This window comes from Anomalospiza imberbis, chromosome 12, assembly GCF_031753505.1.
Source record: "Anomalospiza imberbis isolate Cuckoo-Finch-1a 21T00152 chromosome 12, ASM3175350v1, whole genome shotgun sequence".
NCBI lineage: Eukaryota > Metazoa > Chordata > Aves > Passeriformes > Viduidae > Anomalospiza > Anomalospiza imberbis.
This window is the reverse complement of record NC_089692.1, coordinates 13,504,995-13,574,379: the sequence shown is the minus strand read 5'-3', so window position 1 is coordinate 13,574,379 and position 69,385 is coordinate 13,504,995. Positions and strand designations below refer to the sequence as shown.

The following is a 69,385-nucleotide window of genomic DNA, read 5'->3' as shown; positions in this document are numbered from 1 at the left end:
AGCTTTCCCAAGAGAAAATCCATCTGAACCCCTGGTGCAGCTCTGCCAGAAATTGCTCTTTCTAGTATAGGTGTATCCTTTTCTGGTGCCTCCCTGTCTTTAGAGGGTAGCTGAGAAATCTTTAAACTCCTTTTAGAAGAAGAGGCTCAAGCCCCTTGTGGTAAATTTGAATCCAGGTGCCAAATCTTTACATGTTTTTTAGTGTAAGTCTGCACTGGGGATTTTTGTGCTGACTCCTTCTAGCCCAGGGTGGTTCCTAGACAGGGAGTACAACCTAAAACTAAATCTTATGATGAGGAGCATCATCCAGATGGTCCTTGAACGCTGACAGATTACTATGTACTGTCTTTGCCAACTCAGAGAACCAGTAGCAGCTGGGTTAAGGTGTGAGGACTTTGGGATGTTAGAGATTCATCTGTATGCCCTGACAGAAACAGGGAGGCAGCCAGGATCAGAGCAAAAAGGGCTTCAGCTTCCAGGGAGATTGAATAGGGTTCAGCAAAGAGCAGAGCAGCCATAGAAATGCCCATCCCAGAAGTAGTGGTGTGGGATAGAGCAAGGATTGATTTACTCTCCACTGTGTGCTTCATGTAGCAGAGGGAGGTAGGAGTTCTGAGGGGTCGGGCACCCCAGGGGTCCTCTGGGCTCAGCTGCCATTCCATGCATTTTCAACAGTGCCTGACTCAAAGTTGCCTTTTCAGTGCTTCTGCCCTCAGGAGAGTCATCCTTCTCCTCCACAGGAAACCTTCCCAGCTGGGAGCTTGCTTTGCATGTTCCCCCTCACTGGTAACTGTCACCTCTTTCCTGCCTTGCTGGCTTCCATCACCACCCACTTGTCCCCAACTGTCCCCAGTGTCACTTGGACCGGGTCAATCCTGTCTGCTCATCTCTTTTCCCATCTCCAGGAGCTCAGCTGGACCATTAGACTGTGAGCATATACTGGGAGTATGCCTGCCTCACTCTAGGTAAAGCAGGGAGGAATGCTGATGTACCATGTGAGTGACCTTTAACAGTAACTCAGGAGCAATGTTAACTCGGCTTTTACATGGGGTAAAACCCCCCCACACCCTTAATCTGATTTCTGCCAGGGTGAGGATGCCTGCACCTTCTGGGCAGGAGATGGATAGCAATGCCGGCATACTCGGCAGGGTGGAGCTTCAGTGTCTGATTTATTTTGGGATTCGACTCCACGAAGTATATTAAACTGGAGCTTTTTTTTTTTTTTTTTTTTTTTTTTGTTAGCTTTTCATTTTGTGCTCATTATCGTTGCAGTTTTACCTTCTCCTTCCGTGCCCCATGGTGACCTGCTGCAGAATCCCATTTGGAGGGTGCGCTTGGCTGGGACTTCGCTGCCTGCCCGGGATGTGCTGCATCAGCGCGGGCCGGTAGAGACACCTTCTGGGGGGCAGCAGAAGTGGTTCAGATGAGCCGGAACGTTTCCTCTTAGGTGAGGACTTCAGGACGTGCTCTGTCATTTCACCTCCCTCCTTTTCTCACGCTGCTCTTGGCCCCATGGAAGGACAACAGTGCTGGCAGGCAGGGAACCCGCCAGCCATGCTGTGAGCTTGTCCTCAGGGTTCAGCTTTTGAGATCCAGCTTCCCTCTCCTGCAGCCTTTGCCCTAAGAAGAGGACAGATTGAGAATCTCTCTTTTTCCATGGCTGGAAGCCTTCTGCTTGCCTGCCAGATCCAACCAGAAGCAAGCAGCCTGCTGCTCTCAGGTGGTTATGCTCAACCAGTTCTTTGGCTTCCCACTGCTTCCTAATATTGTTAACCCTTGCAGCCAGACTCTTTGTGTTTCCAAGCTCTCAGCACTTGCCCCCATGAAGACATCTTAAAATGGCGAGTATCTAGATCCTGGCCACAAAGACAGCTGGAACACATCTCTCCTCCTTTGCTCTCCATTACAGGAGTCAATAGTCATCTGTGTGTAAAGCTGATTTTTGAAGTAGCTGCTAAGATTGTAGTTGGTGCAGATTTCTTTAAATAGCATCTCCCAATTACAGCTGTTGGGGCTTGTTTAATTTTGAACAAAGACTACAAATTGTATTTGTTAAAGCTACCGATTTCTTCAGAACGACCTTTGGCTTGAGTCTGATTGAGAAGCATTTTTCTGTCTCATAGAGAATCAGGAGCTCACCTGATGCTTATAAATCCCGTGGCTGCTGTGCAAAGCATGAGGAAGGAGAAGATTTAATGGCTTGTCATCTGTACAATCAGTGCAAGTCAGAATAACTGCAGTAAAGTCAGTGGAGACTACTTCCAGGGTCATAACTTGTCAAGAGAGGGAGGTTTGGCTGCCTAAGGATGATCTGTACAAGGACCTGCTGTGCCAGCCTGCAGTGCTGATTGTGGCTGGCCCTAGTCCACCTCACCTTGGAGCAAGTGGCTGAGGAGCTTTAGCACCTGCACCCGGAAAAAATGGATGAGCTACATCCCATAGGAATACAGTGGGAGAGACATGAGCCATGTTGGATGAAGCCAGAGGGACCTCAGACCCTTCTCTGAATTTTCTTCTTGAGAGTAATGGTACAGTTGTGTCTGTGGGTTTCAGCAGGAGCTGAGGACTCTCAGTGAACTCAAAAATCAAGTCTTGCAAACATCCCTGACCTGTACATGGCTTGCTCCAAAGTGCCCCTTTAATCTGCATCTGATTGCCTGGAGGAGAAATTCAAAGTGCATCATGTAAGGCTATTTAAATACCTCCTGGGTGTGTGGTCTCTGATGTTTTGTCCTGGGATCACCTGGAAAGAGATGGTGCTTTGTTGGGAGGCTGGTTTTCATACAAGTGCCCTGGCTGTGCCTAATGGGTGGTCCCTGGGCGCCTGGCCAAGGATGCTGCTGCGCATGTGGTGCCATGCTCTAGGGAAGCAGTGTCTGCACTGAGTGTCCAGAAATTGGTCTTGATGATCTTTGTGGGTCCTTCCCAACTCAGGATGTTCCATCAAACTCTTGCATTTAATGTGGAAGGGGGTTGGTGGCTGCTGGTGCATGTCCTCAGTGCTGGCAGGGACCTCAGGCACTATCACTACCTCCCTGTCCTGATGTTGGTGGCTCTTACACAGCCTGAGCTGGCAGGGTCATGTCATCCCACGTGACTCTTCACATGAGGTTTGCAGCAGCAGTGTGATTTCTATCTGCTCTATTTTGGGAGGTGGGTGTGGGAAATGGTGTAAAGCTGTGTCCCGAGCAGGCTCGGAAACCACCACACAGGCTGAGACTTTTTTTTTTTTTTGGGTAACGTCTCAGAGGCTGGGACCAGTAGGTGTCATAGGGTTGTCCTGACCCTTGTAGGGAAGATTCCTTTCTCCCTGGTGTCAATCCACCTGTGCTCCCATTAAATTCCCACATTAATTCCTGGATGCATTTTGTTTTGTGTGGCTGGGTTGGATGAGAGCAACACAGGGGGGTTGACAGTTTGTTGTCAGTCCCTCCAGCTCCAGGCTGACCTGCTTCTGTCAGGAGGCTTAGTCTCAGCTGCACGGTGGTGGTGGGAGCATTTCCACAGCCCTTTGGCCCCTCTTTTGGGATGAGTCCTCAGTGCAGGCAGAGGAGATGCTCTCTGTTCTTTGCCTTCCTCCCTGCAGCCCCAGCCTTGGCCTGGAGTGTTTTCCTGTGAAGTGCAAGACATCTCTGTTTCTTTTAAAACCAGCCCTAGGAGCCCTTTTAAAACCAGCCCTAGGAGGTCACAGGACATCCTAGAAACAAGTGGGACATCCACAATTTCCCTGGGCAAACCTGTGCCAGTGCTTCACCACCCTGACAGGGAAGAAATTTTTTCCTAATATCTAAATCTACTCCCTTTAAGTTTGAAGCCTCCCCCCTTACCCTGTCACTACATGCTCTTGTAAATAGCCTTGCCCCATCTTTCCTGTTAATTCCATTCATGTACCAGAAGGCTGCAATTAGGTCACCCCAAAGCCTTCTCTTTTCCAGGCTCAACAATGCCAATTCTCTCAGCCTTTCCTCATGGGAGAGTTGCTCCATCCTTCCGATCAATTGGTGGCCTCCTCTGGACTCGCTCCAGAGGTGAAGAAACATCTGCTGTGTCACAGCATCGTAGGGAAAGGGACAATAAATACACAGACAGTGCAAGTGCTGCTCACCTGCGTGTTCATTTCATCCACTGTGCAAACCCCTTCCACACAGAAATCCCTTTCCCAGGGCGAAGGTAAGTCTCTCGCTTGCATCCTGGCATTTCACAGCGTGGCTGAATGCGAGAGCCAGCCCGTGCGCTGCGTGCTCTCGTGTTCAAAGCTCGGCCGCTTCTGTGGCGGGTGTGAGCCGGCCGGAGGCTTTGCCCCGTGTCCCGTCCGCGGTGTCCGGCCCTGCCCGGCCCGGCCGCGGCCGCGCTCGCCCGCTGCCCTCAGAGCCGGAGCGCCCGCGGCGCCAGGCCGGGCTGAGGGCGCGCCCGTGTGGCCGAGCGCCGCCACTGCAGCCCGGCGGGCGGCCTTCCTGCGCCGCGGCGCTTCCCCGCCGCCCTCAGCGGCCCGGCGCAGCTTCGCCCGCCCTGCCCGGTCCTTCCCTGCCCTGCCCTGCCCGGCCCTGCCCTGCCCGGCCCTGCCCTGCCCCGCCCTGCCCGGCTCTGCCCTGCCCCGCCCTGCCCTGCCCCGCCCTGCCCGGCTCTGCCCTGCCCTGCCCGGCTCTGCCCTGCCCTGCCCTGCCCGGCTCTGCCCTACCCTGCCCTGCCCGGCCCTGCCCTGCCCTGCCCGGCTCTGCCCCGCCCGGCTCTGCCCTACCCTGCCCGGCTCTGCCCTACCCTGCCCTGCCCGGCCCTGCCCTGCCCTGCCCGGCTCTGCCCCGCCCGGCTCTGCCCTACCCTGCCCGGCTCTGCCCTGCCCCGCCCTGCCCGGCCCCAGCTTCGGCCGCTGGGCCCGGGGCACGGCATGTGGACCAGCACGGTGTGGCACCCCGAGCGCCGCCCGGGCTTTGCACAGCCTGCTCCTGTGCTGGGGCTGCGGGTAGGAGAAGGGGGTCCCTGCGGCTGAGCCATTCTAAACACCCTCCCTGCCCTTCCTGAGCCACTTTGCAAAGTAAGTGAGGGTGTTTTTAAAGATGAGACTGTTTTTTAATTTGTAAGCACAATGTCTGCTGCATTTGTTAGTTCGTGGATTTGCTTTTGAAGGTGTTGGCATTTCCTCACCTTTTCCATTGCAGCCTCTTCTAAAGATGCTTCAGTATATTTGTACCTCACCACATACGCCTGGTTTCCTTTCACAAATATTAGGTCCTGTTCATGTAACTAATTGTTCCTATCTCTTGTGATTCCTGGAACACAATCCAGGCTTTCTTTTTAGCTTCCTTTGTTAACATTTTGCAGATGTTGTTGTGCCTTTTAATTCTCGCAGTGGGGTGTGGTTTCTTAGGACCAGGGTCTTGCTGTCTGTCCTGCAGGGACAGGAGGACAGTCACACCAGCCTCACCACTGAATGCGCCCTGGAACAGCTCCATCTGTGCCTCTGAAACCAGAGTCAAACATTTCCTCTTTGTCACAAGTTTGAGTGCCTGTGGGATGAGTGACCTGTGCAGAAGCAGCTGCCAAAACACAGCTCCTGGGGGCTGATCCCCAGCTCTATGTGCACGCCTTGGCAGCACAGGCAGAAGACCACCAGCTTGAGGTTCTCCTTTATGTTCCAGATGAGTTTGCGTTCCAGGAGGCCAGTGGAAGTGGGCTCTGCCCAAATGCTCAGCTCCTACGCCAGTCTCCACCAAAAATAATTGCAAAGAGCATTCAGTGAGCAGAAGCAGTGCCTGGGCACTTCTACTTCCCCTGCTTGCTTCTCATTTGATTTCAGCCTCATGCTGGAGGGGTCTAAAAGGAACGTTTCTGCTTTGCCATCATGCTCAAATAATAAATGTACCTCTGCCTCCAAGGGGGAGACATTGATGGTTATCCTCTGCTGGGACAGTTCTGTGTGTTGTATCTGTCCATAAAAAGGGAAAAGGCTGCAGAGGGGTCTTGCTTTTAGCACTCATGGAGGAAAGCATGGTGCTGGCAGCAGGAGGTGGCACTGGGAAACCACAGCCTAACAAACCTGTGAGGAAAAAAGATCCCAGTCAGGGGCATGGGGGACAGTATGCGTGCTCATCTTTGCATTACTTTGATGCCCCTGTACTTGGTGCCTCCATATCAGAAGGCTGATGATGTACAGGCCACTTCAAGAGAGTTTTACACAAAATAAATTCAAAAGTACCTGGCAAAATAACAGTACACCAGGCACACAAGTTCTTTCCTTTCCTTTCTCAGGTTGCCTTCCCTGCAGGGAAGGCTTTTTTCTATATAAAACTTTAGAAAAGATGATTTTAAAATAGTTTAGCTTATCTCTTTCAGAAAAGTCACGAGACTTTCATTCGGTTAGCTCAAACCATGAGGGAAGAAAATAGGGTCAATTCCCAAGGAGAATGCAAAACATAACAAATGACCCATCTCTCAGATGTGGAACTGAATTTGGAATGAAGGGGTTAAAGGGGCAAACAGAAAGGCCAACCTACACATCAGCCTGGCTAAAGATCCTATTCAGTTTTTTAACTATTTTGATTAAATGTTTGTGGGTTGTCAAAATACCTCTAGACCTCCAGAGCTCCCATGGAGAAAATAACTTAATTTCAAATGACATTAAAAAAAAAAGAAGCTACATTAAAAATAGAAATACACCAGCAGTTACAACAACATTTTTAGGCAGACTTTATCCAGCAGTGAGGATGCAATGTAATTACAGGAAATGCAGTTCCCACTGTGATTTCTCTGCAGGTTCCCCTCCGACACAAACATAGTGGCAGGCCAAATCATAAAATCTGAGCAGTATTACAGATTAGAGAAAGGCTGATACGTACTGGGTTGCATGGCAACGTTTTGGTAGCAGGGGGGGCTACAGGGGTGGCTTGTGTGAGAAGCTGCCAGAAGCTTCCCCAATGTCTGACAGAGCCAAGACCAGGTGGCCCCAAGATGGAACTACCACTGGCCAAGGCTAAGATTATGGTAATGCCACAGAAAGAGAAGCTGAGTATCCTGAGAAGCCAGGACACAACCCAAAGACTTAACTTCTACTGGAAAGAGATTTCTCTGGAAGACATTTCAGTGACAAGAGAGTGAAGAAGAAAGAATGGCTTGAACTGCTGACAGAAAATAAAATCTAAGCACACAAGGTGAGCTTCCTAGTCCAGGCAGGAAAAAACCCATTTTTCTCCCCTGGCCAAAGTTAATGTGTGTGTCTGATGAATGCTGGGAGGCTCTGCTGATGGGCTCCAGCAAGGTTAGATGTATGGATGCTTCAGTTCTACTGATCTCACCTTCCTCAGTCTTGACACGTGATTCCCTTGGTGTCAGACTGAATTAGTTTATTCTGATCACTTAGAATACCAACAGTGCTTAATGTGGACCAGAAATAATATCTGACATGCTGCCCTTCTGCCGGGCTCTTGATGAGCAATTTGAGGTGATAATAGCTTGGAGACCATCTTCATTTGCAGCTCTGCCATGCACAATCACATGGTGGCTGCTGAGGGACCCAGAGAAAATACACTCCTGCTTAATTAACATGCAGAGCAGGACAGGGAGCTGTCATAGCATCCTCAGCAGGAAAGAGGCAGCAGCAGGGCCATGCCAAGCCCTTTGGAGCAGAGGCTGCTCTCATGCCAGATGCTTGGGACCCTCAGCTGCCACCAACTCCACAGACTCAGGTGTCTCAGCATCAGGAGGAGCAAGTGCCTGCAGGCTCAGGTCCAGCAAAGCCAGTTGAGAGGGAGATGGGGTGATTAAAAGCTGAACACTGATTCAGCATTCCCATTTCCAAAAGCCTAAATTGGTTCTAAAAAAATGGGAGTAAAGAGAAACAGGCAAGTGGCCAACAAGTGGCCCCAGAGGAGATTAATTCCTCACAGACTTCACTGGAATGTGCTTATTTCTCTGTTATTGAAAAATATGTGCATTGTTCTAGCATCAACATTAGCTTTCCCCTTTAGGTTGTAATTAAACGCTAATCTAATTTGGCAGAAGATAACAGGGACCTCCAAGCAGAGCTAACAGCCCTGCTCTTTCTTCTCCACCTCCCTCCACCTGCTTTTGGCAACTTGTCTCTGCATTCCAGGGTCTGCTCATGAAGGTGCTGTGCATCAAGAAGGGGCACACAAAAAACTTGTTGGGATTTGATAGGACCCAGCTGGAAATGGGTCTGCAGGTGGGAAAGTGGGTCACTGTGGCTGAGCAATCCTGAATGCCCTCCTCACCCTTTGTCCTGAGTTACTTTGTAAAGTGAGGGTTTTTTTTAGACATGAGACTTTTTTAATCTTTAAGCAAACTGTCAGAGTGCTTGGCATGAAATGGTCTGTGAGGCAGTAGTTGCTGTTAGATAGAGCAGAGCAGAAAGATGAGGATGAAAGTTTAGCCTGTCTAAATCACTATAAAGACAGGGCAACATGAGGTAGCAACTGGAAGTGTTTGAGATGTGCTACAGCTGAGCTGGGGCTTTCCAAGGACAGTGGCGTAGATGAAGCAGTTTCTGTGCCAACAAGTCAGCAGTCATTATTTCCTCTTGTTTCTGTAAAATGAGATGATCCTGGGTAATTCCCTGGGGTGTATTAAGCTCTTTTGTGCTAAAGGAGTGATTGGAGCCCTCATCCAAGAGAAGCCCAGTTGCTCTGCCCTGGGATCTCTGTAGTGGAACTCTGACTTGGCCTTCCCCAATCTTTTAGTGGCTGAATTTGAACAAGAGAAGTCAGCTTTCTGCCCTACTAAGCAATTCCTTTTTAAATGTCCTTGGAAATAATCTTTACTGATGGTGATGTTGATTTATTTTTGCCTTCTTGCTTTTGTACTGTTTTCATGCTGTGCTTCTGCTTGTTGCATATGTCTCATATCACTGCAGCCAGGGGGCTTGCCATGTCTCACCTGGTGCCTCATTATTTACCTGCTGTACTGCATGATTCAATTAAGTGAAATGATTTTAAAGTGTTATTCTGGAAGGCTCTGTCTCTTTGAAGCAAATTCCTCTTGTGAATGGCCCCAAATCAACTGGGATGGAGAGGGGTGAGGGAGGGGCTTTGTTGTGGGGTACAGGAACACCTGCCAGGGAAAACACAGTGGGTGTTTTGCTGCATTGCTTGCCCGGTGGGAAATGGGTTAGTGCCAGCTGAAATTATTTCTGTGCCTCTCCTGCAGCCGCATAGAACTAAAGCCAAAAGCCTGACCTTCGCTATCAGTGGAGAGGAGCATCTGCCTGGGGTGAGGGTCCTGTGCCGGGGCCTTTGTAATGCAGAGAGGAGCCTGTGCTGTGCCTCAAGAGGCACCTGCTGGGTGACTCGGAGAAACTCCCTCCGGTCCTTTGTAACGATGGCATTGTACCTGTCCATGTGAGGACCTGCTCAGGGAATGTCCTGGTCTGGGAACCATTGCTTGTCCCATGAAGGAAAGGTCCCCCAAAGTACGGCAGACTTGGGAACAGGTCTCAGAAATCCTTTTTAAGCAAATGACTGACTTCTGTTCTCCAGGAAGGGAGTTCTTCTTGGAAATGTGATTTTCTGACCAGTCTGTTCTCTTCAGCTAAACACAACACAGGAAAGGTGGTAGGGGATTTTCTGCCCTGTCTCTCAACTCACATTTTGTTCTTGTGGGCATGTGTGATGTCCCAGTTTCATTAGACTGAATTTGATCCCTGTTTACTACATATTAATTAAACTTGGTTGTGGTTTAATTACATTCTGCTCATTATTTCAGTACCTTTTTTTTTTTTTTCCTGTCTGATTGTACTTGACCTTTGTGTTAAGTGTTGTGTTTGTAGCGGGGAGACGTGCTGGATTCCCCATGCTGGACCAGTAGCACTGTGGTGTCAATCCACGTCCATCCTGTACTCACACCTGTGTCATTGTGCTCTGTGTTCCCTTTTCTCAGTTTATTTTGAGGACTTCTGTGGAGAAAGTAAATTCATTAACCATGAAGTGTGACCATCCAGAGAGGGAAAACGTGCCCTGCTCTCAACTTGGCCAAGCAGCAGCCAAATATTAGACGTGATTTTCTTCCTTGGGCCTTCTGTCCCCCAAGCTTTTCTTATGGAATCTTTGTGGGGTTTCCTCCTAGCAAGTTGTAGGAAGGTTTTTTGTTCTTCTAGACATGGTAGGTTTCGTTGTGTGGGATTATCACCACATCAGTGGACTCTCTGAGATCTTTGCTGCATGTGGGAAGGTACTAGCCTGAACACAGGCAACCCTTGAGCCCATAGCCTGCCAGCAGAAGCCAAAATCCCTCTTTGGCTCAGCTTTCCATATGGTAGGAGCTGGCTGGAAGCAGATAGAATGAGAGTTGGGCATTGGCCCTGCAGAAAAGGCTCCATGGTATGGAAGTGGCACCTTCTGTTCCTACCTTTCTCTGTCAAACCTCAGCTAAAGCCACAGTGAGGTGCAGATTCTTGGCACAGCTGCTCACCACATCTGTCCCTTTTGCTGTCAATCCTGCCCTTGCCAGTAATTCCTGCTCAGTCTGGACTCTCTGGTTCTCCCTTGGTACAATACATCCATGCTGGATGTGCCAAGGACTCCACAGGGACCTTGAAATTAGATGTGTGCACGTGTGAGTTTAATTTAAACACTTAATAGATAATTGAGTGACTGTTACAGTTGTATCAAAGTCTGTCGAATCACTTTGTAAATGTTAAATTAATCAATGATCAAGTGCTGCTAAATGCTTTTAGACGTAAACCTGCGACTGCGCCCCCTCGGGCAGTCCGGGCGAAGGCGTCTCTCCCTAATGACGCTCCCGTTAATGAGCCGGGGATTAATGAGCCGGGGGTTAATGAGCCGGGGGTTAATGAATGAGCCGGGGGTTAATGAATGAGCCGGGGGTGCAGCGTGTCTCCGCGCCGCGCGGGGGCGCTGTGCGGCGGGCCGGGGTCACGTGTGCGCGCCTGCCGGGCGGGGTCACGTGGCCGCCGGTGGCGGCGGCGGGGCCATGAACGCGGAGCGGGACCTGTCGCCGCTGACGCCCGGCGTGGTGCGGGCGCTCACCGACAAACTCTACGAGAAGAGGAAGGTGGCGGCTCTGGAGATAGAGAAGTGAGCGGTGGGAGCCTCCGGGAACCGGGAGGGCAGCGGGAATGAGGGCGGTGCCGGTGCGGGCGGCCCCGGTGCTGGGGTCAGGGAGCCCGGCCCGGTGCCCTGGGAAGGGCAGGGAGAGGTTTTGCGGTGCTGGGGCTCCCTGCGGCCCCGGGGTGGCGGGAGCCGTCCCGTGATGCTTGGGTGGGTCCAGCCGTACACCGGGCGGCGGGAGGGAGCGGCCCGGCTGCCCGGGGGGAGCTGGGCACTGCGGGGGTGGCGCTCACCCCGCGACGGCCGGGGTACCGGGGCTGCCGGCCTGGCACCCTGCGGGCCCGGCAGCCCCGGGAAGGGGCTGAGGGGACGCGGTGCCCCTGTCGGGGACAGCGCCGTGGGCGGTGCTCGGGCAGGAGAGATCTCTCCCCGAGCTGCTCCCAGTCTCCCAGCCCCATCCCACCGGGCACTGAAACTTGTCCCCGAGTGTGCCAGCTCCTGGGTGCCAGCGAGGACCCGCTGGCTCCGGGCGCATCCCAAGAGCCCCTGCCAGGAGGCTCATTCTGACGGTGGGTGCCCGGTGCAGTTGAACAGCCCTGTGCGAGGTGAATACATGAGTAGCATCCCTGTAGGAATTTCTTGGAAACGTGCTGCTTGCTCTGTTGCGACACATCCTGAGTCCTGGTGCCTCTCCCCCGAGGGCTCACCCAAACTTGTTCCGTGCTGGATCCTGGCTAGAGAGATGGGAAGTGTTACTGTCGCCCCTCGCTATCGGGTGTTGCCCTTGGTTCTTCCTGCGCAACTGCTGTTTCAGCAGATCTGGGGCTTTCTTTTTGGAGTTTGCCAGGCAAAGGTCTGCAGGCCCCTCCTGGTGTGGCCATACCCCTCTGGTGTTGCTTGTATGTGTTCCCTGCCTATCTTTTTGTCCTTGCTGTGCTGGTCTGGGTGCCGTGCTTGGCCACAGCTTTCCCTGGGAAGGACTGTGTCCTCCCTGGGCATTGCCTGAGAGCTCAGCTCCTGCAGGAGATCTGAAACATCGCCTCAGGGTGCAGCCCAGCACAGGGCTGGGGCTGATGGTCCAAACTGGTGGGTGAGTTTTGGGTGGGAGATGTGGCCATGGTGAGCCTGCATGGGGAGCAGTCAGGCTCTCGGGGCACTCTGTGACGTGGGGATGGAGTTGTTGTGCTGAGAGTTCAGTGAGGGATGTAGTGTGGGAACTGCCTGCCTCGAATGCAGAGGGTGCTGTGTGAGAGGTCAGCAGGGAAAAACGGCACCTGGGACGAGAGGAGTGTGTGCTCTGCTACAAACCCAACCCAGCGAGCCCCTTCTGCTGTTTGGTGTGTTTAGTTTTCTCTCATTTTCTCTCTTTGTCCTAGGAATAATTTATTGTGGGTGGATTGCAGTGTTGCAGGGTGGGATTCCTGCAGTGTCCTCATAACTCCAGCCTTGGGAGTACTTCAGTAAATTCTTTGCTGCATTGTGAGGGGTGATACTCTGTGCCTTATCCAAGCAGCTCTGCTCCAGCTTACTCTGCCCCAGGATTAAGGGTTTATGCTGGCCTTACACCAACCAAAGTCTGTTTTGGGGTCAGGCAGTTCATCTGATCAAGCTGGAAGTACAACTTGGGAAGAGTGTGAGGAGGAAAAAGGCAAGGGCCAACCTTTTCTACAGATTTCACAGGTTTAGTTCATCTAAAACGCATCACAGAACGGCCCCAGCAGCATCACGTCTATGTCCTTGGCATCAAGCCAGGAGGGACCTGCTGCCTCTTTACTCAGGAACCTCCTTTTCCTTCAGCTGATAATGCAGGAACAGCTCCTGATGCTTGCAGGCTCCGATGCTGCACTTTTTGCCTTATGAATTAAATCTTGAGTCCTTTAAACTCATAAAGGAAGTCTGTAAACTTATTCCTGTTTAAACAAAGCTGCATCTGTGAAATGTAGGCAGTAAAATGATCACCCCAATGGTCTGTCTTGCTCAAGCTCAGTGTGTTTCTCTTCTTGGAGCAGGACTGGAAATGGGGCCATTATCTCTAAAGCAGTCTATGGATGTGGATCAGGCTGTAACTGCTTGAGAACTTGGCTTTGGACTAGAGAGAGTGAGGGAGGGACTGCCTGGTATCCCCAGGGCAAAACAGAGCAGCTGCTTTGTGCAGAGCAAGATGAGAGCAGAGCTGGTGTTTGTAATTTTGGGGAGGAAAAGTTCATAAACATCTTCTGTAATGATTTTCCTGAATTATAAAGTGTGAGACTGGTCAGTGGCCCCTTTTGGGGAGTGCAGGATTCTTATAGTGCCAAAGAAACCCTCTATGGAGTTAGGCACTGAAAGCTTTTGCAGCTTTTTTGACAGTTAAGGTAAAGGTGATAATTTAGGCAGAGTTTTTGAGATGCTTAAGTGCAGTATGGATAGAAATGCAAGAAAAAAGGAGGAAAAGAGCACTGCATTGGCCGGGAATCGAACCCGGGCCTCCCGCGTGGCAGGCGAGAATTCTACCACTGAACCACCAATGCTTCAGCTGCCTGCACAGCTGCCTGCACAGCTGCCTGCACAGCTGCCTGCGCCTCCCTGTCTGGCCAAGAGCTATGCCAACAGGAAACCGAGGCTGAAGGGCTGCTTGGGCAAGCTGGGACTTGGAAGCAGTTCTGTAGGCAGGAGCAAGGATATGGGTCTCTTCGTCCGCAGCTGATGTGTTAATTATCTCTGGATGATGAGCTGCAAGTTCCTGGGGAGAAGAAGGTATTGTATGTGGAAACTGTGTTGGCTTTTTGTTAAATATTGGGCTGTTTAAAAATATATTGAAATATACTGTTAGTAAACTTAAATATATGGGATCTTAACTGAAGCACTGTGTGTAGGCCTGGTGGGCAGCAATTCCCTGCCAAGCCACCAGCTGGGTGCATGCTGAGCTCCCATCCTGTGTCGTGCTGGGGCTAAATGGCCCTGATAACATGCCCTGTTGGAGAGAGTGTTTGAAGACCTGGTAACAGTCTCTGCAAGCACACAGCTGCACTGAGTTGGCCCTTGAGAGCACATAATAGGCTGAGAGTTTATGAGAGTGTAGGAGGCTACAGGCTGGAGCAGCAGGAGGGTAGGGAGCTGCTGGTGGATGTGAGCAGAGAGGAGGGGAGAGCTCTGGTTTCACTTTTGGGTTCCCCAAGGATTCCCCATTTCAGTACTACTTTCTCTGGTCCTTGTTATGGCTGAAAGTCCCTGTCTCTGTCACCAAGCCCCTCAATGTTTGTATCAGCCATAACCTAAACCTCTCTGTGTGCTTCCCTGTCCTCTCCCCAGGCTGGTGCGAGAGTTTGTGGCTCAGAACAACACATCCCAGATCAAACACGTGATCCAGATCCTGTCACAGGAGTTTGCGCTCTCCCAGCACCCCCACAGCCGGAAAGGAGGACTCATTGGCCTCGCTGCTTGCTCCATTGCCCTGGGCAAGGTAGGTATGGTGGGTTTTTTGGCTTGTGCAGGTTGTGGTGAGAGAACAGCATCTCCTCTTGGGTCAGAGTGATAGGAAGAGTCAGGCTGGTAGCCCCGCAGCTCCCCAGCTCCCTCCCTACATTGCAGCCTACAACTGCCTTGTGTTAGAGTTTCCCCAGCACACCCAGCCACACACCCTGTGGGCCCAGGAGCACTTTCTGGCTTGGGTTACATCTTGGCAGCTGCCTAGGCATGGTTAAAGGGCTTCTGTCCCTTTCAGTTTCCAGCAGTAGGACTAGACTCAACAGGTTGGGTTCTAGTTTGTGTTAAAAGAGCTGACAAGAGTTGCAGCCCTTCCATCTCCTGCTGTGCACTGCTGACACTAGCCCACACAGAAATCCATCCCTGGCTCCCTCTGCCTGGCAGGCAGGAGATGAGGCAGATGTCCAGCAAACCTGATCACTCTCATTGTACCTGAATAACAAAATTCAGTAATAAATACAAAATTCATTAGTAAATCCTGCCCAGCATAGGTGCACTAAAGCCATCACAGGCCTGAGTATTTGCAGTATGTTCCAGGGCAGCACCATCTCTTCCCAGTCTCTGTGGCATGGTCCTTAGCTAACCAGTCTCCTCATGCCCCCCAGGACTCTGGGCTGTACCTGAAGGAGCTGATCGAGCCGGTGCTGACGTGTTTCAATGATGCTGACAGTCGACTGCGGTACTACGCCTGCGAGGCTCTCTACAACATTGTCAAGGTGGCCAGGGGCTCTGTCCTCCCACACTTCAACGTGCTCTTTGATGGCCTCAGCAAGGTAAGAAGCTTCCTCTTAACCCCCATGTGCTTTTTGAGGACTACTTGTCATCATCTCCAAGTCAAACCCAGTTGTCCAAGATTTTCTTTCCAAGCAAACTGGTTTACTTTGACCCAGACAGGTCTGAAGGACAGAATCACAGAATATTCTGAGTTGGAAGGGACCCCCAAGGATCAGCAAAATGAGCAGTTTCTACACAGTAGCCACTGATACTGTGGGTATGAAGTTGACTGTAAGATGCCTTGTTGTCTGTCCTCACCTCCAGGATGTATTCTCCTGCTCTTTGTTGAATGGTTTTAGAAAATGAGCCTGAGAGAGCTGCTGCAGGCAAGGTGGCTCTGCAGCACTTTGGCTTTGTTGGGTCTGTAGTGTCAAAACTTTGTCCGTGTGTGTCTGCCTTTGCAGATTTTCATGGTAACCTGCATTTCTCCGTTCTTTGAGAGTGTGACTGCTGGCCCATGAAAACCTGCATAGCTTGGGGAGGTGATGTGTGCTTGATCTCCCCCTTAGGAAGTCTCTCAGGAGAATTTTTTGGAGCCTAATAAGTTGGAGATAAAGGGACTTCTGTATGTCTCTCCTTGTATTGTCAAGGAGAGTAACAGTCCTGTAAGCCTACTGGGAGTTGTGCTGCAGAGCAGGGGGCAGGCCTGGGACCCACTGTTGCAATGTGTCTTTGTTTCTATCTTTCACAGCTGGCTGCTGATCCTGACCCAAATGTCAAAAGTGGCTCTGAGCTCCTTGATCGGCTCCTCAAGGTATTTTTGTTCTCCAAGAGTCCTTGGTGCAAGCTGGTGCCATGTCCTGGCTGGGAACATGTCAGTTCCCAGCCAAGGCTGTAGCTGCTAAAGCTGTCCCACCTCAGTCCTGTAGCTGCTGTAAAAACATATTTTTCTCTCGCTGCCTGCAGCCTCTTCAATCAAGGCTCTGGTGGCCTTCTCAGGCAGCTGGATGGAGGGGCTGGTGGGTTAACGCAGTGCCATGTGTGCATTCAGCTCGTGGGAGCTGGTGGAAGCAAGGTTTGAGTCTGAGGGTTGTAGTGCTGTGCCAGGCAACAGGAGGGCTGTTCCTCTGCTCTCTGTTCCTTGCCTAAGGGAGTCATGATGTGCCTGGAGCTTCTGCTGCTACTTCAAGGTGTGGGCTTGGTTCCCATTCCTGTATTGCCTGCTGATGGGCTTTTACTGCCACAGACCTCCCAGTTCCTTTTCTGCTGCTGTTCAGAGGTGAGCAGCTTCCTACCAGGTCCTGCCCTTGCTCCTTCTTATCACACCAGTCTGCTGCTGCAAACCTTCCTGTCGGAAGATCTGCTCCACTTCACCAAGGCCAAGGACTCAGCCATGCAGCAAAATCTACCAAGCTTGTGGAAAGAGTTGTAAAGGGAAGTCAGGGGACTTTCCCACCCCAGTCCACGTGGCTGCATCAGAAGTGCTTGCTCATGTGTGCAGTACAGTACTGAGGCATGAATCAGAGAAGCTTCCTATCTTTCTCTTCAGCCAGGCTGGCACACAGCAGGCAGGAGCATCCCTCTCTTGGTCGTGCTCAGCGTTAGTCCCTGCCTGAGGGGGAGTGCAAGCTCATTGCCTGGATAAACTGCATGATTCCTTCTCCCTAGGTCTCCTGACCTGCAAACTCATGCTTGTCATCTTTTTCCTGTCACATGGCTTAAAAAGACTGGGGTAGGGTTGCTGCATGGATGCATGCTGGCAGTCATTCTAACACCCTCTGCTTGGGCTCCGCAGGATATCGTGACAGAGAGCAACCAGTTCGACCTGGTAGGCTTCATCCCACTGCTGCGTGAGAGGATTTACTCCAACAACCAGTACGCCCGCCAGTTCATCATATCCTGGGTAGGTACACGGGCTGCCGTGTGCGCCTGCCACTCTGAACTCCAGGACATTGTGTCCCATCAGCTTCCTGTGTCCAGGCAAACTGCAGATGTCCACAGCGATGTGTGAGCTCAGGCACCTGGATTTATTTGGGCAGGTTTTTAAATCAATAGAGTTTTTTACCTGCTTCTTTAAAAGGCTCACTCCCTGTCACTCCCTGCCTGGCAGGGACATGGCCATGCACTTCTGCCAGCCTGTTCAGGACATTGCACACCAAGTTAGAAAGTACACTCAAGGTGTTGCTCGTATAAATGGGCATACTGTGCTCTAGAGGTTTCAGTCTCCCAAGGGGTGGTGCTAAGCTGCTTTCCATCATGCAGAGGTGATGGAGAGATGTTGCTCTCCAGGAGGCAAGGGACCACCACTTGTGCTCTCCTTTCCATGCAAAGAAGAAGTTCTTGGTGCTTGGCTGAAATCTGGGGAGATGTGTTCCCCTGTGCTCCCTCTCTCAGCCATACTGTTGCCACCCCAGGTCTGCCTGGATGTGTCTTGGCAGTCATTCCCGATCCCTGCTTTGTTTTGCAGATTGGAAATGTTGTTTTGTGATTGGAAATGTCGCACTGCTGCAGGCTGATTGCTTCCTTGCTGTGCTAGTTCAGCTGCTTCCCAACATGGGCAACTCCACAGTGTTCTCTTTTCCTTTCCCCTATCCCACACAGCTCAGCTCTGAATTCCTCAGTATCCTGCCAGATTTGGGCTGGTGATGTTAGTTGGTGTCTTGAAAACTCACCTCTTCTTTTGTATTCCTCCCTAATCTAGATCCTGGTCTTAGAGTCCGTGCCTGATATCAACCTCTTGGATTACCTTCCAGAAATCCTAGATGGACTCTTCCAGATCCTGGGAGACAACAGCAAGGAGATACGGAAAATGTGAGTGTGGAGGCTGGCTGGTTGCGAGGACTGTGTCATGTTTGCTGTTCACCCATCACTTTTTCTATTGATTTGCAACTCTTGTGTGTAACTGCAGTGAAGCTCCAGGTGTGGGGTGGGAGACAAATTGGCTTGGGCAGTGGATCAAAGTGTCTTTGGCAAGGGTCTCCTCCGTCTCAAGGTCATGGTGGATGCCATACTCTGTGCTGGGGGAGAAATTGTTTTGGCTTGGTTGAGTTGTTGCCTTCCCAGCACCTGGCTTCAGAGCCACAGAGGCTCGTGTGCGGTTCTGGGATAGGTATGAACTCTCTGAAGAAACTTGGAGCATGAGAAACTTTCTTGCCTGAGTGGAGAAGAAAAGCAAGGATTGCGAGCTTGCTCTGCAGATACACTGCTGGTCCCAAGACAGAGGCATTTTGAAGCGCAGGAACGTCTGCGTGTTCCCAGGGAAGTCAAAGGATCTTGGCATTCTGTGCTGGGAGAGAGTGGCTGGACTGGTTTTGTAGGGCATAAGTGGTAAGACTGGCCTGGGTCTACCCTGCTGCAAAATCTTTCTGGATCCTCCCTATATCTTTTTTTTCTTTCCTAGCATCCACATGTCAAGGAACAAGCATGAAAGCTTTGGGTACTACCTGCCCCACTGCTCCTCATCCCAGGCACCTCCATATCCACAGAACCTGGGTGGCTGTGGGGGAGATGTAGAAGCTGTGGGGGGCTCTGTGCTGCCATCACATCTGTCCTTGCACCTGTGTGCAGTCTCTGCTGTGGGGCAAGGCGAGCTTGTCAGCCTCATCTTTCCTGCCCCTGCCTCTGCGTGGCAACACTTCTGCTGTGCCACCAGCATCCTTCCACGTGCTCCTGGAGAAGACAATCTCCATAAGCTCTCCCTAATTGCTCTGTCAAAGGTGGTTGGTCAAGCACTGACCAGCTGCTCTGCCTCTCCACAGGTGTGAGGTGGCTCTTGGGGAATTCCTCAAGGAGATCAAGAAGAATCCCTCCAGTGTGAAGTTTGCAGAAATGGCCAATATCCTGGTGATCCACTGCCAGGCAACAGGTGAGTGCACAGGACCAGAATGTAGCACCAGTCTCCTGGTTTGTGGTGCCAGCTGTAGATTCAGGCCAGGAGTTTTCCAGCAGGCTGTTCACCAGCTCAGCTGCTTGCCTTTTTTTTTTTTTTTTTTGTCACCATTCATGGAAATCCCACTGAAAGGAAGGAACAGGCAGCTGTCCTGTAGTTGGCACAACTGCTTTTGTACTGCAGATCCCCCAGCCACAACACACGTCTCCAAAACAGAGCCTAAAAAATATTTGGCACCTGTGGATATCCAGCTCTTCTAGGAGGATCTCTTCAAGGTCTCACTGTAACCTCTGGTGGCACTTGATGCATAGGTCAGAGTGTTAAGGATGTGTGTGGACTCTGTGCCAGTGCTGCACTACAGCTCCCCTGGGTCTGCTGTGTTGGCAGAGGGTTACAGCTGCAGCTGGATGTGTTTCCTGAGAAGGATCTTGTTCCCAAGTTCAGCCCATTGTGCTCTTTAAATGTTGCTGAATGGGAGTGGGTTTCCTGGGAGATAGGAAAGTATAGATAGACTTGAGATTGGCTGCTCTTGATTAAACTAACTCCCAATGGATTTACACTGTTTAAGCTTAAAATTTGGCCTTGCATCAGCAGAGTGCCGTGGCAGTGGTGCCTTTTCCAGAATTTAGGGAGGTTGTTAAAACCCCACCTCAAGGAATGATGCTAGACCCAGACACACAGCTGCATTGGGTGTGAGTGAAGAAATATCCTTACGCATTGGCAAGCTTGACAGAATACTTGTAAATGAGGAAACCTGCATTATGGGTTGAAATGGGTTAACTGAAACCTAATGATTGTGTTTAATTTCAAGCTCACTGGAGGTTCAGGTCTCACGGATCTCCTCTGGGACTAAACTGTCTCAGATGAGCTTTTCTTGGGATGGAGCAGAGGCAGCTCCTTGCTTGCAGGTGGTCCTTGGCCTGTGGAGCCAGTGCTGCCCTTTCCCTCACCTTTGCTTGTCTCATGTCTTCCAGATGACCTGATCCAGCTGACAGCCATGTGCTGGATGCGGGAGTTCATCCAACTGGCTGGCCGGGTGATGCTGCCTTACTCCTCAGGGATCCTGACCGCAGTCCTGCCGTGTCTCTCCTACGATGATCGCAAGAAGAGTATCCTTGTAACTGAGAGCTGCTCCCATTCCATTCCTGCTACAGCAACCCACAGGGAAGCACCTGTTCCAGTGCCTGTTTCCTGCCCTTGGGGTGCAGGTCCAAGAAAAATTCTCCCACCATGTGCTAACACCCACACTGGCCCTTTGGATGTGAGGGGGCTTGCAGTAGCTGGGCTGGGGCAGCTCTGGTGGGGCTGCAGTGGCTTCTCCGTGGCCAGCACCTGCCCATGTGTGGGACTGCGTGTTCCTTACACTGCCTTCACTCAGACATCAAGGAGGTGGCAAACGTGTGCAACCAGAGCCTGATGAAGCTGGTCATTCCAGAGGATGATGAAATGGATGAGGCCAAGCCATCAATGACTATACCAGCAGAGCCCACCTCGGAGGAGTCCCTCTCCAAGCCAGAGGCAGTGACCACCGGTGAGTCCCAGTTGGTCTGGGCCAGTAGAGGTGTAAGGAAGGTCAAGGAAATGTTCTCAATAGAAGTTCTTGAGTTGTTTTGGTGTCCTGAAGCAGCTCAGAGTACATGGGACCTCTGTGCTTTATTTGGAAATGTGTTGCACAGATGTGTTGCCTGCTGAGACAGGCATGCTTGTTGCAGGCTGCATGAGAGGGTCATTGCTCTGACCTGGAGCCCAAGTGGTGCTGCACTGTAGTGTGCCCTAGTGAGCATCCCCATCCTCTCACCATGCTCCCCTTCAACTTAGCCATCAAGCTGACCTGAAAAAGATAATTTCTAGTTTGGGAGCAGGCATCATCACTCAAAGAAGAGCTCAGAGAGCTGTGTTAGTCCTGGGAGAGCATCAGCACATTCATGGAGGATGTGTGTGGTGGGGAAGGGTAGAGAACAGAAAGGAAAAGAATTTTGGATACTTTCCAGATTCATGGTGCTCTCCAGACCATCTTGCAGGTATTGTCCCAGTCCTAAAATTTCCAGAACATAAAAGGTGAAAGTTTGCAAGTAGAATGGGAGACCTCAAGGAGGGTTCAAGTGAAAAGAAACTAAGTGGTGCCCATGAATCAATGCTTGGAAACAGCAGTGGTGTTAGCCCTCCAACATCCCTTGGATGCTGTTGTCCTGGCATGACTAAACATTTCTTCTGGCACAACACATCTTTGTTGTCCAGGTGCGTGAAATATGTGTTAATGTTTAAATCACAAGGGCTCATCTGAGTTCTAAAGCTGCGCCTTCAGCCCAGTGCTCTCCTGTAACACACCCACCAGTGGCTTTTGGAAAATCCTGCCGTGAGAGGGAGCAGGAGGATGGGATTAAGACTGAAGGATTTCCTTGTCCGACAGCAGCCGTGGAAGGCGGGGAAGCTGGGAGCTGCTGGGGGAGCTGGCGGGGCAGGGCGCGGCGGCAGTGGGGGCGTGGGCTGCAGTTGGGGTGGCAGGAGGAGGGCGCAGCGCAGGGGTAGCCCACAGGGCAGCATTGGTGGTTCAGTGGTAGAATTCTCGCCTGCCACGCGGGAGGCCCGGGTTCGATTCCCGGCCAATGCAACATGCTTTTTCCTCCTCTTTTTTTTTTGTTTTTATCCGTAACATGGACCCAGGCACCTCAAAATATCAGTCTAAATAAGCATCTTAGTCTTCAACAAAGGTACAAAAGCTTTCATTACCTAACTCTGTACAGTTTTTTTTACTAGAAGAGATAAAGCAGAAAAATTTACTGTCACAGCACAGCAGTATTGTATATCTTGTATTAAAATCCATCACAGAAGAACTTTAAAATATCAACAGAAAGCTTAATTGCCTTATTCTCAGTCCCTCTGGTGTCAAATTGCACCTTGAAGCAGTCAGGATGAGATAAAGTTATGATGCCTTTCTATGAGAAACTCAACTCTGTTCCTTGTGTGTGCTAATGTGGTGATGTTGCTTGTGTGAGTAGAGACTGTTGGCACAAGGGGGCACAAAGAGTCAAGTTCATCTTGCAATGCTTTGTCACTGTGCTTGTAAGACCCAGTTTTAGCATGGAGCAGAGCTTGGAATGCTGTTTGAGTCACTTGGTTTTGACGTGGATTCAGGCTATGGCCAAGTGGAGATTTCCTTAGTTGGATTCTACCTTCACTGTGCATGTAGTATATTTAGGAATTGAAATTAAGAGAGTTAAAGGCAGCTTTGCAGTTCTGAGCTACTTCTTTGAGAATGGTTGAAACCATCAGCAGGATATGTCTGGGTCTCTCTTACAGAGGAGAGGACCCAGTTTGGGACAGAGGTCTGAAGCTGTGCCCATCTGCTTTTTGCTGGATAAGTGCAGTTCTGTACCAGCTTGTCTGGCAGCAGAGAAGGGCTTGACAAGGAGAGTGAAATCCTCACTGCAGGCAGAAGGGATCCCTTGGGTTCTTGGACCCTCAGACAATGACTGGTGATGTCTTTGCAGAAGGTTATGCAGCTCTCCAGCTTCCCAGTCCTGCTGTCTACCTTCCCCATCACCCCACTAGCTGTGTCGCCTATTTTTCTGTCCCCAGGTTCTTTGGATGCAGCTGGTGACTCCAGCAACAGTGGTGTCTTCACAGTAACCAGGTAGGATCTGTTTGTTGCTTCACAGGGGCTTGAGAAGAAGGGAAGGCTTCTCGGGGTACAGATAATGACTGATGGGGGCTGGGCTGGGCTGGGTGGCAGTTGGGGTCTTTTGGTTCCCAGTAGAGTGGATGTCTGTGGATGCTCTAGGAGCTGACTGCTTCTCTCTGATGTATTTGCACCGAAGTGTCTTGACTTTATAACTGAGGTGTTTTTCCCTGAGGAGACTGACCCTGTTCCATGCTGCTGTCTTGGCAGCCTACCACAGCCCAGGTCGATGGAGCTGGACCTAGGGCTGCACAGCTCTTGGCCTCCTGCCAGCCTTTTGTGGCATTTTTCAGCCCTGCACCAGTTCTGTGCTCAGCACGATCTCTCCTGCAAATACATTTCTTCCCATCCAGCTATCTGAACTGGGGGACAAATCCATCTGTTCTAATAGCTTTCCTTTCCTCCTGCTGCCTGCAGTTCCTTTACTCAGAGGTAGTGATTTCCAACACTTTAATTGTGCTGATGCTTATTTTTATTTGTTGTTGTGATCCCCAAAATAGGATTGCCTTGCTTTAGCTGCATCTTAACAGCATGATGCCCATCACAATACATCCCAGAGCAGTGCAAGCATCAGCTTTTCAAGTTGATGGTCTGTATTCTGTTCCTTTTTTGCATTTCTGCACAGCCCAGCTATTCCTTGGTCTAAATGATGCCCTTAATTTTTTTCTCTCTTGGAAGTACAGGTCATTTCATTGGCACCTAAATGTTGGTTTATGGTGGTTAAATTATTTTCCCTGGCTTTTTTATAGTTGGTGTGTCCTGACCCTGCTCAACCCTTGAAGTTTAGCATGTGCAGAAGTGGATGTGTATAGGGCTGAAATGGGAAGCCGGGTGGGGAAAAAGAGGCATTGAGTCAGGAGGGCAAGTAATAGCCATGGCTCTGTGCTGAAGATCTGGTACATGAGGGAGAGTGGGAGTGAAAATTGAAGAGGGTCAGAAGCAGGGAAAGCTTGGATGACTTGTCCCGGTGTCACTGAGAGACGGAAGGAGAACAGCTGCTCAAGCTGAAATGTTCTGTCAGCAACTCAAGCACCAGGGAAAACCATCTGGGACAGAAGGCAAGACCCTCCATATCTCTAAAAGACCTGGTTTTGCAGAGGGACTTTTTTGTGAGCCCTCCTTTGCCCTTTTCAATAGGAGACTCCAGGCTTTACCGTGGGGTTTACCTGCCCTGTGTGACCTCTCTGCTGGTCCAGTGTTGGGACCTGAAGCATTTTCACTGATGCATCTGTTGTGGGGGACCGACAGGGACTGGGGAGAGGGCTGTATGTGGCTGTCCAGGGAGCCCTGGATATCTGCCTGGTGCTCCATGTGCTGCTCAGGCTCTCTGGCTTGGCACTGGATCTGGAGGAAGGCGGGAGCTGGCACCCGTGGCCATTAGCAGCCATAATTCACACCGGAGAGCGGCAGCTGCTGACACGCTGAATGCCCACTGGGTGTCAAGGCAGGACCGCAGGAAGCCGTTGAATTGCTAGGAAAAGCTGGAAAGCCTGAAAACAGAGGAAGTTGCAGCTGCCTTTTAAGATGAAGTCACTCTGCTTCTGTTTTTGTTCGCTCCCCCCTCCCCCAGCGATCAAGTGAGGGAGCATGGCCGAGCGCCAAGCATGCGGCTCTCACGCCCCCTTCCCCTGCCCTCCCCAGCTGGCTGCAGAGGGACAGTGCTGCTGCAGTAGGGAAGGGAGGACCTTGGTCAGTGGGGGCAGAGGAGATCATGGCCTGGTGTCTGCAGAGGGCCGTGTTCTGGGAAGATGCCATCCAAGAAGATGACATGGCCTGACTGCTCAATACATGGATGGTGAGCACATTCCTGTGGCCACAAACTGACACACGCAACCCTCTTGCTCCTAAAACTTGCTCCAAAATGCTTCCCAAGTATTTGCCAGCTTTTCTTGGAGGGATTTTCCCAGTGGCATCCACGAGGATATGGAGACCATGTCTGTGCCAAGACAGAATCTGGCTGCTGGGAGAGCCTGGCTCTGCAGGGCTGGAGGGGTTTTGGGGTTCCCCATCCAGATGGGGAGCCCCACTTCTAGTTTCTGCAAAAACTGTCATTGGAAGTGGACCAGAACCATTTCAAAGGCACTGGATCCTTCTCATGGCCTGGCTGAGCTTGCTGCTGCTGTGTTAGCTGGTGTGAGCCTGGATCAGGAAGGGGAGGTGGAAGCGTGGCTGCTGGAGCAGAGCCCGGGCTTCCTTCCGTTGGTCTGAGCTGCCACAGGAGAAGATCCAGATGTCTGTCCTGTGTCAGTGGTCCGAAACAGCTGGAAAGTGCCTTTTAGGCTCTTGTAACTGCATTGGTGTTTCAAAACAAAACCTGGACAGTTTGAGACAGCTTCCTGATTGTCCTGCTGGGCAGAGGGTTGGGCACGGCTGGAAGTGGTCAGTCTTAGGCTGTCTGCATGATGAGATAAGGTTGATGGGAACACAGTCCCTCACCAAACTAAATAAGGGACATGAAATCTCCAAGAAGAGCCTTTGTGATACTTCCTGAGGCAAGGAGGTCTTCATGCCTTAGGTGGTGGTCAGCAACACATGGACATGTGAAGCTGTGTGTTTGCTCTGCAGAAAGGGCAAGTGGCTGCCACGTGGCTGAACTGCCCAAGCTTGTAATTAAACCAGGCTTTTAAATGTGGTAGTTAGTGCTTCCTACAAAGCTAAAATAGCTGCTGCTTGTCTCATGCTGGAAGTTGCTGTACCCCCATGCCCAGAGGCTGGTGCACCTTGTAGGTGCAGCTGGGGAGCTCATGGAGGTAGGAATACTTTGGTGGAGGATAGGAATGGTGTTGGGTGCTCTGCAGCATCCAGGGGATGGTTGGCTGAAAACAGCATGATGGCTTGCTTTAATCTAAGGCATCAAGCCTGCCTTGGAATCCCATTCTCCAGCAGCTTGTTTTGCACAGCTTTTAGGTCCAGGGTGGCTCTTCCTGGCCCTTCTCTCCAGCCTGGAGTGTGGAGATGGCTTCCCTTTGCTGCTCCCACTTCATGCTTTGGTGGGTGAGCTGGAGGGGAACCTCAGGCACACTGCCCCGGCCCTTGTCACAGTGATCTCCAGCTTGTTGGACTGGATGCCTCTGCCTAGACTTTGGCCTCATCGCTTCCCTGGGAGATCTTGGAAACTGCAGTAGGCAGAAGGAAGCCAAGAGCACTGAAATGAGAGCGATGAAGGACAAGAAAGTGACAGCTTGTGGGACCAATAGCAGAGAGGAGCTATTTACCTCCTGGCCACTGGCTCGAGCCCGTTCAGCAGCACAGCTGCCAGCCTGTATGGGAGCTGCCCTTGTGACTTGGACCTCAATGAAAGAACCTGGATATTTCCACCCTTGGCAAGGCCATTTTGCTGGGCTTGCCTAAAGACTAAAGCCTGGCCTGGACCTTAACCTTGTCTGAAAATGGGGTCAGGAAAGCAGCTGGGCCAGGCAAGAGGCCAGGAGAAAGATGACAGCTCAGGCATTGGCAGAGAAAAGGCAACTGCTGAGGAGAGAGAAGGCAGAAGCCCTTGAAGAACGGGGAGAAATGAGAAAATGGGTTGATAAAGGACATGGAGTGAAAAACATTGCTGTGGGTTGAATGTACTGGGAAAGTAAGCTCAATTCCCATGCTGAAGGGTGCTTTCTGAAATGGGGGGATGTGCTGTGGGATGGGTCTTCTGCCCCACCAGTGAGCTTGAGCAAAGACTCCCAATATTCAGAGGTGAGAGCCTGGCACAGCCCCCATCATTGCTCAATTTGCCCTAAAAGCATGTTCTCACTGTCACAGGCGAACAGCGGGGGCGGTGCCAGGGCCACGCTCATCCTCTGGAGGAGAATCTGGGGTAGTGGGTTAGATGGAAGTGATTGCATCTGACATCTGCCCTGGCGCAGATGCCGGCGCTGGGAGCCGGCGTGGCAGGCCCAGAGGATCACATTAACGCAATGCCATTACTGCTGCTCCCGCTCCCTCCTGCCTGGGGATTAGGGAGAGCCAGGCTGAGCTGTGAGCCCGGCTCTGGAGCTGCAGCAGTGCTCAGCTGCTGCCATAACCCCTGGAAAGGGGGTAGCCCATGGTAGTGTGGTGCCACTCTATCCCAGAGGATTGGTGAGAGGTTTTAGCCCAATTCTGCATGTTCATCAGACCTCTTCCTCTTCATGGTGGTGCCTGGGTTTTGTGCTGAGTAAAGGAGTTGCTTCTCCACCAGCAACCCCCCTAAAAGGTTTATCTCAGCAGCTGTGGACAGAGGGTAGCCAGTGAGGAGCTTTTCCCAGCTGCAATCCCTCCTTGTGGGAGCTGAGCCCAGCAGAGCCACAGGGCAGTGGTACACAGTGTGTCCGAGTGCTGCCTGGCTCCAGGTCAGCCTGGTGCTCCCAGCCACCTCCTGGGGTCTGCTCACGTGGGTTTTGGCTTGAGCCACCCAGGCACAACTCAGGTACTGCATCAAGAGCAGTGATGGAAAAGGGGTTTTCACTAGTGATTTTGGGTCAAGCCAGTTTGGAAATTGCTTGTAGAAGCAAGTTTCTACAACTTGCTGTTAGAAGTCCAGCATCAGCAGACAGCAGTGCTGTGGCAACCCATGGCACCCTGCATCCTGCCCAGTTATCTCACAGCAGCATGGAGCTGTTGAAATGTGACAGCACCAAAGCCACCTCCAAACTGCCCAGCTTCAGGCACCAGTTCTCTGTGCTGTCCTTTTGGCCTCTTGCTTCTGAAAACATGCATTAGCCTGAGGTTTCTTCTTCCCCATCCTCTGCAGGCAATGCGTATATTTGGTGTGAAGGTGTTACCAGGTCAAGGTTCCGTTCTCCTTTTCCATCTGAAGCCCTGTACTGGGAGCATGGCAGGCTAGGCAGCTGCCACAGGAGATGGTTTTGTAGGAAATCAAATACAGTGTGCACTCTGGCTGGCTTAAATGAACTGGGGTGCTGCTCCCCTGGACATCTCTCCCAAACTCCTCATGCTCTGGGTCCCTCCTTCCCCTCAGTTCCGTGTGTCTGAGATTTTTGCCCTCGGCTGTTGTTTTCAACATCAAAGTGAAATGCAATTTGCAGCCCCCAGCATCCGTTACGTGAAGCAGATCAAGCAGTCAGATCCCCGCAGGGCTCTGAGGGGCTGCAGCCTCCTCGTCTTGCCCTTACAACGTGTGTCCTGGGGAAGATCAAATCCTATTAAGCCACAGCTCTACTTGCAAATTATACCGTGAGAAATCTGCCCCTTAGGATTTTTTATCAAACAAGATGCACGGCAGCTCTGTGCACGCTGGAAAAATCGGCAAGAGCCTGGTCCAGCCTTGAATAATTCAGTAGTTTGGGTACTAGAGGCATGACATGTGTCAGCCACTTGAGTGCAGTCTCCCCTTGGTGGTCTTCTTCAGCCATCTTGGTTCTAACCATTATCTCTCCTTAAATGAGTTTCCTGTGACAGATACTTCCCATATTCTTGCTGTCGAGGAGGTGGGAAACCATCAGGTAGATTTCAGGAATACAATCAGGACATAAAAATGCTGTATCATGACAATTTCTGTGTTGGGGTCGGGTCACCTGTCCCAATGCAGGTCCCAGCTATTAGAGAGAAAAACTGGGGGACCAAGAGCTAAGAGTCTGCAGCAGCTGTCAATTTCTAACCGAGACAATGTCCTGGTGAACTAAGCGAGTTACTTCCTTTCATCTCTTGTTTATGAGGAAGGGTTATCTTGATCTTTTGGGATGGTTTTTGGGAAGCGAGATGAATGTCTCAAGACAGGGTTGTAGCAGAGAGCTGCATCCCAAACTCACTGCCAGACAGGGCACCATCTGCAGTTCTCAGCACAAATCCACTGGGATCAGTGGAACCTGGATGCCTTCATCAGATTGGAGTTTGAGTACACATGGGTTAATGTTCTCTGCAGGTGTTTGAGCTGGTCAGCCTTGAGGTGGATTCTGAGTACGTTTTATGGATCTCTAATCTTTGAACCCCAAATCTCTGGCACTATGGACCAGTTTCTCACACAACTATGCTACTGTTTTCATTTAAAGAGGTGCCTTCCCATGTGTAGGTACTGGCTGCTTTGGGAAAAGTGGTAACACTCAAAACACTGAAGATTTCTGTTCCTTCCAAAGCATTATAAAAAAGGAGATTGACTATATACATAGGTAGACAGTGATAGGACAAGGGGGAACAGTTTTGAACTAGGAGAGATTTAGGTTAGATGTTAGGAAGAAGCTCTTTACTCACAGGATGGTCAGGCACTGGCATAGGTTTCACAGAGAAGTTATGGATGACCCATTTCTGGAAATGCTCAAGGCCTGTCTGCACGAGCAACCTGATCTAGTGAGTTGCATCTAGTGAGGGTTTGAGCTGAGGTGTTTGATGCAGCCTCTGGAGTGTTGTAGACTTCCCCACCATGGAAGTAATGAGTTGGATGTTACGCTGAACCAGCCTTTTTTCCATGCAGCTGTGAGAGGATACAGGTGACCCTGAACCTGGATGGAATAGTTCAGGTGCTGGACTACCACCTTAGTGATACATCCATTGGGATGATGACCAGAATTGCAGTCCTGAAATGGCTTTACCACTTGTACATCAAGACTCCTCGTAAGGTAAGTTTGGTACACAGCATTCAACTGAGCTTGTCAGCTCCCAGCCCGTTCCATTGCCTTGATAGCAGTGCAAATTGTAATTGTCTTGGTAGTTTTGCAAATGTGTGTCCACCTGCCTTTTCTGAGAAGGCTTTGGCTGCCAGATACCCCATAGCTTAAGGAAGAAGAGCTCTCCAGCACAGATGGAAAATGCTGGTGAAGCTCTTGGCAGCCTCCCTCAGGGCAAGTGTCCTGTGGCTGGGCATGACCAGGCTTGTAGGACTGATGCCACCCATTCTTCTGCTTCCAGATGTTCCGACACACTGACAGCCTCTTCCCCATCTTGCTGCGGACCCTCTCAGATGAGTCGGATGAGGTAGGTGCTGCAAAAATCCTGGAAGCTTACTGTCTCCACATCTAGCTGGGCTTTAGGTTTTTTGGTGGGAGGCTTGGCCAGTGTTGGCACCGAGGGGTTCTACCCTGTTGGCCAAACTGAAGAAGACCCAATGCAGAGCCTGCAGGTACTTGCCCAGCTGAAAATCCTGCTGCTCTTGGGGGTGCTGTGATGTATAAACATTGTTCTCCGTCTCTGAGAGTTGGTCCTTCAAAGCCAGCTCCTAAGAATCCTTTTTGCCTGCCTGGGAAGGCAGATGGGGCATCACCCATGGGATGGAGGGTCATGGTAAGATCCTTGTTGAGTGGGAATTCAGGTGCCTTGCAACAACCTCTGTTTAGATGCAAGGGGGATTGTGTCCAAGCTGGCACTTCCAAATCCATATTCATGAGGTGTTTAAGCAGCACCCACTGGTTGGAGGGCATCACCAGCATTGCCTGGCAGGGCTGCAGTAGATGCCCAGTGGCATCAGGTTGGCTGGGAACCACTCAGCTTGGAAGTGAGCAAAGATAATCAGGCAGCAAACTGAGCCAGCTTGCTCTGCTGCTGAGCTCTTCATCTCCCACCTCCCAAGGTGCTGCACCATTTTCCTGTTTCCTTGTCTTGCTTCTTCACCCTTCTTCTCTGGTTCCAGTCATCTCAATTTTGGTGTAGTTGTTTCTTATGCCCCTCTAAGTTGTTCCCTGGAGCATTTTAGTGCTTGGGTGGGAGGCCAGTAGCATGGCCCACAGCTGGCCCAGGCACTGGTAGAGCTTCCACCATCAGCTGGATCCTCTTGCCCAGAACTACAAATGATCCTGGCTGGTTTCTCATCCCAGACCTTCCTCATGGAATAAAAATCACATGCTATGCTGTGCCTTATATGCTCAGAGCACCAAACCCCAATCCTGCAATAAATCCCATGTGTGAGGGGGTCGTTAAGAGAGGAGGGAAGGGAATGAGCAAGCAAGGGAATGACTTGCAAAGGCAAGCAACTGCCTGGCCATTTTCCATTCCCTGCTGCTTACAATGCAGACCTTTCCAAAAGAGTCCCCAAGCACACATCTGCCTTTGCAACGCTCTAGAAAGCCTGCATCTTGCAGATAGTCTCTCCAGCTTGGCAGGAGATCTCAGTGAGTCATGTTGCAATTACACTGCTTATTAATATTTGAAAAAAAAACAGTGAAGAAAGGACCCTGGTGGTGCATTTCCTCCATGTGACATAACTGGGAATAGCTCAAAAGTAATTTTAAGCTGATTTATTTAATCCTGACTTCTATTTATTTAAATGTTTGGAGGTGGCTTTTTTTTTAATAAGGAAATCCATAGACGAGTCAATCCATTAAACACCACCACTCAGCTGGCTGTCAACCAGATTTGCTGCTTTCTGCAGAGGAAATAGAAATTACTGAAATAGTAGGGAGGTTTTGAACTGGACATTTTTGGGAATGATGAGGACACTCTGAGCTAACTAACCTTCTATGTCAGTGCCTGTTAGGAAAGGGGATGTGGGGTGCTTGCTTAGCCAGTGCAGTATTTCTGTGCACAGTCACATTGTCCCACGTCACCTGCTGGCTGTGACCCCTCCCCCCCAAAGCTCCTGGATAACAGCCTGGGGATCACCTGGTCACCATGGGGGCCTATGTGAGCTAAACATCAGCTGAGATGAGGAAGCATCTCCCTCCTCTTTCCAGATAGGCCTGTGCACATTGCATGGTGTAGCACAAGGTGTACACACATCTTCAGAGGGTTTTTCTGCTTTGTCCTGTGATGCTGCCCTCCCCAAGGGAACCTGCTCGGCAGCAGTGTCAGTATCATCTTTATTCCCAACAAGGTTGAACATCTTTCTGTAGTGCCTAGAGTTCCCCTGGCCCCTGTACACAATTTGAAGGCTACCTGTCATGCTCCTGATGTGCCCTGGAGCAGTTGTTTGTCACCAGCTCATCACCAAAGGACAATCTGGCTTCAGAGGGTCAGTGTTAGTCGGTGCATCAGACTGAAAGACTGTACTCAGGCACCTTATTTTTAAGGTCTTGTCTTGCTGAGCTATTCTCAGTCTCTCTCTGCACTTGCCATAGATAATCAAGCTCAAAGCAAAGAAAGACTCACGCTGGATGGAGCCAGATCCATGCCCCTTAAGTTCTCACCCCTGTTTTTGTCATTCAAGTAGCACAGGGTGTTGCACCACCTCCACTGTGCTGAACAGGGGCCAGTATCTCATGATGCATCTGCAGTGTCCTGAGTCATTTCTGCCGTCTCTCCTGTTCCCCTTCCTACCCAATTCTCCTGTGCCAGTAAAGGAATGGTCAAGAGACCTAGTTAAGATTCACAAAGGCAGCACAGAGAAGTTGGAGCAAAGCTGAAGCAGGCAGTTCCCTTTGATATGTAGACAAGTTGGGATCCAGGATTCCTGGCTGTCAGATGCTGTGCTGCTGCACTGCGTCACCTCATGCTGCTTCCTGTGCTTTCCTGACAGGGAGATGTTCTGTCCTGCGTTTGAGACCTGGTTTTGAAGGCAATCTATAAAAGCCCTGCTTAAAATTTGATGTGCTTGAAAACTTCCTTACAAGACGTAACCAGATCCTGCTGGGAGTGGGTTTTTCTGCACTGTCTGCTTGGCTTGTCTGTAGGAGCCTTGCTGCCCTGGTTGAAAAACTGATGTTAGGAAAGATGAAAACTTAGGAAATGCTGTTTGGGAGCAGTGAGTGGGACCTTTTCACCTACAGGCTAAAGGCATCACTGCTGATAGGCACTGCTGAAAAGAAGACCTGTTCTTCAAATTGCCTCCTTCTGCAAGTTCATGGTGCAAAGGCAGCTTTGGATGTAGTCTCTCAGTTCTCTGGATTCTGAATGGATCCAGGCACTGAGCTGAAGTGAACACAACAGGAACTGAGGCATCTCTGAGAAAACTGTGAAGCAGTGACACTACTCGGTTTCTTTCTTTGTTTTGTTTTCCTTTTTCTGGCTCCACAATGGAGTGGTTTCTTTATGGCTGAACATGTTCCTGTTTGCTTATCTGCTCCCCTCAGTCTTGTTGGGGGTTGAAAGTTGTGCTGGGACTTTTGTCTGAGTCATGCAGGAATGACTCATGAGGTGGAGCTGGTGTCTGATGTGAAGCAGGATAGACTCTGGCTAACGTGAAAACCTGCCCAGTGGCTGGGCAAGACTTTGAGTACAGAAGTACTTCCTTCAGAAGTCTCCTAAAAAGTTGGTGACCTTCTCTAGAGAGAGTGAACTAAGCCTTGGCTGCCACTGACTTTGGACGGCGGGTTTAGATGAGTTACTAAGAAGAAATTCTTCCATGTGAGGATGGTGAGACACTGGCACGGGTTGCTGAGAGAACATTGCTTAGAGAATCTGTGGCTGCCCCATCCATGATAAGGTTGCTCAAAGCCCCATCCAATCTGAACACTTTGCTCTATTGGGTTTAGAGCCATTTTCCTCCAGCTCCTGCCCTTTCATCTGCCACAGCCAAAATATTGTGACCTGATGCAAAGCAGAGGGTGTAAGCTAAAGACTGCAAAGAGGAGAACTGTAATATATGTATGCCTGGCTTCATTTAAACTTTTCTTGGTGGTAAAGCTTCTCTGGAGGAAGACTCAAAGCTATGAGGTACTGAAGCAAGGAGGCAAATGGTTTTCAAGAGGGACCCTGAGGGTGAGCTTGGGACTGAAATGTGGTATAAAGAAATGTGTATAATTCCAGTCGGATAGTGGAAAATGCGGTTAGCCTGGTTTGCCATATGTGGAAGCAGCCTGTAAGCAGAAGTGGGGTGATGCTTTCTCAGTGGACTCAAGACCACCTGGTTGAACAATAATCTATGTGCTGCATCCTGCAGAAATAGGAAGTTTCTTTGTGGGGAGTATGATCCATAGGGAACTTCTTGGCTTAGCCCCAGTTTCAGACCACAATTTCCTAATTTACATATAAATATGTATATGCAGTTTATGTGTACAGTGAACAACTGGGGTAAACTGGCAATCTGGGCTTGAGGTGGTGCTTGCAGCATTCCTGGGTGAAGCTATGGAGCAGAATAAAACCACAGAAAACCTGACTGCCATGGAGGACAGGCAATCTCTGTCCTGGGAAGCTGACTCAGAGAGGGTCTAGGGTGGGATGAAGATGTAGGATGCAAGATTTGGTGAGTTGGGCTTTGCGTGCCTGGTTCCCTGTGTGCAGAGGGAGGTGGTGGGTGGGAGACAGCAAATAAAAGCAAACCCTTTGCCTGTCATGAGCTCTGTGACTGCTGGTGTTGCGTTTCAAGGGTTTGCAGGCATCCAGCCTCCCACAGCATGGCCTGAAGGGATATTCCAGGGCTGTTCCAGCCCCATTCCACCAGCTGGACCTGTGTTGCATCCTTCCCTGCCCTTCAATGCATGAAGAAATAGCACTTGTGGCACTTGGATGTGTCTTGGTTGTGAGCATGGCGCTTGGACTGAGTGATCTTAGATTTTTTTTTTTCAACCTTAAGGATTCCATGACTCCATGAGCCTTGTGGGTCTCTTCCAACTCAGCATATTCTGGGATTCTGTGATTCTATGAAATACCTCCTTGGCATCCTGCCCTGACTGGCATCAGGTGGCATGTTAAGCTCCCTGTGCACTAATTAAACACATTTAAAGGGGTGCTCTGAGCTGTGACAGTGTTGGGCGCTGCAGGCCTGGCCCTCACACCCCCGGCAGCAGGGACAGAGGGATTTACAAAAGCAGGAGGATGGGCAGGGGGTTTTCAGGTTCCAGCTTGTTTCGGGATGGCTGTAGCTCTATTACCAAGTGCCTGCCCCCACTGTATTTGCTGGTGCTGTGAGCATGTGTCAGCATGACCTGGCAGGATTTGCCCTGGGGAGGAGAGGAGAAGCCCCCGGGCCTTCTGCCTTCCCTCTGCTCCCCATCCTCTCCTGGCAAGGCAAAAAAAATTAGATCTTGGCAAGATCAGAGGATAAAAGTTACTGTGTCGGGGACCTGAAAAGTTGTTTGGTTAAATTGGTGTGGGAAGATTAATGGTGGGTTTGCTTTTCTTTTTCTGTCTTTAAAGCTGGTGGAGGCAGGGGGGAACGCAAGTTTGCTTTTCACACTGTGTGTGTCTGGGGCTCAGCCAGCCTCGCTCCTGGCCACTCCTGGCTCCAGGACTGCCTGCCCATGCTCACCTCCTTCCCTGGCTATGGCTAAAAGCGTTGGAAGGAGGAAAAATATAAAACAAATGGGGCTGTGTTTATGTTGTGGAGAAGGAGGAAGCACCCAGCAGCATCCTTGGCTTTTCCTTGTTCCTACTGGGTCTTTCCACCACCCGCATTGCCCATCCTGGAAATGCCATGGGGTTTTCCACAGCCTCCCAAATTCTTGGGTCCCTTTGAAGTGCTTTGCAGCCCTTAATGTTCTTGTTTTCTGTCTTGGTAGTATCTTGCTTCAGCTGAATTCCCATCTTCTCCTTGGCAGGAATAACCTGATTTTGAGTGCCCCATTTCATTGTCCAGGGAATATTAGATGTCCACTAGGACATCCAAGGCCACCCAGGAGCATGTCCCAGCTGCACACAAGCATTTTAATTTATTTATTTTTTTCCCAGCTTATCTGTAAATACCAGCAAGGACAACACCTTGAGGAGCCAGTCCATACCCTTGCCACTTCAGGTGTCCCAGGAACTGCTGCTGCAGCCTGCTCTGGTGTCCTGGTAGTCATCATGTGCTGTGGGATGCTAAGTCTCACTCCCAGGGGTCTGCAGCACATTTGGGGTCACCTCCCCTTCCTCGGCCTTGGGCTGGGGCCAACCCAATGTTCTGACAAGACGCAAATGCCTCCCCCCTTGCAGGAGCACTGAGGCACCACTTTGCACACACAGGGAGGTGCATCCCATCCAGCACACACCATCCAGGGGCTGCCTTCTCCCCGTGCCATCGCCAGCAGAGCTGGTCTCGGCTCCATTCAACCAGAACAAGTGGCAAATTAACCTGACCTAGATCTGGAGAAGCTGACAGTTGTGTGTGCCCTCAAAATCTGTGCTCTGGAGGCAATGCAGGGAGAAATCTTGCCTATTCTCAGAGAGGAGAAATAGCTGCTTATTTATAACTGTCTGGAAACCCGCTTCTCATTCCGCGGCCACCCAGAGCTTGTCCTCTTCCATGCTGCTCTTCATCCCTGTGCTGGGAATGGCTTGAGACATTGGACAGGTCTCCCCATCCATCATGATGCCGTTTCTCCTGCTCCTTTCTGTTTACACTAACCAGGCATACATTTGCCCACAGCAGGGCACACTGTCCTATGTCTCATCACCACTGGGAAACTTTCCCTGAAATCCCCTCGGGATCAGGCCAGTGCCCTTGGGCATTGATCCTCCAGGCTGGCTGTCAGGATCACACCTTTGCCTGGCAGCTGGGAAGGGCTCTGGCCCTCGTGCTCCAGCGCTGTCGGTCCGAGGGCCGCTGGGTTCCTGACGGATGGGACCAGCTCGCTCCTGGCGCAGCCGGGCGTTGCCATGGCAATGGCAGGATATTGCTTTCTTAGAGCCTCCTGGCTCGCACAAAGCCAGCCGCCAGCTCCAGCTTTGCTCAGCGCAGGGATGTGCAGTGCATACCAAGCGCTCCTGCCTTTCCTCTGTCCCCAGCTGGGAACCCTCTCCAGAGCATGCGGGGAAGAATCAGCGGGAGCTGGGGCTTCCTGCCTCTTTCCCACGGCTGGAAAACCCCAGGTCTTTGCGGCCGCCTGCTCTTCCTCCCAATGGTCATGTACTGATCCCTCCTGCTTGTTATTTCCTTCATGTTTTTCAGTTGCAAAATGCAGCCTATGCTGCTTTTTCTACCTCCTGCCTATGACCTACCACAGGGGGTAGGTTGTGAGGTCCATGCATACCCTCCAGTGGTGCTGGTCACTGCTGCCCTGGCTACCCTGGCTAGAGCATCCTGAGCCCAAGCAGGATCTCAGAGATGGGGCTCATGAGAGGCTGATTAAGGATCTGACCTCAAGTCATGACTCTAAAAGCTATGGGATGCAGCAGGGTTGTTTCTTGCCTAGCCTGGGGGCTTGGTCATGTTTCCTCAAGCTGTGGAGCTGCTGGTGAAAAGTAAGCTGGATGATTTGGCTGGGTGAGGGCACCAGGGCAGCAGTGAGTGCAGCAGGAAGGCAGTCATGAGTGGCCGTGTCACGCTGTACATCAACCACACAGGGCCTCAGCTCCTGGTTGTGTTGGGTTTGGCAAAATGCACCACATGAATGAAAGTCCTGCCTTTTGCCTGACTGCCAGCACTTGTAGCCAAGCCCCGAGTCCCTTTGCCAGTTTCAGCCAACATGACTTGGAAACCTTTATGGGTGTTATTTCTCCATTGTGAGAGCCTGAGAAGCAAGTTGGTGCCTGTTCAAAGGCTGCAAGTTCAGCTGAGTCACATGATTAGCCACTAGAAAACCTACATAGGGCTTCAGGAGACCAGGCATCCTGAGCTCTGCTCAGGGACATCCTCCACTTGAAACAAAACACAGCCAGCATCACTCTTGTCTGAGCTACAGATGCTTGAAATACAGGAAGGGAGGGAGGACCAAGGTCTTTCTTCTGCCAGGGACCACAGACTCCTCTCCCTGGAAAAGGATGAAGGCTGGTGATGGCAGGGTCCTCCCACGCTGGCAGTGAGCTCCCATCCTTGACAGCATCACAGAGGTGCTGTATTCTTCAGGGACAGCAGTACAAGTTGTTGTCTTTTTTTTTTTCCTGCCTTTGGGAGCTGTGGATTGAGACTTAATCATGTTTATAGTCACAGCATCTTCCCAAGCATGTTGGAGCCTTTTGGTGCCTGTGGCAGGCTATTTCCTTGCCACTGCCTCTACACCGTGCACAGCCTAGACACCACACTGCCTGCTCTGAGGCTGCTGGGTGCTTGAAAATCAGCCTTAATTACAAAAAAAAAAAAAAAACAAAAATTCACTCAGCTCAAGATATCTGTGCAAAAGAAAAACCCAGGAGCTCCTCTTTCTAATTTTCAGGGGTTTTATTTTCCATTATTAAAAAAATAAAAATACATAATTGGCTTTTTGTTTTTCCAGGGGGAGGGGTTTTCTATGTTAGCTCAGAAACTAAAACTCCTGTATAACTGCAGCTCTTCAGAAAGATGCATTGTGAGAACACAGGGGAAGCCTGGGCTACTGTGCTGGTGGGCAGAGGGTGGTTGGGATGTGCTCTGCCAGATGTTGAGAAGTAAAGATGTGGCAGTTGACCCTTTTTGGCAGCCCTTTTGCTCTGCACAGCCCTGCTGCACTTAGAGCATCAAGGATGGCTGATGAAACATCTCGACCCAAGGACGTTTGAATGAAGGGGGACCCAAAATAGCCTGAGATTTGAGAAGGGTTGAGGATGGAAAAAAAAAACCCACCCAGTAATAACTTCTCCAGAAGTGCTATATATAGACCAATTTGGTGACTTCTGGAAAGAAAGAGCTATGAAATCCGAATGGCAGCTCTGCCTTGACATCCTGAGCTGAGCCTTCCCTGGGATGCTGCCTTGCAGAGGAGAGGCTGGCTGGTATGTGCCCCCAGAACATCCCTGTGCTCTTGCTGGGATTGTCCCAAATCTGAGGATATTGAAGGGAATGCAAATCCCAGACTTCCACAAAGTAGGACAAGGGGAAAGCAAGCCCTATTCCTGGTTTTGTAAATTTTGTTTAATTTCATATGCTTCCTCAGGACTCTCAGAGCAGAAACTGAGTTTTTTTTTTCTCTTTTGTCTTTCCTTCCCCATCCCCTCTGCAAACATTTGAAATTTCCACTTGGAATTTTGTAGGTAGCCCTCTTTTACTATACCTTTCTCAGTGTGCTGGGATTTGGTGTTTGTTTCCCACCTTACCCTCTCTGTATGTGGATTTGGAAGGAAAGCTCACCCTGCACCATCCCTCTCTCCGCAGGTTATCCTGAAGGACCTGGAATTGCTGGCTGAGATCGCTTCTTCCCCAGCAGGACAGACAGAGGAGGCTCATGGTCCCTCCGATGGCTCCGATATGCGACCTGGCCCAGTGGAGCTTCACGTCCCAGCCAGGGCTGGCCAGCTGAGCTCCTCCAGTGAGTGCCCCTGTGCCACAGCTCTGTGCCTCCCTGCTTGCTCTGTGCCTCCCTGCTCCTGGGCTCTCTCCATGTTCCATGGCACCAGTCAGGTTTGCTCAGACAAAAGGAGAAGCTTATTTTACAGTAATAAATCAATGTCTTCATCCCCACCCAGCATAGTTTGGGGATCGAGTCTGCCATGGCACAGACCAGGGCGCTGCTTTTATTTTTCCTGCTCTTTCCCTTAGTTCATGTTTTGGGAATTTAGGGCTCAGTTTAGCAGCAGGATGCTCCAGAGGCCAGTGTGGAGAGATGTCGTTGTCCTATTTTTTATGGGACCTTGGGCTCCAGCCTCTTTTCTCCTTGTAAAAGCCTTCAGAGCCCTAGAATCAGTGCAGGATGAGATGCTGGCTGCAATCCCAGATCTCCAAAACATCTATGGATCTGCAGAGGGATCCCTGTGCCAGGCTGCCCACATTGGCTATGAACTGTTATGTTGTTCTGAGTGTCTGGCAGAACCTCAGGAGAGAGATGAAGAGGGATGATTGTACTTTCTGGGGACTTGAGAGATTAAAAAAAAAAAAAAAAACAACCTTTCATTAATTATCCCAGCACATGGGGAAGTTTTTTTCACCTTCACTTGTCTGTGGTTCATGCTTTACAGTTGCTTGGCTTTTTCTCCTCCTCCTCCGCTGCTATTTAAGGGCCTCCCTCTTGTACTCCCCAGGCCAGGTCGTCCCAGCCAAAAGCACGTTTCATGTGAGCTTTGGATTGCAACCCGAGCACTGAGCCAAGGCTGCCTCTCCCTGCACAGGATGCAGCCACAGGGCCTTGCAAAATCACCACCAGAGTGAGAGGCTTTGCTTTCCCATCCCCAGGCTTTGTTTTCTCTGAACATCCTGGATCACTCACCCCTCCCTGGTCTTAAAAATGTCTGCACCAGCAACCAGCTCAGGTCTTTGACTCTTCAGGGTGGGATTTTTTTTTTTTTTTTTGTGGATCTACCTGTTTCCTGCTGGCAGCTTTATCTCTGCAATGGAGAGGTGAGGTCTGCAGAGCTGGTGACCTCCCCAAGCTCTCTGCAAGTCTCATCCATCCTCCCACTGTCAGAAGTGAGACTGCCTGGGTGGAGCAGCTCCTGCAGTGCTGGCCAAGCAGCTGAGGAGCTGCAGTTCAGCTCACACTGATGGTTGTTTGAGGTTTCCTTCCTTCTGGATGATCTAAAAATAGCAGGCTCGATGGCGTGGATCCTAACGACTGCCGTGGCCCCTGTTAGCTATCTGGAAGAGCAACTTGGCTTCACTTACACATGTGTAACCTTTAAAAAGAGTGTGGCTCTCCCCTTCTGGAGTAGATCTGCTGGAGCCAGAGCTCCCGTTGCCCCAGGGTCTCCCCACAACTTGCCCCCACACAGGTCCTAGTGGGCTCTGGCTTCCTCACCTATTTTCCTCTTCCCTATAATGCACTAGAAAATTGTTCCTTAAGAATTTATTTGGGGCTGAACTTTGCAGGGTCATTGGCTTTTAACCAAAAGCAGATGTTTTTGGGGAGGGGGAAAAAGGAGCTGGTTCGTTGGCTCTGGGCGTTTATCGTGGCCCCAGTCCCGTCTAGCTTTGACCACCCAAGGCTGAGACCAGATGGGCTGCTGGGGAGTTCCTCCAGGGAAATTGAGGGTTAGAGCTGGGCCAGGACCTTCCTGGATTATGCCTGGAAAATCAGATGCTCCTGAAAAATACTCCTTTTACCAGAGGATTGCTTGAAGGGAGGAATTTTTGGAGCAGTACAGTAGCCCATGGGCATCCCCATGTCTGAGCAGGGTCCCGGGTGTTGAGAGCAAGTGAGCCAAAACTCTGCCCTTCCCAGGCAAAAATCATGAGGTACTGGCAACAGAGAGAGGGTGTACCCCTTTCTGGAGTTACTGGTTTTGTACTGGGGTATATGGGCTGGTTCCCTAGGGTGCTGTGGTTCAGACAGTTCTGTATTGGCAGTAGGATGGATGCTGTTGCCCTATTAGAGTGGGGGCTGCAGTGTCCCAGCACTTCTCCCCAGTGTTAAATCTCTCCATTCCCTTCATCCACTTCAGACTGAGTCACCATTGAAGCCAGCAGTGGGATGAGAGCTGCTGATCTATCCCAGCCCAAATCCTCTCCTATCCCAGAGGCCCTTCCAAATGTGCAGTTGGTGGCTTTGCAGGTAAACAAGCAAGGTCACCCTTTGAAATCCTTGAGCTCGTGGCAGATTTCCTGCTGTGCTCTGTCTTGGTGCTGCAGGCTTTGCTAGCCAAGCAGTAAGAGCAGGAATGGAGGTGAAGGGGCCAGTGCCCCCATGATCTTCCCTGCATTTCCTCTCTCTCCCTTTCTTCCCTGGGGATGTGTTTATGCAGTTGTTTCCCTGCCATTGAGTTCGGTTTCCTTCAGATGCTGGTTGATTAGTCAGGAAAGCCGTGTCCCACTTCCGCAGCCTGTTCCCAGCTCCAGTTTTTATTTAGCCACTTTGTTCTCTGGTTACGTAAGGTCAGCTGCCCTCGACGCCTTCTCCAAGCACAATGAACTGGGGCCAGCCCAGCTCAGCACTGCTGGGGAGACCCAGCATCTCCTCCTGACCTGCTCCAACTGCCCTGGGAGAGGGTGGCTGGTTTTGGCCTCCAGGAGTGTCTCCTTGGTACCTTCTGCCCACTTTTCCAGGGACAGGGGCTGTAGGGCTGTGCCCAAGAGCTTCCCAGTCTTTGGAGTGATTGTGCAAATGCCAGTTGATCAGTACAATGGGAATCCAGTGCCTGCTGGGCTTTGGGAGTGTCTTTTCCAACTCTGTAGAAGTTGGGACAGCTAGCAGATGACCTGAGAGTGGTTATCACCAAGGTCAGCAGGTCAAGGGAGGTGATTCTGTGCCTTTACTCCACTCTGGTAAGACCCCATCTGGAAGACTGCATCCAGATCTGGAGTCCTCAGCACAGGAAGGACACAGACCTGTTGTAGCAAGCCCAGAGGAGGTCACAGAGATGATCAGAGGCTCGAGCACCTCCACTAAGGAGAGAAACTGGGAGTTGAGGTTGTTCAGCCTGGAGAAGGTTCCAGGGAGACCTTAGAGCCTCTTCCAGTGCCTGAAAGGGCTCCAGAAAAACTGGACAGGGACTTTGGACAAGGCATGGGGTGACAAGACAAGGGGGAATGGCTTTAAGCTGAAAGAGTAATTTTAAATTAAGTGTTAGGAAGAAAATCTTCATTGTGAGGATGGCAAGGCACTGGAAGAGGTTGCCCAGAGATAAGAAGTACCATCCCTGGAAGTGTTCAAGGCCAGGTTGGATGGGGCTCTGAGCAGCCTGGTCTAGTGGGAGGTCTCCTTGCCCATGGCAAGGGGGTTGGACTAAATGGCCTTTAAATGTCCCTTCCAACCAAAACCATTCCATGATACCATAGGTGGAAGCCCTCCAGCCTCGTCTACAGCTCTGCTCTACACGAGAGACCAAAGCTCATTCCAAAAGGATGCCAGACCAGCTGCTGCCTTGCACAGGGTAACTCTTGCACGCATCTCTTCCTTCCTTTCAGCACAGCTTTGTAAGGTGAAGCAGTTACAGCCCTTTGTTTCCTCTCCAGTTTGGTCCAGTCTCTCCTGCCTGGCTCCCTCCTGGAGGTGGTGGGGACAGTGCTGCACCCTCTGAGCACCTCATGCTACAGGATGTTTACTAGGAGTCTGACTCCGTATGTGGATTCACTAAAGTGCCTGAGGTCATTGGTTTCCACCAGATCATGGATATCCCATGGAATCAGTGGATTACTCTGGAGGAGACTGCTAGAAGTCCCTGAGAAATGTAGTCTGAGATCAGTCTTGCTGTATCCCCCCTGGAGAACATGCAACATTCCAGAGTGGAGATATTCTGTGTAAGCGGTTTGCTTTTGACATATCTTGGGGGGGATTTTATTCTCAGTGAGCCAAACCACTCCCTTTTCATTGTCTGTTGCTTCAGTTGTGTCATTGTAGATCTGCAGAGGTGACAGCATATTACCTCCATACAGTCTGTAAAATGTTAGGGCAGCCTCTGCAAACATCAGGTGAGAGTCTGTAGTGTGCAGGAGGTCCATGAAAGGCAGAAAAGAGAAGGTGGCTTCTTGTCAGATGGCTCAGATTTGCTAAACTGCTATTTCCAGTGTTAGAGAAGGATAAAAGTGAAACTCTTCCTTACTCATCCTCCCCGCAAAAGGCAATGAGGCAGATGACATCACACCACTAACCACTTGCTCTTGAAGGAGCCAGTTTCCAACAGTTTTTGTAGAACCAGGAGTGTGATGGCAGGGAGCAGAGGAGTCAAACAGGCAAGAGAAAAGAGGGCTGTCCTGAGTGCTCTGAGCTCAGTGGTCTGGTTCCTGATGGTTGGTGTCTGTAGCATCTCTTTCCTTCTGGTGTGAAGCCATTCAGGAGAGTTGACTGTCAAAAACGTTCTTCTGCCTCTTGGGGAGGAGAGGAATTTGAAAGCAAGGATGATCTGTTTGTTTTCCTGGTTGCAGTGTAATAGTGGAGCTGGGATGCCGCAGAAAGCCCCAGGAGAGACCATCCAGATGTAGTGTTAACTCTCCTGGCGTGCCTCCAGGTATCCATCCCTCCCGAGAAGGTCACAGTATACAGCCAGCCAGGAAGCCTGGAGATTCCCAAAAAAACAGTTGGGATTACTGATTTGTAGTGGTGGACAAAGGGGAAGTTGATGGTGTAGATAAATCACTCATAGCCAAGCCCTCCTTTGGAGTTACTTTGCTGGGCTGCCTCAGTTTCCCGAAGATGTGAGGAATTTGTAGGGTGAGGTGAGGAATGAGGTGAAAAACAAACTAGCAGAATGAATATTGGTGTGAAAACGGCCCAGCAAACCCCATTGCTGCTCATTCCTTCAGGTTGTCTTCCATACACTTCACTTTTCCATGCAGGAACCTCAACCCATTCTAAGCTCACCATGAAGCTTATCCATTCCTGATTTGCATTTCTGCTGGATACTTTGTGCTCCTGAACAATGGCAGAGCTATACCCCTGCTGCATTTTTGCTTATTGATTTACCTTAGCGAAGAAAAATGAGGCAGTAGTGGACTGCTAACTTTCCTAGGAAAACCAGCAGGATTATCATTGCCTGCTGCCTTCCTCCAAGGCAGCCATGAGCACAGACCCTGCATAAGGTGGGGAGAACAAAGAGCAGCAAAAGCCTCATTTGGTATCAAAATATGTACCCCAAGCTATTTGAGACTCCCTTTCTGTCAAGATGTTGAAGTCTCAGGAATTATAAGCCCATGGCTCTTTAGCCAGGTAGAAAGGGGAGAAACATCCATGTGTATCCAAGCAAAACCAGGCTGAGCACAGCCCCTGGCCGTGCAATCCAGAATTTTGATGGGTTTATTTCGTCAGCAGCATCCTGTGCTCTGGAAAGGAGAGAGTGGAGGTTTTCCAGAGCCCAGCTGAGCTGCCGACATGTTCACATCTGTTTCCAGCTACACCCTGCGCCGGCTTTCTGGGAGGAGGAGGGGAGGATTTGCCTTTTTTACAGCTCTATTTTTATCTTGCTCCACGAGGCTTCACCACTCCGTGTTTGCAAAAGCTAAAATTCAAAACATCCTGGGGAAGGCTGCCGGGGGGAGATGCTGCGCAGATTCCCACGTCGCTGCCCGGGGTTTCACCGAGCACCATCTGGCAGTGCCGACTCCCACGCCGCCGGCACTCGGGCGGGTTGAAGGCTCACGGACCAGCTCCGGCTGCCGCCGGGTTTATCCCTGTTGTTCCCAGAAGAGCCGAGGGAGATCATTCTCTGGGCTGAGCTGGAAACATGATGCCTTGGGGAAAACACTCGGGTGGGAAGGATGCTTGGCCTCGCCAACTCTTAGCTTACCCTCCCCTATATCCGAGCTGAAATTGCTTCAATTAGAGATTGCGGTAAATCATTTTAGCTAAACCACCGCAAATACCCTTGTGGATACTCTTTAACCAGCTTACCCAGCTTTAGCTCACTTCGGAAAGGAATCAATTCTGCTCCAATCTTATTTCAATTTGGTTTCATTGGAGTTAAGCAAGTCCACTCCGGTTTTAATTAAGACTAGTTTGAAACCAATTATAGTAAATTAATAGAAGTTATGTTTTATGCCAGGGTGAAGTTCAGAACTTTGTGGCTGAGATAGGAAAATCCAAGTTCATGTTAGAGTCTGCCTGGCTCACCCAGAGCAATGTGGGGACACTTTGGATACTGTAGGTCTCAACACAGCTCAGCCCATCAAGCAGCCAGACAGCCTAAATGTTCCAGGGTGATGTACAATATATATTTATAAGGGCCTTAATATAGATCCCTAATTGCCTGTCTCAGTTGATTTATAGTGTGGCCGCGCAGGCGATGGGAACAGCATGAGCCGCTGGTGAGCACTCAGGGATGCACTGGGGGTTTGCAGACTTTCGCTGTGCTCCGCTCGAGCTGGCACTCATGGCTGGGAGAACAGATGTTGGTATTGACTTAGATGATCCAAGAAGCCCACTTGTGTCCCTGGCTCTACCCCAGTCTGTGAAGGGAATCTGGGGAAAGGATTTGTTAGCCTGGCACCCTGGGCTGCAGGAGGTTGCTGTAGTCGTTGGTAGGACAAGGGATAATGGTGTAAAACTGACAGAATATGTTTAGCTTAGATACTAGAAAGAAATTATTTATTGTGAGGGTGATGAGTTACTGGCACAGGTTGCCAAGAAAAGGTGTGGCTGCCCCATCCCTGTAAGTGTTCAAGGCCAGATTGGATGGAGCTCTGAGCAACCTGGTCTAGTGGAAGGTGTCCCTGCCCATTGCAGAGGGGTTTGAACTAGATGAACTTTTAAGGTCCCTTCTGTTATTCAATTTTGAGGACCCAGGCTGATGTGGACTCACTGCGGCTATAGAGCTGCAATTCCCACATGCCTTTTGTCATGTTTCACTGCTCCGATGTTCCTCTGAGCCCAAAATTCCCATTTGTTCCTATTCTAGTGGATGTCTGGACTGAGTTTCATCATTGCTCTGAGCATGGATCTTTCTTCTTCCAGCTCTCTCCTCCACACCAAATTAAAAAAAAAAAAAAAAACAGCAGAGCTGTGGCGTGCCACCAGCTCCAGCTACGTTAACAGCAGATCTGGCAGGTTACGGATCTGCAAAGTCTTGCTTCAGGGAAAGGCAGAGAGGTGCAAGCTTCAATTAATTATGCCACAGTTTTCTTAACACTTCTCCCTGCTTGTCTCTCGTGCTTCAGAGAAACACTTGACAAGCTGCTCCTACAGTTCTGTCAGGCTGGGAATGCCACTGTGCTGAGCTGTAACCCGCAGGGCAGCGAGCTGAGCTCTGGGCTACGCCAGGAAGGGTTACACCATGGCACACAAGGTGCCAGCCACTTCCTAGACATCCTGTAAACAGAGCAAACAGGAAGTTTAGAGGATTGGGAGGCTTTGGAAGAGAACTGCTTTGCCTGCTTGGAAGAAGTATAGCCTTTTTAAGCTCCATATGAGGTTTGGTGGAGCCTTTTACAGCCTGGCAGACTCCTTCACCCTGGTTTCTCACTCCCAGCATTACCCCTAGAGAGCACTGGCAAGGTAGCTCTGACATGGTGTGCCACAGTGGAAACTTTCTTTAGGAACACGCAGGCATAGCTGCTGTGCACCAGGTGGGCAAAGGATGGAGAAATGATCCTTCTGGAGTTCAGTCTTAATGCTCCCAGAGGCAAAGGATGGTGAAAAGACTCCCTGGAATGGGCAGACTCACATGCTTTCTTCTAGGAAAAACAGGGCACAGACTTTTTTTCACCATCTCTGTATCCCAGTCCTTCCTTGCTTCCAGGCTGGGCAGAGGGGTCCAAGGTTCAGGAACCAGTCGATGGAAGACAACAGCAGTACTGAAGGTCCTGCAGACTAGCTGGGATCTGATCTCCAAGGCAATTCTGACTTTTGGATACTCAGCTGATCCAGCAGGTCATTCCCAGTCTCCAGCTGAAGATGCAGGAGATGCTACACCACTTCAGAGCACATATCTAAAGGTGCTTGTGGCTGGTCTGTCTTGCAGCCATACATCTCCATACAGCTTTGTCCTGTGCACAGCAGAAGTGCTGATCCTGTCAGGGAGGAGAAAAATCGCTGCCTCCTCCTGTTTTTCTTTTGGGATGTTTGTCTGGAAGGCATGCAAGATGACAATGAGGCAGAAAGCTGGCTTTGCTTTGTGGAGGGAACACTGTGCCATTGATGCTGCTGTGGAGTTCAGAGAGACTATTTCTGGGGTCTTGAGAAGAGAGAAACTCCAAGATCAGACCTTCCCCCAGACAAGCTATAGCACTGTAGCGTTGTTAGCTGGTGGGAATGAAGGTGGCATGTCCTACCTGCTGCTAGCTCGTGTTGCAGCGCAGCCAGGCTTGGGTGCCTTGGAGTTGCTGAGAAAATGGGCAAAGACTATCACTTTGCAGCTTTGAAAGAAGTTTCTGCTTGGTCTTCACCTGCCTTCCCACGCTCTGCTGGGAGTTTCAAGGCTGAGCTGCAGGCAGGCACAGCGGGAAGGCAGATCTGCCCCATGTCACCTCCAGACCATGTCTCTGCTCCCTTTTGAGCAGTGCTGAGCAGCTGTAGTGACGACACGTGGGGCATGGCTGCATTTTCATGCTGGGTACTCCCTGCCTTCAAACAAACACACCTTTGTTTTGGAGCACATTGGCTCGGCTGGATCCCTTTTTTTTTTTCCTTTGCCCAGATCATCTTCCCTGCAGCTGAGGGGAAACATGATGCGATGGTGAACACTTGTGCTCGGGGAGCTGCCTGCTTCAAAGCCTGGTTTGGGGTTACAGATATACCAAGGGGTGGGTGAACACACAGCTCCAGGGGAAAAAGGACACCGGGTTCTGGTCAGGATGACCTTGTATTTCATTTTCCTTTTTCTTAGATGTAAATCCAAACCTGGGGAAGCTGCCCTGCATGTATGTCTTGTGTATCATTGGGAGAGGCAGTATAGAAAGCAGACCAGCAGCTTTTCCATCAGCTTTCCTGGGCTTTGGCAGCTTAATTACATCTTTAATTGGCTGTTCCGTGCTCCACTGAGTGTCCATAGAAGCAGACAACATCCATAAATCAAACTGCTCAGATTTCCTTTGGTTATCTGATGGAAATAGTGTGTGGAGAGTAGCCTTGGGGTGCTCATATGTGCTGGCTTCCCTCCTTACCACAGTTAGACATGGCCTTTCTGAAGGAGAAATTAAGGAAGAGAACTCCCCTTTTTGCAAAGTCGCCTTTGAAATGCTCTCTCCAAACATTTGCTTTGAGTGCTGTCCTGCTAAATAAACCATCTCCCCTGGGGTTTCACTGTGGGAAAAGCAATCTTTACCTGCCAGCTCCCTGCTCTTGTGTTTGGAGGGGATATTTCCCTGAGCTGGGAGCTGCCCCTTTCCCTGCCCTCCCTGCCAAGAGTCTCAGACCGGGAAAATCCCTAAGCCTGGAGCTCTGCTGTGGTTTGACCAGTACTTTATGGTAGCCCTGGGGCACATTGTATATGACACTTGTACCAAGTGGCTCCTGCTCAGGGAAAATCATATCACCAAGTGTAAACTGGTATCTGTGCCGTGGCCCGGGGCTGAATGTGTGTCTGCCACTACATGCACACTGGGCTCAGGGCATATGTGGCTTATGGGGTTGGATTACAGGCTCTTCAACTCACCAGCAATCTGGTGGTTTTGGGATGAGCGTACATGCCATATCTGAAGAGATGGGATTGGCTCAATTTAGAGTCTCAGGCACTCCTTCTTCTAGCATATACTGAAGCTGAATAGTTCTGGGATGAACTCCCAAAAATCCCATTTTAACCCCAGGTGCTGCTTCCAGGGCTGTGACCACTATAAGATGCTTTCCCTTGGGCTGGAGAGAGCTAGGACAGGGCTGGCTCTGCTTGAACCAACCAGATGTGGTTATATGAGTCTTGAAAATCTGTCCATGCCCCTGCCCTTATCATCTCAGTGCTGTGACCATGTTTTGGCTGTCTGCTCTCTCATCAAGGCTTTGGCAGCAGGGCCCTTGCAGCTCTAATTTGCTCTCCCCTTGCCTCCCCAGGTACAAAAGGCCTGGAGTGCTCACCCTCCACCCCCACCATGAACTCCTACTTCTACAAGTTCATGATCAACCTGCTCAAGCGCTTCAGCAGTGAACGGAAACTCCTGGAAATGAGAGGAGCCTTCATCATCAGGTCAGAACACCCCACCAGCCTCACTGAAGCCCCTGAGCACCCCTGGGACGGGTGGGACGGGGATGGCAGGGTTAAGCAGCCCAAGTACTACATTCATTCAGAGCCAAAACCATTTCCTTGAGGAAAGGAAGCTTGAGCTTCCCTCGCTCTCCAGCAAACAGTTTTGGAGCAAACAGGATTTGCCTTTCACATGTCAAGGCACCATATTTCTCTATCCCATCCCTGGAGGCAAAGTGGTTCCTTATTAAACAATGTTGTCAGAGCCTGTTTCGTTAAGAAACAGCTAGACCAGCCGGAGCACGAAGACAGGCTTGCACTCAGAGTGCCAAGCTGAGTGAGTCCCTCCAGCCGGCTTGGCGAGATGCTCGCCCATCCAAAGCCATGTGTTTCAATGCATGGAGTTGGGAGATTTTGCTTCAGCTTTTTAAGGAGCTGTGGTGGAGACTGGACAGCCAAATGTTGTGAAGGCCAGAATGGCAAGTGTCGTGGCAGCTGGCAGGCAGACAGCTTTATTGCAATAAAATCTGGGGCAAGGGATATCCATTCCTCAGCTTGCTGGGAAATAACAGGGTTAATGGTCGAAGCGAGGTGGAGAAATCAGTGAGGAGGTTGGTGGAATCAGCTGGCAGGACCCTGGGTTTTCCTCCCTTGCTTTCCAGGATATGGCATCAAAATGAACAGGAGAGAGCATGAGATACAAGCCATGCTTCTGTAGGAGAAGAGAGCCACCTCTCCAAAGGCACAGGGGTGTGCCAGGTATTGATGAAGGGGTCCCATCACTGCAGTGAGAAAATACAGCATGCAGAGTTCCCAAAATTTGCTAAGCTGAGCTGGGTGTGGCATTGTATCTGTTTGGACAACCATTTTTGCCCAAGTCTGGATTCATCCTAGAGACAATATCCAGTTCACAGTGTCCACTGTCCTCTCACCAGTCAGCACAGCCCCTGGGATAAGCCACCCTTGGCTATGAAGTGGCCTCATGCTGTGTTAGGGAAGCAGTGTGACCAGAGTGACCACTGCTGAGCCACCTCCAGCTGGAGGAGCCACCTCCAGCTTTTTCCCTCCAGCTCTGGCAGGAGGAGTCTTGGCTGGCAGGCCCAGCTTTCCCAGCAGCCAGCCAGAGGTGCGGTGAGACTGGCTCACAGCAGCTCAGCAAGCCAGGGCTTTTTACAGTGACTCATGCCCCAAAAAATCTGGTAAAGCAAAAAAAAAATTAAAAAATAGATGACTCTGTCCTTTGTCAAGTTACGTTGTTGCTCATATGGGGTAGATGCAGGACTGGAGCCAAAGTGGTGGTTCTGGGAGGGTGAGCCGTGCCCTCAGGTACCAGTGATTAACTGAAATCTACTGATGGTGGGTAAAAGACTGGTGTAAACTCACATCTCTGCTGCTTCCAGAAAAAGCAAGATGAAAATAGAGGAGAAAAACTTTTACAGGACTCTCTGGCAAAGATTGATCTCTTGCCGGAGAGACTCAGTGAATGTGGGAGCCTCATGGAGCTATTTTTAGCCACTTTCCAAATTGAAGCCGTATGTGCGTTCCCACGTTACATCCCTCCCCTGTCCACAAGCCAGCTCAGCTGTTTTGCACAGCAGGGTGAGAAGCCAGCCTCATGTTTGACTTAAGAGATGCTGGTGATGTTTCATCCTGAGCCGGAGAGCGCAAGGGGGATGCTTGGGAGACTGGGACAGCATCTGCTGAAGGGTGGTCCAGGACCACTGCTGCCTCTTTCCCAGGCTGGCCTGGGAACACTGAAACAGGGAAGGAAAATAGACCTGCTACGTTTAGGCAATGATTTCCAGCTGAAGGATTAGTGTTCACATAAAAGGGAAATGGGGGACAGGGGTTTTATTCAAGCACAGCACAGCAGTTTCCCCTGTCACGTTGCTGGTGGGCAAATCCAAAGGTCTGTGAGGTCATGCAGGGGATCTGTGATTAAAGGTAGTTTATTTCTAATCCAACCCGACTTTGTTCATGCTTGGTTTCTGACTCTGAAAGGACTTTATACACACTCCTGATATGTCCTCAGAGTCACAGAGGTTATAGTACGTTTCATGCTTGAGGATGGGAGTGGGGTTTGACCAATGATCTCTGCAGGAGGTGAGACCGTCTCTTGCTCTGTAAAGAGCTGTGGTTCCCAAGACATGTAGAACTGCTCCAGAGCCTGCCTGGTGCTGGGAGATGGGTGGGAGAAGTACCTGCAGCCCTCACTGGCAGAATTCACCCTTGAAGCCTGGCTCAGGCAGAGATAGGGGCTGTGATGTTACCTCCCACCTTGATAAGCGCATCTGAGGCCTTCCACCCTTCTCACTAATTGCCCTGGCTGGCACGTGGCCGTCCTGCATTCACCAGAGCCCTTAAGCAAGAAGCAAATATTCCCATTCAGCTGCTGACCTCTTGGAGCAGCAGAAAAATGCAGAGGAGCTTCCAAAGCATCACATGGCTCCTTGGAGCAGCACGGCTGTCCTCCAGGCAGGAGCCCTGTGAAGGGAAAGCTGCTTGGCTGGTCAGGAGGCAGGCAGCAGAGCGGCACCGAGCTTTTCAGCTCACACTGAGATTTACAGGCTGGATTTAATGCCTGTTGGTTGGTACCAGTGCTACAGGATGGCAGGATTAAGGGAGAGGTTAAGCCCTACTGCATGGACATCAGTGTTGCTGCTTGGAGCAGTGTGAGGATAGGGCTGGCTTGTCCTTGCAAGGAGCTGTCTTCTCCCCTCTTCTACCTCCCCAGGGCTGGTTGTGCAGTTCCTGTGCTGTCCCCAGGGTCAGTCTGAGCTCCAGGAGCTGGTTCAACTGGCTAAGTCAAGCCTAGCACCAAAGCAGCCAGCTTTTTACTGCTCTCAGAGATGGAACAGCTCAGACATTCATGGCTGATATACCTTGCCACAGCAAATGAGCCCTCTGGGGTATGGGATGTGCTTGAGTGGCTGGAGACATCCCTATGCATGTCATGTGTGGATGCTTTGAAGTGCAGGGCTTAATTTTGAAGCCCAGCAAGGCCATTTTCTTGCAGAGCAGTGGCACCCTGGGGCAGAGAGGACGCCTGAGTCAGCACTTTGCTCCCCAGGCACAGCCTGCACGCAGGGGTTGTCTCAGCTTGTTTTACAGAGCTGTTAAACAAACCTCCCCACTGCCTGGCACTTTCTCACAGGGTGTTTTCTGAGGTTAAGTTGCTTGGAAGAGGCCCTGGCATGACTTTTCAACCACCTGGCATGTGATGCACCTGGTGAGACTTGTCCATTTGACTGGGGATGGTCCTTGGCCTTTGGGGGATATGCTTGAACACTGTGGGGACTGGTCAGGAGGGCTGGCTGGCTCTGCATCCACTCTGGAAGACATAGGCTGGAGCATATAAGGTTGTTCAGCCAATTTATGGCATTAGCTGCAGAGCTGGAAAATCCCAAGTCTCGTGATGGGGCCACGGATTTATAGTTCCAGCAGACGGGAAAAGTTCACCTGGCTGGAAATTCTGACTGTTCTTGAGATCTCAAAGCTCTGCTGGGATGAGGCCAGTGGAGAGCTGGATAACAAGGGCAGAGCTGAGGACAAAGACTGGCAAGTCACACTGGGTGCATGAAGGGCTATACATAATGCCCTCGGGGCTGGGGCAGCCAGTCCCTCTTTTTGGGCATGACAGGTCTCTTCTGCCTCTGAGAGGCTGAGGCTGACTGTACAACACCAGTTTCTCCACAAAAAGTAGTGAAAAAGACACAAAGTGAGTTTGAACCTGCTAACCAGGATGAGGAATCAGAGAGGAGGGGAGCAGAGGGCTGGAGGAGTGTGAAGCACAGACATCCATCCCATGCTCTTGGCAGGCCCGCAGTGAGGTGCATGTTAAATCGCTTCTGACTGGCCTGCCTGGCATTCCCAGAGCTGTACTCTCTGTCTGGGAGAGTGGGAAGGGAAGGGCTGCCTGCCAGCATCCCAGTGAGCAGGGCTGTCGGGAAGGAGTGGGCTGGGGGTTTAGCTGCAGTTTTGGATAGCAAGGGATGCACTGGGGATCCCGTACAGAGCCAGTGGGTGTTTGTTTTGGTAATAAGGGGGTGCTCACTCCTCTATACTGCAGTGAGCCAGTGTCCCCCCAGCCCCATCCTGGCTCCCACCTCATCCCTAACCTTGTCCTTTCCTCCTGCTGTGCTGTCCTCACTTCCCACCCCTCACTGGAAGAGGCTCAGGAGCTGGGGCTAACAAAAACCCTCCTCTTCTCCCAGGCCTGGATGCTCTTGAGCTCCTCTGGACATACATTTTCCTTGACTAAACACCCCAGTACCTCCTGGTGATCTGGAGGCACCCAGTGCTGGGATGCAGGACCCACTCCTGCTCCTTCCTCTGGACGTGCTGATGCCACTGTGCCCCCTCCAGCTCCCATTGCCAAACCCATGCCCTGAAAATCCCTCTACAAGTGAATCAGGGCTGGAGGGGGGACACGTGTCACCTCTTCCTCTCTCCCACCCTCCGTGCCACTGCAATGCAGAACAAAACCTGCATTTGTTTTTGCGGGAACCATTTGGCTTGTACTCAGCAAAGTGCAAAAAAAAAAGAAGGGGAAAAAAAATGGAGCCTCTTTGATAAACTGTGATATGAACTCGGGTAAAATCCAAACAGCTGTGAGTGCTACAAGGGAAGCTTCTGTGTTGGGAGGCAGCGAGCCTGCGAAAATCCACTGCTCTGCCTGCCAGGATGCTCGCTGGCCGCCTGCCCTCCGGCTTTAATGAACTGTGCACTCTCCATCCCCCTCCTCATGCCTCGCCGAGAGGAGGAACAGGAGAAAGCTTTTTAGTTTGTGTTTTTTTTGTGCATTTGCAAAGCCAAAAGAGGGACTCCCTCTCACCGAAGGCCCCGGCCAGGCACAGGGTGATGGAGCAGGGTGGTGAACATGCCCCGTTCTGCAGAGGTCAGAGGGCTTCTCCTCGTACATTTCCAGCCCATTCCTCTGTGTCTCCTTTTCATTCTTCCTGCTCCCCAAAACCTTCTCTCCTCGGTTTGCCATGTAAAACCCCATGCCTGGAGATCCAGATCAGTGCTACAGCGATGTGGTAGCTTTCCTGCTCCTTCTGCTCCAGGCTTGCACTGTGAATGCCCTCCAGGGTCTCCTCAGGCTCGTATGGGATTTGAAAGGAAGCCAGCAGCCCCACTGTACCTCCAAAAGCCCCCAGCTCTCAAACTGCCTCTTTTACATTGTACAGTGAGTTCCACAAGCCCACAGGAGCATGTGCTTATTGAGGTTTTAATTCACTTAGGCTCTGGGACATCATTCTGGACTCTCTGATACCCTCCCAGCCCCATGAAGCAGGAGCCAGAGGGGAAAAAACCCAGTTTCCCCCGGAGTAGAGGTTGGCTCTGGAGTCACAATGCCCCAGCAGTCACCAAGAGCATGACCTTCACAAGGGAGGAGCCTGGTTACCCTGTCAAAGGATTATCCCTGCTGGGAGAGCAGGAGATGGGCCAGCCCTGGCCAGCTGACTCCTGGGGCTGTACCCCTCAGGGAAGGACAGGAGATACCTCCACTGAGCTGCAGGGGCTGGATGAGCTGCAGGGCACCAGGTCCTGGAAGTGAGTTTGCTGTGCTAACTCACCAAAGCTGCTCCAGGACCAGCCGTACTTCAAGTTGCTTGGAAGCATTTGATGGGTTTTCCTGTAGAAAAATGGGAACCACATGTGAGCAGCAGTGCCGGCGTGGGCTGGAACTAATTTGGGTCAATGAGAGAGTGGAGGGGAGGAAGGGGAAATGTGCATAGGAGAGGAAAACCCTCACAAAATGGCCAAGTTCCTTCAAAGGGCAGGTCCCCAAGTAGGGATATCTGCTTCCTCCCAGCACTTTCCCTAGGATCACAGCAGGAATGCTGTGGAAGGAGGGAGCTGGGAGAAAGCGAACACAGCTTCCCTGCTTGCTGACTGTCATGTTCTGCAGAGCAGGGATTCAGCACAAGCAGCTTCCAAAGTGTCTCCCAAATTTTCTTTGCCTGGCTGATGGGGTGATGACCCTCATCATGGGGAAGCAGCTTAACCTGTCTGATCCCGTTGGTTGGGCTCGGGTCTTCTGATGGTGCTTCTTTTTCTGGCTCTGCAGCTATGACAACTCAGTTTATTCATCTTTGTGGAGGGAAAAGCCAGAACAGGAAATCAGGCTGAGCAACAGTGTTTTTCCCCCCACCTGTCTTCCAGGGGATCTTGCTCAGTTATCCCCCAGGCACAGGGCAAACTCATTTAAAAACTGAGAAGAGCTCACCTCAGCCAGTGGATCCAGCTGGGCACTCTGCTCCCAGGCTGGGATGTCCTCAGATAAGAGATCTCTGGATGGGACATCTATAACTCCCCACTGAAAGCATAGAGCTGTGCAAAAGCCACCTTGATTGGAGTTTCTGCCATTCGGTGCTCCTTCCCTTTGTGCATGAGCTGCTCCTTGTGTTCAGCTGCAGCTGGAGCTGGTCCTCTCAGAGCATTGGGTGCTCTCTTAGGGTCCTGGCAGGGCAGGGAGCATCCATCTGCTCTCTCTTATGCATCTATGGGCCTTGGAGGGTTTGAGGGAGCAAGACTCCTCAGGCTGAATCCCTCCTTGGGATCCCTCCAGGAATCCTGGCTCAGAAGGCAGGGCAGGCCTTGTGATCCAATGCAATGCTGAGAGGCAGTGGGCATGGAGGCAAGCCTGGCACTAAATCTAAAATAGCATCTGGGGTGTCTAAACCATGGCATAAATGGGGTATTTTTTCAGCTGACACTTGAGTGGGAAGTGTAGCAGGGCTCTCTGAGTTATGGGCACCTCCTTCCCTGAGCTGGAGTTGTTGGCAGAAGAGACAAGGCAGCTTCACCTCCCACCCCAGGTACACTTATCCCTGAGCCATGGGACACTGCCTCCTCTTCCCAGTCCCTCTTTTCCTTCCTTCTGGAAAGCTTCACTCTCAAACACAGAGTGTTTTCCTGCCATAGCCTATCCCTCTGCTTTCAGAGGTCTAGAGATAACCAGCAGGACCATTTTCCCTCAAATTTGCCTTCCCTACATGGGGATCCAAAGGCCCATCCATCTCTAGGACAGCAACCTGCTCCTTGGCCATGCTTTTAGGAACAAAAGCACTTTTATTTCTTCACCTTAAAGCAAAGTGATGGGGTAGGGTGAGCAGGGACCACAGCTCCCTTCTGTGTACAAACTGTGCACGCCCTCAACAGGATCAGTCTCTCCCAGCTCCTGTTGCCACAGCTTTGCACCCGCTCCTTTAACCTATTTTATTTGCAGTGATGAGAAATTATAGGGGGAGAAATAAGGCGCTTGTCAGTTTTCTTGAAAATTAGGCCACAGCTGTCAGCCTGAAAGGGAAGCGGACGTCTCAAAGGAAGGATCTGCTGCTGCTACTCTACAGTTCTCCCCCACTCCCAAGCCAGCCCCTACCCTTCCTCCCCTTCCAAAGAGAGCTTGCCTGAACACATCAGTGCCCGGTGTAAGTACCCCTCTGGGAACAGGTTCTGGGGGGCTCACTTGAACACGAGTTGTTCCTCTCAGCTGGGGTGGTGGCTGGAGCCAGGCACGTGCTCTAATGCTGCTGCTGGTGCCTCCTGCCTGGGGCTTGAAGCCCCAGGAGCCCAGGGCAAGACTTGCCTTTGCCATCCATTTTGCCATCGTGTCACTGGCAAGTTTAAAAGTTGGAAAAGAAGTGCTTTGGGGAGGTCATTTTTTGCTTTCCTGGAGGGTTTGAAGGAGAGGTTTGCCTGTTTTTCAAGTGAGCCTTTTGCAGATGCTCAGATGTTCCTACAGGATTTTGTAAGCTTTGCAGGTCATCAGTGACTCATCAGTACAGGAGCTTGGAGCAATCTGGTCTAGTGAAAGGTGTCCCTGGCCATGGCAGGGGGGTTGAAATGAGATAGTTTTTAAGGTCCCTTCCAAGCCAAACCATTCCAGAATTTTATGGGCAGGGATAGCTTTATCCATAAGTCACTATAAAGTTTCCTCAGGGAAGGTCCTGGCACACACCAGCTTCAGCAGCTGGAGACTGGTGCTTGTTGTCTGTCTAGTGGGCTTCACCTTGGAGGAGCTGTCACATTTCATCTTTGTTGTGTTAAAAGTTGGGCCATACCTTGGGCTGAGTAGACTATCAAGTTTCCAAATTTAGTTGTCTTAGCTTCTGGCCCATTCCAAAGGATATTACTCTTCCTTCTCCTTGCAACAGCCCTGTTTCCCACTCCTGTTTGGTACAGAGCTGCAGGTATTTCACTGATCATAAAAATGTCCAGAGGTGATGGATATCTGCTTGGAGATCTCAAGGTGATCTCATTGAAGGGCATTTTTTTCCAGTCATGTCCAAGGTGGGAACAAGGCTGGGTTCATCACGAGTCAAGGTGGATGTGCCCAGCCTCAGGCTGGTCTATCAGCTTTAGTGGGCAGCGGGGCAGCCACCCTGCCAGCCAGGACAGGGACCTCCCAGTGGCCTGATGTCCAGGGGGAGCATTAGGAGGAGCAGAAGCCACGGGCTGAGACTCAGCAGGATCAAAATGCTGTTTCACCAGTTGAAGCTGGCCTGAAATACTAACGTACATTTGTGCTGTGCTCCTCTCAGGCATCCGTCTTGGTTGCTCTGGGGATCCCCAGGGATCCCTGGGGAGCGCCTTACGCTGAGGCGGCCGCGGCCCAGCACTGAGCTGGCACCGCGGCTCCTTCGGCAGTTGTCACACTGACGGCTGCTGCCAAGCAGACGCTCCGTGGGAGGGTTTTCTTGTTTGCATTAAACACTCTGCACCTTTCCCTTTTCAAGCGAAGGCATCGCAGGGCTTGTCTCCTCCGGTTTTCCGAGATCCACACATCCCCTCCCAGAATCCACACATCTCCTTCCCAGATCCACACATCTCTTCCCAGGATATGCATGTCTCTGGTCTGCAGCTTTCACCGAGTTTCCCTGGGAAGATTGATAACCATTCCAAGAAACCAAAGCTGATGAGGGTCTTTCTCCTCCCCAGACCTGCCTCCTGCAGAAGGAGCTCCCCTGTTCCTAAACCTCACAAACCCTTCAAAATCCCTTACATAAAATGCTATGAATTTTGTAAAGCAGGAGCTGCTGGGGTTGCTATGGTTTCCCTTGCCCAGAGGAGCAGCTCTGGAGCCTGGATTGAGGAAAGGGGGGGATTAAAATGGAGGACGGGGATTTTCTCTGCTGATATGGAGGGAAAGAATGGGACAATGACATCCTCCTGTCTTCCCCACATGCTCTCTTCTCCTTCTCCCCTTCACATCCTAATTTTATCTATGCTTTCTCTGCAAATTCCTAAAGGATCCCAGCTGCTGGGCCAGGCTGGAGATGTTGCTTTTGCTGGCAGGAGAATTTCAGGAGGATAGGGAGGGGCAGTGGGTATCACAGAGGCTGTGGATTTCCTGGTTGGGTGGGTTAAGCCAGGGCATCTGTTGGGGAGCCTGGGGCGTGGAGGAAGGGTGGAGGATAGCCTTTGGGAGGAGAGAGGAAGGGAGCAGAGGAAGAGGAGGGTTGGGAGGAAGTATGGAGGGGCTCTGCCCTCCTCACAGCTGTGGAAGTTGTTTTGAGACCCATAAGCAGAAAAGTGGAGCAGAACCCCTCAGAGCATCACTCCCAGGCCTCAGCCAGCTCCTTCCACTGCTCAAGCTCTGTCCCAATTGCTGGAAGTGGGACGAGACATGATCCTCTCCCTGCTGGGGCCCCATGTCTATTAGCCCAGAGCTAATAAAACGAATCACTGGTGCTTAATGAAGAAGCACCTGGTTAATTGAACACAGCGGGATGGTGCTCAGCATGGCCAGGCAACAGGACGGGACCAGTGTTTCCCCCCAGGCACCCTACAGATCCCAGAGGAGGAGGCGGTTCTGTAGTGAGACTGGATCTCATCTTACTTTTTTTAGATTTTAGGTGAAAAACAAATGTTCACCCTCTTCAAGCAAGCATTGGTCTGGCCTGAGCCTCTGCCACCCTGTTCCTGCATGGTAGCTCGGGGCAGGGGACGGGACTGAAGTGGTTAAAGGGACGAGCGGGCAGGATGGGAGCTCTGACAGCTCCCTGAAATGATGATGTTTAGATTAGCTGGTTTCCAAGCATCAAGTTGTCAAAGCAAGAGGGCTGGGAGGGATGCCGGGGCTTGTCCTTAATTGGAGATGTGGCTCTAAAGCCACCCCATCTTGCCAACATCCTCTGTTCCAGCACACTGCCCTGCAGCAGCTCCCTGCCCCTGTACGATCCCTGTTCTGCCTGTTCCCATACCTCATCCCACCCCACTGACCATTTGTGTGATGAGAATTCATTGTGATTGACGTTGCTGTGCTGGCAATTTGATGGCTGCTACATAAGAGACACAGGAGGACCCTAGGGTGACATGGCCACGCAAAGCTTGTGGTGACCTCTGTGGCTCTTCCCTTGGCCAGCCTCGTGTTGTCAAGGAGTCCTTTAGGTAAGGGGAAGGGCAGGGTCCTATGACTGCGGCAGGGGCTGGAGGTGACCTGCTGGGTCCCTTGGGAGCCCCACGGTGGCTCGAGGTGTCCCTGAGGCATGGTCACGCTGCAGGTGGATGCTGCCTCCCATCTGCCTGCAGCTACATTCCTTGGCTCTGTAGGAAAGGCTTGAATAACCCTTTTAATTTAAGGAGTTAAATTTTAATGGCCTGAATACCACATTTCATTATCGCCATGTGCCTGCACTGCTGGCTGCGTAACATAACCAGTGTGTGCCATGATGCTCTGCAGCTCCTGCCTCCCTGGGGACACTTCTTGCCCTCTTCTTCCATGCCAGGAGATCCTTGGGGACTCTCTGGGTCCTCATGAGCAAGGGGATGCACATCACCCATAGGGATGCAGGGAAAACTTCAGGGAGAGACATCCTGCTGGAATGATGCTTCAGGGAGATTAGCCAGTTCCTTTCGTCATCACATCATGTATGTATGGGGAGATAGATATATTTAAGGGGTGTGTGTATATATATATATACACACACACATATTTATGGGCTGTATATATCCAGGATATGTTTATGGTGTGTACATATAAGGGGTATGGCTCCTACTTTCCATCTCCTCTGCCCTGTTCCTTTCCACAGCCACTCCACCGGCATCTCAGCTGAAGCCACCTGTCCTCTGTTCAGCCCCTTTCCCTGCCTCCTCCAGCCAGCCTGGCATTCCCCTCATGCCATCAAAGCCTCCCAGGGAATGGGCTCCTGGGGACCCTCCCACCCCACCAACAGCCGCCTGGTGCTAGCAGTTGCGCTCAGCTGCTGGCTGCTGTCACAGAGGCCAGCAGCTGCAGGACCAGCCAGTTGTCCCCTCCTTTGGGGACTGCTTTTGGGATATGCCAACCACGGGGCTTCGTGGAAGGGAGTTTGATGTCTCTACCAGTGCCATAGGAGGATGCTGTGCACTGGCAAACTTAATCTGCTGGTGGATCCCAGAGAGTCTGGGGGCAGCTGGAGGGGCTGGTGCCCAAGCAGGACAGCATCCCCACGAGGTGACATGGCTCTGAAGCAGAGGGACAGTCTCCACACAGCTACTTCTCTAACACCCCAACAAGTCTCCAGTTCCCCAGTGCCACTGAAAGGAGAGGGGAGAATCCCAACCCTTCCCCACTAATCAAAACCAGGCCTGAAATTAGAAAGCAACTTGCATTCAGCCCCCTGCTCACTGTGAGCACAGCGTTCACCAGGCAAATGGCAGAGCTCCTATTTATGGAAAGCGAGAGCCTTCATTTTCCATGGAGGACCGGTAGAGGGGGAACCTGAAAGGCATCCTTTTTGTCATGGGGGAGCTTTGGAGGTTACTGAATTGGCCTCAGTGCTCCCTGGCACTGTTTTTCTTGTTTAAGCTCTTGCTTATATTCTTCTTGCCTGGAAGGTGTAAAACACAGTCTCCCCACTAGCCATGAGCATTGCAGCCTGTCCCAGCTGTACTGGTGCACCAGCCACTTCACTGTTGAGACTAAAACTTATCCCAGTGTTTGTCCCTGGAGAACTCATCCCTTCTTTGAGGCACATTAAACCATCTTATTTCATGGTTCAAGCAGCACGGCTGCTGGAGGAAGTTTGGCAAGGATGGGGCATCCAGTTATCCCCCCTTGCTGGAGAAGGGTAGGCACCTTACTTCTGGGCTGGGCTTAGTCCTGCCCAGGCTGGGCTTGCTTTGTTGCAGCTGGCAAAGACTGGATCCTGCCTGCAACGCTGAGCTATTGATTTGCTTTTGGCTCCATCAGGCTGGACTAAAAGCCTCTGCCTTCCCCTTTCCTCCCTCCATGCCTCACTTTCCCACCGCTCTCCCTCCTCCAGCCAGCCTGTGTCCAAGCGGCGAGAAATCAGGGAAGCGTTTTCATCCCCATGAATGCAGCCAGTTACGTAAGAATAATTGGGATAAATGAGCTTATTTATCACAGCCCGTTCCATTTTAGCGGGGTCCAGGGCGATCGCCGGGTTGGGTTACATAAAATCCCGCACAGAGCATCTCATTGTCCGGCAGCAGCCACGCGGGATGCGGGAGCTGCTGATGGAGAGCAGCCAGGGCTGGGTGAGGAGGGAAGGGATTATTTGGCAGGACGAAGAGGTGGGAGGAAGATGGGGGGTTTCTTCCTCCACATGTTGAGGAGGGAAGATCTGTTACTTCATTCTCCTCCTGCGTCCCTAAATCACCAGGCTTTAGGGTATGGTCTTTGGAGTCTATAGCCAGATAGTCTTCCTCTGGTCTGTCCTCACAGGCACAGGGGCTGGGAACTCACATCCGTCCTCTTCCTCACCCCAGGAGGTGAAAACATGACTTCCAGGCAGGGGACGTTCAGGTGTACCTCCTAGTTCCTGACCAAACCAGGAACACCTCCCAGCCAGCAGCCCAAGCAGTTGCTCCTTGTTTTGCCTCTTAATCCTCTCAGAGATGCCTCCAGGGGGAAATCTGAATCCAGCTAAAATTATCTGGTGGGGAACTGTGTTTGGTAGGAGCTGGGGGAAAGCAGAGTTGCTCTGGGGGATGCCTTGCTGCCAAGGTTCCCTGTCAGCCCATGGGGAAATGTGGTGAGCCAGGGAGCATCCCAGTTTCAGAAGAATCTGGGATACTAGGGAGCCAGGTGGGCTTCCCTGTATCCCTCCAATCCCCACACTGGGGATGTGAGCTGGCGCTGGGCAGCATTTCAGGTGTCCTCGGACAAACTACCCAGGAAGGCAAGAGCCTGGAGAAAAACAGGAAATCCCCAAATCCAAACAAATGTGGGAGAAAAAAAATCTGATGGTTTTATTTTTTTGTTTGTGGACTAAAAAAATGTTGAAAATCTTGGGAATGCCTCAAGATTTGTTAAGTAGGACATTCCTGCTGTGACCCAGCCAGGCGGATCAGCGTGGGCTGGTTACACTGTTTTGGGGAAAGCACTGCTGGCAGGATATCCAGTGGAACAGAGACATCTTCCAGCTTCACCAGCTGGATCTCCAGAGCCACTCAGCACCAGATCTCGTGGCAGCTGGAGCATGGAGGAGTTCAAAGAGCAGCCTCTGGCTCCCGGACTGCCGGGTTGCACAATGCCAGGAGGAATTGTTTCGCCCTGCTGGCTGCACTCACTGGGATGTTCCCCAGTGTCACTGGGATACTGGTCTGACTAGACCATCACATGCCATCTTCAATGGTGCTGCTGTGCACATACTACGCTGGTCAGGCTGGAAAGTGACACTGAAACCTCCTGAGGGAGGTCATGGGAAGGCTTGAGGTGGCACAAGCCATAGTAGTGGGTGCCAGCAAGGTCCCAAAGCAATATGACCAGGGGCATGTCTTACCCCAGCTATAGTTATGTCCTGGTGTGAATAACTGCATCCTCCAAATGCAGAGCCTGGTATTGCTCCACAGCATCTCCCTTCTAGTGTCATCACATTCACCCAACCTCTGGTGCACCCAGATCTCCTCCCTGGTCCTCTCTGGAGAAGTGGACTCACATCAGAGTCTTGATGGTGCTCATTAACAATCCTTTCCCCCTGGTTTCTCTCCTCTGTGATACACAGGCAGCTTTGTCTACTTCTGAATGCAGAGAACATCTTTCACTCCATGGCAGACATACTGCTTAGGGAGGAGGACCTCAAATTCGCCTCTACCATGGTCCACACCCTCAATACCATCCTGCTGACGTCCTCTGAGCTCTTCCAGCTGAGAAACCAACTGAAGGACCTGAAGACCCCGGTATGGGCAGCAGGAGCAAGCTTAGCAGCTGGAGGGACATAATGGGGGTGGTGGGGACCTGGCAGCCACCTGGGAGTGTGTCTTGCTGCTCAGTCCCTGCCTGTTAGGTCCCAGGGTTGGAGCTCGGGCAGCCTATTTATTCATCCACCCTTCAGGAGCTGAGGATAGGCTTGGAGGATGTGCCCAACTCTGCCCAGCTCTTGCTTTTCTCCCTGGAATGGGAATGGGCTTACTGAGCCCTCAAGCAGCTGCTGCCTCCCTCCGTCTGCCCCCACCATGGGCTGTGGGACAGGTGACAGCAGGAGGAGAGTCCTGCAGTCCCTCAATGGTCCCTCCAAGGAACATGACCACAGGATTTGCTGAGCAGCTGCCACCAGCACCAGTGACATCCAAGGAAAGAGAGAAGGAAGATTTATCCTCCTCCTCCTGCTGAAAACCAGTGATGCAGGGGTGTCCCCTTGGGTGGGACAGCATTGTCCTCCAGCCCCTCATCCTGTAGTGGACGCAGCAGCCCTGAGGGCCCCCTCGTCATGCTGTCACCCCAAAGCCCACCTGGTCTCCATCTCCTGAGGCTGAGGCTCGTGCCAGTGCCAGGTGGACTTGGTGGGTCCAGAAACGTCCCTTTGTGTTTTGGTGGCACTTGCCAGCCTGGCGGGTTGGTGTTGGGTACCTGGGGCTCTCCGTGCCGTGTCTGTGCTCCCAGTGGTGACCAAACTCCAATGGTTCTCTTTCCCCAGGAAAGCCGTAACCTCTTCTGCTGCTTGTACCGGTCCTGGTGTCACAACCCTGTGACAACCGTGTCCCTCTGCTTCCTTACCCAGAACTATAAGCATGCCTATGACCTCATCCAGAAATTGTATCCTTTGGGGATTTTCTGCCAGGGTGGGGCCTGAGCTGGCCCTTAGTCCCTCTGTGGCAACCAAGGTCACCCTGCAGGCCAGCCCAGCCTCCTGCCTGCAGCCCATCATTACTGGGGCAGGGCAGCCTGTGCTGGGTATGTGCCAGCTCCCTTCCCCTGGTGTCATCCCTTTTTTTGTGGTGAAAAGAGAGGAAGGCATGCACTGACTGAGCCTTGACCTTCCCCTGCCCAGGAGGGGAGGCTCCTCAACATCCTCTTCCTCCCAGGAAGATGAAGGCTTTGGCCTCCTGGCCTGGTGAGGAGCAGGCAGTGCCCAGCACGGCACAATCCCCAGTGAGCTCACCATCTGTCTGCAGCAGAATGATTATTTTCATGTGCCAGCAAACCCCAGGCCTCTCTGAGTAGTTTTCCAAACCAAGAAGCTCAATAACATGCTCAAGTTCCCTTCCCAGTGCACACCGGCATTCCTTCTGGGAGACGCGCCATCCCCGTGGGCCAGGAGGGTAAAAGCAAGTGTCCTCCCCTGAACACTCAACATGCCTGCTCTCAGCCTTTTGGGCAGCCTGCCTCTTCCCCTGTACCTGCCTGCTCGTCTCTTTCCCTCCATCATCCCTTAGCCACCCTGAAGACCTTTCAGCCCTGCCTGCGTGCAAGCCCTGCCTCTTCCCTGCCCGCTCGCATCCCACAGGAGCTGTGGATTCAGGGAGGCTTTGGCAAAGCCATGGTCCGCACCAGGCATTGCCCTCGTGAGCCATCTGCTGCTGCCCGGCCACCTTTACCCAAGGTAACATCCTTAACAGCCACATCCAGCGGGGATCTGGAGGTCACCGTGGATTTCCTCACTGAGGTGGACAAGCTGGTGCAGCTCATCGAGTGCCCCATATTCACATGTAAGGAGGAAACCCCGGGTGGGGAAGGGGCCGTGCACGGTGCTCCCCCTCCCCGCGCCTCCATCGCAGGCGGCAGCCACCGCACGAATAAATAGAGCAGAAGTTATGAGACTTCTTGCCGGGAGGTTTGCCCAGTGCTGGAGCTGCCCGCCGGGAAAAGGGCACACTGGCAGCACGGGGGGGCAGCGTTGCCCCCCAGATATAGGTTAAGGGAGCGAGCGGCACTGGCATCCAACAAAAGAGATGGGGGAAGGGATGGAGAGGGAAGGCCTAGAGCACACTGAGCATCTCCAGGGGTGCACGAGGAGTGTGTCAGATGGGGAAACCCTCTGTGCCACCCTCGGATGCACAGGATGGCATTGTGGGTGCTGCTGGGGCCCTTAGCAGGAAAAAAGGGTTTTTTTCTAGAAATGAAGAGTTAAGCTCTAAAAAACTAGCTGATGTTTTCTCCAGCATCCAGCAATGTGGGTCCCCCACTAGGTAATGCAGCAGTGCCTAACCAGGGGATCAGGGGTGTGACACTGGGAGCCGGGAGGGTGGCAGGGCGACCTGTGGCTGTGGGAGGATTTATCATTATGTCAATTTGCTTACCCTGGGCTTCTCATTGAAGGTGTAGCAGGGCACTGAGGTTGCTGGAAAATGTCCTGGAAAGGACTTTGTGGCGCACCTATATAGGCCCAGGGTGATATTGGGGAATGTTTAAGGGAAGAGGTTTAGAGCACCTGGACAGTAGAGACCTTCAGTCATGCTCCCTCCTGTAGACCCGTCCCATATCCCCAGGATGACTGTCCCAATGTGTGAGGCACCCACACGTCTGTGGTGGTTTTGCATGCCCCAAAATTACTCACTGAGGGTTCCCCAGCCCACTCACCTTAGTCTGCTCATCTCAGGGTAGGAGATAGACGTGTCCCCCATAAAGTGCCATCCCTGGTGATGGCTCCCTTCACTGGGAGACACCAGAGGTACAAGTGACAACCAGGAGGTGAGTTGCTGAGACACAGACCTTGCCCCATCTCCTGGACCTTCAGTTGTATTTATGGCTCCAGAAGACTTCTGCCATGAGCACAGCGAGGGATGGAGCCAGAGAGTGGTTTTGCCTCTACTGAGCAGAACTGAGGCCCAGCACATGTAGCCCTCAGAGCCAAGCAGAGGGGATTCCTTCTGCTCCAGAGAGTCCCCAGGAGGGTGTCACCCAGCCCTCTGGATGTGATGCTCCAGGGTGGGTATTTCTGCTAAATCTGGAGAAGCTGAGGAGCAATCCTGTGTTGCATGTGTGTTCTCAGGCAGACAGCATGGACAGCCTCAGGGGTGAGTGGTATCAGGAGTGGCAGACTGGGGAGCCAGTTGCCCCCAGGGGGCTGTGTCAAGGAGAGGGACTTCTGGGCACCATGGGACACCAAGATGGATGGGTTAATGAAAGGGGAGAGGGGTGCCATCAAGTGCCCCTTGGGTTGTCTGGCAGAGGCTTAGGCTGTCAGAGGGGGTGGGAGAAGCCTGCTATTACAGCTGGAGATGAAATGCATTTTCCCTGCCTTCCCATCCTCTTCTGTCCTCTTCCAGATCTCCGCCTGCAGCTGCTGGATGTGAAGAACAACCCCTACCTGATCAAGGCTCTCTATGGCCTGCTGATGCTGCTGCCCCAGAGCAGCGCCTTCCAGCTCCTCTCCCATCGCCTCCAGTGCGTGCCCAACCCAGAGCTCATGCAGACCACGTAAGTGCTGGGGGGGACAGACCGGCATCAGCATCGGGGCTGGATCAGCTGTTCCCCCACAGCTGAGCATCCCTGCCATTCCAGGCTCAGCCCCAATCCCAGGCTCAGCCCCATGCTCTGGCTTTCACCCCCCAGCTCCGCTGCGGCCGTGGCTGCTCCTTGTCCCCATGGCCGGGAGTGTTGGCCAGGGGGGTTTTTTGTGTCTATATTTGGTAACCCTGGGAGGGCTGTGCCTCATCCACAGGCATTTGGCATCCGGGATGGAAAATTTCACTTGTGGGGTCGCTATGGAAACGAGCAGAGCTGGGAAGGAGGTTTATGGAGAAAGACTCCAGCAGCTGGGGGGGGCTCCCAAAGCATCCCCCCTGCAGCCTGGACAGCCTTCACAGCACCCAAAAGGAGCCTGGCACCCTGCTAATGCCTCCGGATAGCTGCTCCATTCCCACTCCTGGCCTTTGGGGATCCTTGAGATGTGCAAGGGCAGCATCTCCCTGGGGACCAGCTGAGATCCTCGTGCTCCCTGCCCAGGGGTGCTGCCAGTGGGATTTGCTTTCCAACCCTTGGCTAATGAGTTGTGGGGGGGCTTGATAATAAAGCTGGCTCTGCCTTGGCGCAGCCCTGGGAACAAAAAGAGCTCCCAAGATGGGCAGGTTTCTGAATTAACCCCCTGCTGCTGTTGTCGCTCCTTGGCTTTTAACTGCTTCCCTGGGATGGCTTTTATCCCTCATGGCCTCCGGCACTGAGCTCCTACCCACAGCCCAGTACTGATATTTAATTGGGGGGGTGGAGAGGGGGCTGCATGTGCTTCCTCCTCCTTTTTTCTCCCCACTAACCCTGGCAGTGGGGGTTTTTCGAGCTGTCAGACAGCCTGAGCATCTGATTAACTCTGACCTACATTCCTTCAAACGCCGAAGCCGGCTTTCATAACTGGCCAGTCCCAGCTGCCCCCTCCCCAGGGACATACCAGGGCCACCAGAGCTGCCTGCCATCTTCCCATGGGCATCCTATGGCTGGTGTCTGCTCCTTCCTTGCATGGGGACAGCACAGGGTGAGTATCCATGGCTGGAACCCTAGGAAGCCTGCATTTGGAGGCTCCCACCATAGGTGCTCATCCCTGAGGACTGTCCCTGCTGCCACTGGATGTTTTTTGCTCGCTCAAAGAAGCAGACATGGAAACTGAGGTATATGGCCCTGGCATCCTTATCTCACTGCTTTTGACTGCAATGGGTTGGGATAGAGAGGAGTATATGTCAGAGGAAGTAAACTTGCCATGTGGGGCCAAGATGCAGATGTCCCTTGTCCTCTCCTTGTCCCAGGACCTCTTGGGCTCTATCTCACAGCTTTAGAGAAAGAAAATAATCCTTTGGGGGTATTTTATGAGGCACCAGCATGACTAGGATTTGCTGAGCTCAGCTTCTTCAGGACAAGATTTTGGTGCTGCTAGTGCTGGATGCTTACAGCACCAAACATCCCCATCCCCTTCCCACCCTAACTCTCTTCCCACCGTGCAGGGACAACACCAAGCCCAGCACCAGCTTCAAGAGAGCAGCAGCCTCTAACATCGACTACATGGAGCTGCTGCAGCACTTTGAGAAGGTCCAAAACAAGCACCTGGAAGCAAGACACCAGCGAGCCGGGCGGGCCGAGCAGCTGGACCGGCGGGTGGTCCTCTGAGCACTCCTGCGGCCACCGCGGGTGTGCACAGTTGCTGGGGCAGGGACCAGGGGACACAGACCAGGGAACAGGCACACCGGTTGCTGGCCACCGGAGGATCTGGTGGGGTTAATGGAGATGGGCAAGCGCTCAACACAGGGCTGGTTTTCCCCCCCACTGTGTGTATGGACGAGGGGGGACTCTCAGGCTGTGCCCAGCTTTTCCTGTGGGTGTTGGGGGGACATGGGGAAGGGTTGCCCGAGGAGAGGGCCAGAGTAAAGCACCTCGTCTTCTCTTGCAATGGGGCGAGGGAACTCCCCTTTGCTTTGCTAATGCCTTTCCCGTGACTGTCAGCTGAGCACCCAGCCTGCTGCCAGCAGCACCGGAGGAGGGGAAGGGAAGACGGGAGCAACCCCTGGCCTTCCGCCCTGGAAAACAAGCACGCGGGGCCGCCAGCCACCTCTGACCACCCTGACTTCCACCCTCTGGTTCCGAGGCCCTGCTGGAGGTGGCATCTCACTCGGGGAGACACTCCTGTGCCTGACACTTGGCCCCCTCCCTGCATTCACACATCCTCTCTGAGTCCCTGGCTCTTGGCAGGGACAACTGCACAGCTTCAACTCCCAACTGGCACCAGGGGACACGAGGAGCAGTGGACCTGACTCCAGACTCCATTTCTTGTTCCTTCATTAAGCTCCCCATGATAAAATAAACAAATAATGCAGAACAGCCCATTCCTTGTTGCTGGGCTTCCCATCTTAGTTTTGTTCCCAAGTGGAGCCAAAAACACAGCAAGGGCAGGGGATGGCATGGAGCATTTTGCTTGACCGTGTGCCCTGGGCTGGCCCAGCCCTGCCACGTTGGCTCGCCAGCAAGCAGAACTTCTCCGCCTGCTCTTCTTCCCAGCAGGAAAAAAACGCCACTGAAATTCTTCCAGGCCACGGTCACAAAACCGCAGAACAGTGACAGGCATTTTCCTGGCCCTGAGCAACCACTGGTGTTGCCTTCATCCTGTCCTGTGGCACCGAGGGACCCCGGCACGTGCCAGGCTGCTGCAGTTTGGGGGGACACCCTTGCATCCTCTGCATGTTTCAGGCACTCGCTTGATCCCAGGAAAAGGGTGGTTGGAGGAATTTGTGGAGTTTTTATGGCTTCTGGCCTGTTTACAGGGAAGACTGTCTCTGGAAGTGGGTTCCCCAAACAGCCCCATACCGGCGCTGCTTTGGCCAGGATAAAGACATTCCTGTCATTCCCGGGAAAGGGCTTTCCAGACCCAGTCA

At 51.6% G+C, this 69,385-nt stretch overlaps 1 protein-coding gene and 2 non-coding genes across 4 annotated transcripts; 2 read left to right on the top strand and 1 right to left on the bottom strand.

The window, feature by feature from the left end:
* The first annotated feature begins 10,894 nt into the window (after positions 1-10,894).
* On the top strand, positions 10,895-68,837 carry VAC14 (VAC14 component of PIKFYVE complex). 2 transcript variants are annotated; one of them, XM_068202880.1, is made up of 19 exons: positions 10,895-11,042; positions 14,307-14,457; positions 15,086-15,253; positions 15,946-16,008; positions 16,990-17,097; positions 17,896-18,005; positions 18,953-19,059; positions 20,058-20,192; positions 20,462-20,614; positions 22,663-22,717; positions 29,166-29,310; positions 29,600-29,665; positions 38,544-38,697; positions 48,730-48,862; positions 62,818-62,992; positions 63,730-63,848; positions 64,662-64,741; positions 66,302-66,452; positions 67,964-68,837. In XM_068202880.1, exons 1-19 carry the CDS (start codon positions 10,939-10,941, stop codon positions 68,124-68,126), a joined length of 2,340 nt encoding a protein of 779 aa, XP_068058981.1. In that variant the 5' UTR covers positions 10,895-10,938; the 3' UTR covers positions 68,127-68,837. The 2 variants fall into 2 exon arrangements, with proteins under 2 accessions (XP_068058981.1, XP_068058980.1); XM_068202879.1 differs by lacking the exon at positions 67,964-68,837 and adding an exon at positions 66,697-67,917.
* On the bottom strand, positions 13,455-13,525 carry TRNAG-GCC (transfer RNA glycine (anticodon GCC)). Its single transcript has one exon. It is a non-coding gene; the product is annotated as a tRNA-Gly (tRNA).
* On the top strand, positions 21,624-21,694 carry TRNAG-GCC (transfer RNA glycine (anticodon GCC)). Its single transcript has one exon. It is a non-coding gene; the product is annotated as a tRNA-Gly (tRNA).
* Positions 68,838-69,385: the final 548 nt, after the last annotated feature.

Coding starts and splice junctions, on each gene's coding strand:
- VAC14 (XM_068202879.1), top strand. CDS start 10,939: ATGAACGCGGAGCGGGACCTGTCGCCGCTGACGCCCGGCGTGGTGCGG. Junction 14,458..15,085: donor GCTCCATTGCCCTGGGCAAG/GTAGGTATGGTG, acceptor CATGCCCCCCAG/GACTCTGGGCTGTACCTGAA. Junction 17,098..17,895: donor GCCAGTTCATCATATCCTGG/GTAGGTACACGG, acceptor TCCCTAATCTAG/ATCCTGGTCTTAGAGTCCGT.